The sequence below is a fragment of the Conger conger genome, chromosome 6 (genome assembly GCF_963514075.1).
Source record: "Conger conger chromosome 6, fConCon1.1, whole genome shotgun sequence".
NCBI lineage: Eukaryota > Metazoa > Chordata > Actinopteri > Anguilliformes > Congridae > Conger > Conger conger.
This window is the reverse complement of record NC_083765.1, coordinates 6,269,398-6,330,345: the sequence shown is the minus strand read 5'-3', so window position 1 is coordinate 6,330,345 and position 60,948 is coordinate 6,269,398. Positions and strand designations below refer to the sequence as shown.

The 60,948-nt window shown below is 45.9% G+C and overlaps 3 protein-coding genes across 3 annotated transcripts; 1 reads left to right on the top strand and 2 right to left on the bottom strand.

Moving 5' to 3' along the window:
* Nucleotides 1–552: 552 nt before the first annotated feature.
* Nucleotides 553–21,540, bottom strand: pkd1l3 (polycystic kidney disease 1-like 3). Its single transcript, XM_061246644.1, has 20 exons — nucleotides 21,491–21,540; nucleotides 20,755–20,816; nucleotides 19,912–19,974; nucleotides 19,317–19,469; nucleotides 18,024–18,142; nucleotides 17,179–17,302; nucleotides 16,747–16,878; nucleotides 15,868–16,087; nucleotides 14,148–14,332; nucleotides 12,800–13,030; nucleotides 12,122–12,223; nucleotides 11,292–11,470; nucleotides 9,126–9,272; nucleotides 8,423–8,625; nucleotides 6,733–6,914; nucleotides 5,928–6,069; nucleotides 5,257–5,473; nucleotides 4,315–4,531; nucleotides 3,348–3,432; nucleotides 553–1,945 (listed from the first exon to the last, which is right to left on the bottom strand). The coding sequence occupies exons 2-20, from the start codon at nucleotides 20,800–20,802 to the stop codon at nucleotides 1,899–1,901; spliced, it is 2,796 nt and encodes a 931-aa protein (XP_061102628.1). The 5' UTR covers nucleotides 20,803–20,816; nucleotides 21,491–21,540; the 3' UTR covers nucleotides 553–1,898.
* A 5,952-nt stretch (nucleotides 21,541–27,492) lies between these two features.
* Nucleotides 27,493–36,476, top strand: dhodh (dihydroorotate dehydrogenase). The gene is made up of 9 exons (XM_061246130.1): nucleotides 27,493–27,628; nucleotides 28,355–28,567; nucleotides 30,499–30,698; nucleotides 32,865–32,947; nucleotides 33,836–34,023; nucleotides 34,605–34,715; nucleotides 35,324–35,477; nucleotides 35,703–35,862; nucleotides 36,030–36,476. Exons 1-9 carry the CDS (start codon nucleotides 27,611–27,613, stop codon nucleotides 36,097–36,099), a joined length of 1,197 nt encoding a protein of 398 aa, XP_061102114.1. The 5' UTR covers nucleotides 27,493–27,610; the 3' UTR covers nucleotides 36,100–36,476.
* Nucleotides 36,477–55,406: 18,930 nt separating this feature from the next.
* Nucleotides 55,407–60,934, bottom strand: LOC133131690 (beta-2 adrenergic receptor-like). Its single transcript, XM_061247096.1, has 3 exons — nucleotides 60,682–60,934; nucleotides 56,988–57,094; nucleotides 55,407–56,180 (listed from the first exon to the last, which is right to left on the bottom strand). Exons 1-3 carry the CDS (start codon nucleotides 60,932–60,934, stop codon nucleotides 55,407–55,409), a joined length of 1,134 nt encoding a protein of 377 aa, XP_061103080.1.
* Between the last annotated feature and the right edge of the window lie 14 nt (nucleotides 60,935–60,948).

The window sequence follows — 60,948 nt, the reverse complement described above, 5'->3', positions numbered from 1 at the left end:
CAGGTCACTCCCTAGTTCTCTCTGCTGCTTGTTTAGTGCCCTGATGATGGCAAAACATGATTTCGACCGGATAGTTAAAAACGAGAGTGATGCTGGCATCCTGTAGCGTAGTGGTTAAGGTTTTGACATGACTGGGCCCTGCAAGGTTGGTGGTTCAATCCCCAATGTAGCCATGAACATCTACACAGCTCTTGGACCTTTGAGCAAGGCCCTTAACCCAACATTGCCCCAGGGGGTGGATTGTCTAATCGGCTGGAAATTGCTTTGAATAAAAGCGTCGGCTAAATAACATGTAATGTGATGGCAACTATAACAAATAAAGAATCACAGCTATGCCACCTCACTGTACAACACAACGTAGCATGCAGTTAGAGACTGGATTAATAAGCAACGCTGAGACCATTAATGTAAACCAGATGAGGTAGCACTGTGAAGGAGTGAAGCCAGGGAGGTACAATAAGGCATTCTCATCATTCTCAGGACCAGTTCGTACAACTACATTACACACAAATAATGTGATGTAATCACTTAAGTCTTAATCTTCTAGCCCCCTTTTGTTGTACTTTGTATTCTCATCTAGGGCTGTCACATTTGCATTTGTGTCCATCTTGGTGCTGTAATTGTTTACCAGATATATTGTGTCATGCCGTGCTTCTAGTTTGATACAGCATACCTACTGACATTGGCTGTATTTAACCATGAGAACTGACGTTCATGGCTGTAGATAACTGATAGTTTATGCGAATTGTATCTCCTCCGACCTGTCATCACCTTCGGTTTGCACTTTGGATAAAAGCGTCCGCTGAATAAACGTAGTGTAACAATTTATCGCGGCTTGCAGTCGCTTTCTTTAAGAAGTCGTAGGCTAGCAGTGAGTTGCACATTCCTTTGGTCTTGTTTCGTTAGTCACATTAACCCACTCCCTTATTTTGTGCTCTCTCTGTGAACACATCCACAATGGAATATGCATTAGGGCTGAGCCTGGGACACATTTGGAAAAAAAACAACACACTTTGTTTAATACATGCAAATGCCTTTGCCAACTATGAGTAAAAAAGAAAAAAAAAGTAGACAAACTCTGTGGTTCTTCTGAGGGCAGAAAAGTTCCCTGCAAACATTTAGTTAATGTGGGCTTCTGAGCATCCCCAGGGAATGGTGAGGCTTTTGCTGCCTGCGGACTGTTTTCGTTATTAATTTTTAAAAAGCGCAGAGAATGTCATGACACACTGACTGCGGGGGGGAAGTAGTCCTGCCAAAGCAGGTTTTCTCCGATCTTCAAACGCAACAACGAACCACCACACCAGCACAAAACACCAAATCCAGTCGAGTAGCTTTGTATTCTTTAGCTTTATCTCGCCACTGAAATGCAACAGGCACTTTAATATTGCGCGTTTCTTAAATGTCAGGTTGTTAAGATTGAATACCCAGAGATACGGAGAAGCTGGTACAGCAGGAGGACTTAAAGCTCTTGCACTCGTGACAAGAAAATAAGCGGACATCAAAAGTACATTATGCTCCATATCAGCATTTACACGCATCGCCTTATATACACTATTCAAAAAGCTCATGATCTGAATATCAGAGTGAAAAATTTCTACAATAATAATAAAAAGACATTAATATATTTTACATCATCTATCATAAGAGTACTTATAACATTGTTGTTTAATGTATTTCTTAATCTGCAGAATACCATGAGATATTCTAGTATTGACCATCTACGATCCTGGAGTTAGCAAATCATGGGTTCACACATGGTAGTTCAATTCTCCACTGTTTAAAGCATTATAAATCATAAAATGATTGGGGAACATGAATTCCATAAATTCTCATTAATTCTTATAAAGTCTTCTTGAGGCTATACGTGGGTCTTCATTGTCGTTCTTCCATAAAGTCTCTCAGAGTCGTGACATCTGGGAAAACGATTCACATCTTTCCTGTTGCTCTACAAAACACAAAGAGTGAAAGATAGATAGTTAGATAGACAGATAGATAGTAGACATTTATCACACTCAAAAGCATTTCACAGGGATAAGGGGGAAACTCGCCTCGACCACCACCAATCTGTAGTGCCCACCTGAGCAGTCATTTTGCATTAGAACACTCACAGCACATCAGGTGGAGAGAACAATTTCTTAATTGGAAATTACATTTCTTAATTTCCGATTAGGTGGCAGGTTGAAAGACCCAGGCTTGGGAATTTAGCCCGGAACGCCGGGGAACCCCCCCTACTCTTTACGGTGAGTGTCATAGGATCTTTAAGGACCCCAGTTTAACATCTCATCGGAAGGACAGCATCTCCTAGAGCACAGTGTCCCCATCACTGCACTGGGGCATTGTGATTTATTTGGCCAGAGGGAAGATTGCGCCCCACTGGAACATTGCCCACGCCTGCTTAGCTTCAGCCATTTACTAACCAAGCCCACACCTGCTTAGCTTCAGCCATTTTCTAACCAAGCCCACACCTGCTTAGCTTCAGCCATTCACTAACCAAACCCACACCTGCTTATCTTCAGCCATTGACTAACCAAACCCACACCTGCTTATCTTCAGCCATTGACTAACCAAACCCACACCTGCTTAGCTTCAGCCATTCACTAACCAAGCCCACACCTGCTTATCTTCAGCCATTGACTAACCAAACCCACACCTGCTTATCTTCAGCCATTGACTAACCAAACCCACACCTGCTTATCTTCAGCCATTGACTAACCAAACCCACACCTGCTTAGCTTCAGCCATTGACTAACCAAACCCACACCTGCTTAGCTTCAGCCATTTACTAACCAAGCCCACACCTGCTTAGCTTCAGCCATTCACTAACCAAGCCCACACCTGCTTATCTTCAGCCATTGACTAACCAAACCCACACCTGCTTAGCTTCAGCCATTTACTCACCAAACCCACACCTGCTTAGCTTCAGCCATTTACAAACCAAGCCCACACTTGCTTAGCTTTAGCCATTCACTAACCAAGCCCACACCTGCTGAGCTTCAGCCATTCACTAAGCAAACCCACACCTGCTGAGCTTCAGCCATTGACTAACCAAGCCCCCACCTGCTGAGCTTCAGCCATTCACTAACCAAGCCCCCACCTGCTGAGCTTCAACCATTTACTAACCAAACCCACACCTGCTTAGCTTCAGCCATTCACTAACCAAGCCCACACCTGCTTAGCTTCAGCCATTGACTAACCAAGCCCCCACCTGCTGAGCTTCAGCCATTCACTAACCAAGCCCACACCTGCTGAGCTTCAGCTGTTCAGCAGGAGCAGGATACAATGGCTGCTGGCAGAGTACAGGATCTTCGTGACTGTCTCGACTACGAGGGATCCTCCACACGTCTCACCTTTCAGCAGGAAGTCCACCTCCTCGCTTTCATCCACCGTCACCGTCTTCAGGATGAGGGCAAAGAAGATGGCCACGCCAATCACCTGCCGTGCCAAGCAAGAGTGCGTCAACGCTACCGCGTCCACCCGGGACGCCAACACCTTCCTTACTGTCTGCGAGGGTAATATCCTCTTCCCGGCAAGTTTGCAACTATTCCACGTTTTACACCTTTACAGTGCTAAGTGGTACGTTTAACTGTTTGTGTATTTTTTTTGTACCCATTACTCGACATGTGATGGTGGATCACTGTCTTCTGAATTGACAGCTCTTAGGCTTTTCCCATGCTGATGGTTGACAAAGGGATTTTTCATGCTTGTTACCTCTTTTCTATTCTCTAGGGAAACAAGAAGTGATGGAATAACACAATACAGTTCCTTTAGACTGAGATTAACTAAATTGAACAAAGATTGTATTGCCAATTTCACTGTGTGATTTTATTGACAAAAATTATTTGTATTATTAACCTTTATTTATACAGGGTAAGTTGACTGAGCACACATGCTTTTTGCAGAAATGCCCTGTTAATGGCCCCCCAAGTAGCCTAATGTGCATGTCTTCGTTGGGGTGCCAATAATTTCATAGATCATTATCCATGTTGTTTATTATATAGCCTTTTTTCTCCATTGTTATGAAGGATGCCAGTAATTCTGGAGCACACTGTGTTTGACACACTGTTAGGGGTGTCAATAATTTCATAGATCATTATCCATGTTGTTTATTATATAGCCTTTTTTCTCCATTGTTATGAAGGATGCCAGTAATTCTGGAGCACACTGTGTTTGACACACTGTTAGGGGTGTCAATAATTTCATAGATCATTATCCATGTTGTTTACTATATACAGCCTTTGTTCTCCATTGTTATGAAGGGTGCCACTAATTCTGGAGCCCGCTGTATTTGACCCGGGTCGGAGAGCGCCGCCCCACCTTGAGCGGCTGCAGGATGAAGATGCTCTGGAAGAGTGACAGGGCCAGGGACATGGCCCACTGCGTGGAGGACTCCTTCCCGTACCAGAAGCCGTACAGCAGGGTGAAGAAGGTGGAGATGCCGCTGATGGAGAGCAGCAGGAACCAGCCCACGAACACGAACCACCAGGGCAGCCAGCACCCCGCTTTCTTCTCCTCCTTCGGCGCCGTGTTCAGGCTTGAGGAGAGAGACGGAGAGATTACTCCTCTGATTCGCGGGGCGGCCTGGAGCGTAGGCCTGAAGGCACATGACCGGGACCCGCATGGTCGGTGGTTCGATCCCCTAAAATTTGCCCTCGAGCAAGGCCCTCAACCCCACTTTGCTACAGGGTAGGATTGTCTCCTGCTTAGTCTAAATCAATTGTAAGACACTTTGGATAAAAGCGTCAGCCAAATTACATGGAATGTAATGTAATGATTCGATTCAATGTCTATCCGTTAAGAGCAAGGGTGCATAACTCCAGTCCTCGAGGGGCGGTCTGCGTACTGGTTTTTGTTCCAACTGATTGCCTGGTTTTTAATTTGCTGACAGCTCTGTAAATTACCCTGGTTCAAGCCTGTACTTGAGCACAGTAAACTCATTAGGACACACTTGCAGTCTGCAGCTGTAGCCAGTACTCATACACATGTCAGATACGCTATGATTGAGGCAATTCAATAATGAAGACCCACGCTGAGCGTGATTGGCCCTTACCCACGCTGTGTGTGATTGGCCCTTACCTGCGCTGTGCGTGGTTGGTCCTTACCCACACTGTGTGTGATCGGCCCTTACCTGCGCTGTGCGTGATTGGTCCTTACCCACGCTGTGTGTGATTGGCCCTTAACCACACGGCGCGTGATTGGCCCTTACCCACGCTGTGTGTGATTGGTCCTTACCCAACGCGGCACGTGATTGGTCCTTACCCGCGCGGCGCGTGAGTGCTGTACATGGTCTCCGCCTTCCTCTGCAGCAGCGACAGGGTGTTCTGCACCCACTGGAAGTCCTCTCGGCTGGAGAAGGCCCCGTCCCCAATCTGCCCCAGCACGTTCTGCAGGTGGCACAGGTAGTGCAGGACGAAGTGGCCGCAGTGGCCCCAGTGTGCGTCTTCATCATCATCATCATCATCACCCTCCGCTTGCCCTGGGGGGAGAGAGGAATACCCATAATCCCTCTGCCAAATGCCAATAATGTAATGTAATGTGACTAAATGATACAACTCATACAGGGGCGACATAGGGGCGAGCAGTCTGGCAGGTGGAGGGTTGCTGGTTCGATCCCGCCCTGGGTGTGTCAAAGTGTCCCCCCAAATGCTCCTGACGAGCTGGTCGGCGCCTTGCGTGGCAGCCAATCGCCGTTGGTGTGCGCGTGTGTGTATGAATGGGTGAATGAGAAGTATAAATTTTACAGCGCCTTGGATAAAGGGAAATCTACCAAATATAATTCACCTCAACTAGAATTGAGTTTGAATTCTAAATTATGTCTGAATAGTGAATGAATTTCAGCGGGTATGGTCAGGAAACTTTAAAGCGTGCCATTGTGTTTATTTATTTCATTTCATTTCATTTCATTGATTTATTTATTGTGTGTTTCTCACCTGCACCTGGCATGTGTTGGAGGACCTCCTGGACCGCGCTCAGGGCCGCGTAGAGGTCGCTGAACGTCTCCACTTCTTTCTCCGGAGGCGAGACCTTGTTCTTGGTGTTCCTGCTGAGAATGATCACCAGCTCCCCGGTTTCCTGGGGGAGGATGACACGAGGACACGTCTCTGTGCGAGTAACCGTCGGAAAAAGTTCGGGTTTGGCATTTTCTGCAAGAGGACTTTCAATGTAAATGTTTTTTTTGTTTTTGTTTTATCACCATTACATGTTATTTAGCTCATGCTTTTATTCAAAGTGGCTTACAGTTGATTAGACTAAGCAGGAGACACACAGCTGTGCAGATATCTTATCAGCGGCTACACCGGGGATCGAACAACCAATGTCGTGGGTCCCAGTCATGTACCTTAACCACTAGGCTGCCCAGCTATCATGAATATGACGACGTACAAATTTAAAAGATATTGATGCCCAAATTATGTACTCTGGTTTAAAAAATCCTCTAAGGTGGTGTTGGCCAAAAAAAGGAGCTGCAGCATATAGGAGAGTTGGAGCGGCCATTTTAGGATATCTGGGAAAGGTGTCGCTAACAGCAACACAAACAAGTGGAGCCCTGGGGAGGCACACACAGCGACCGGGCTGCAAGGGGTCAGGTGACCTCATACGCGGGGTTGAGGATCTGCTGCTCTGGCAGAAACGCGATGACCTTGAGGAAGGGTTTCTGACCTTGAGGGAGGTGGGTGACCTTGAGGAAGGGTTTCTGACCTTGAGGGAGGTGGGTGACCTTGAGGAAGGGTTTCTGACCTTGAGGAAGGTGTCTATGGTCGGGACGCGGTGTCGGGTTTGGGCGGCATCGCCAGACTCCGCCTGAGGGAGGCGGGGCTTGATGCTGCGGAAGATGCTGATGATGAGGATGTTGATGGGGAACATGAGCAGGCCGCTCTCCACGCCGATCACGATGTCCTCCCAGGTGACCTCCAGCGAGCCTGCACCAAGGAAGAGGAGCGAGGTAGAGGTTACGTTACGGTCTACACTTGGGCATAGTGTCCAAGGAGTCTACTGTCCAGACACGGTCCGCACACGGGCAGAATGTGCAAGGAGTCAACTGGGGTAATGCAGCTTACAACAGAATTACATTACATGTTACTTAGCTGACGCTTTTATCCAAAGCGACTTACAATTGATTAGACTAAGAAGTTGCGTGGATCTTATCGTGGCTAGTCACGCTACAGGCTGGCTGCCTCATTTACACAATTATGTGTTCCCTATCAGACCTGCTCAAATACATAATTGGAATGGATTCAAACATTTTCTATGCTTTACAGAGCTTGTCTGGTGTAATGAACTACACCCAAAAAGTGCAACCCCTGCATTCTGGTTCTCTTGGTTGGCTCAATTGCATCAGGCAGGATCGAGGACAGAAAGTATTTGAATCCAAAACAATTACGTGTTTTACCCAGGTCTGGTAAACTGGGGTAATGCAGCCTACACCTATTACTTGTTTATATTCTGATAAACATACTTGTGAGCAAAATCACAGTAATGAGCAGTAGAATCAATTTTCTGAACAAACTGAAACTGAAGACCCCAATCCAGGGGATGTTCTTTCTCTCTTTAAAACAACAGTAGAGTAAAAAAAAAAAACATAATCCCCCATGTCAGGTGGACAAGTACCCATCCTGCAGACTGGTTTGCTACATACACAAGCCTAAAAAGGCCCAGTAATTGTAAAATTAAATAAAATAAAATTTTATTTGTATTGCGCTTTTTACAACTCAAGATTGCCATAAAGCAGCTTTACAAAGAGCCCAGGCCTGAGACCCCCTCAGAGCAAGCCTAGGGCAACAGGAGCAAGGAAAAACTCCCCGACTAACAGGAGGAAACCTTGGGCAGAACCGGGCTCAGAGGGGGAGCCCACCTGCTTCTGGTCGGCACAGTGAGTTTAACAGTAGTGTTATATGTAATACATAAATAAAAATAAAATTTTTAAATAAATAGAAATAATAATGATAATCAAGCAGTGAGCCACGGCCAGTGCAGAAGCCCTGTAATAGTGGCAACTTCACCTTTAGCTGACGGGGTAATATGTTTGTTTTTGGCTGGGGTTTAAATCCCACCTCGGACCCGGGGCAAATCTCTAACTCATTAAGCCCAGTCTCCACCAAACAGCCGAGGCAAGACTAGAGAAGTCCCTGAACATCCGTGTTTGAATATCAAAACGTCCGGACTCGGCAGGAGTACGGACTCGGCAGTCAACACCAAAGCGCCGGGTAAACAAATAAACGACTGTTTCCATGACGACCCGCGTTCAACTGTAACGTTGAATTACTAATTGTTCTAAAACTCTTGCACTTAAGACTCGATGTGCTCAGTTTTTAAAAAATGCCAGCCGCAGAGAGCCGACGGTCTAAAACCGGACGGTTCACACCGATAAAACTTTCTTCTGAAACCGTCTCGTCTCGTCTCGTCTGTTTGGACGGGGCCTTCCGCTCACCGATGTTGAAGATGACGGGCGACTGCTGGTTCTGCGGCTTGTTCCAGAACATGATGTTGATGGCCATGGTGCAGAGGAGCAGGCACATGCAGCAGGACACCCTCTGCGCCCGCGTGAAGGGACTGCGCCGCGGGGGGTCCACCACCGACACCCAGATGTGCTCGTCCCTGAAGCCTGAGGACGTCCGGCTCTGGAACAGGTTCCTGTGGGCGAAGAGGGAGGCGCGCACTGGCGAGGAGCTGCCCAAACTCACACCGAGTCCACCCGGGTGATTCACTCCCTTACAGGACTGAGTCCACTCAGGTGATTCACTCCCTTACAGAACTGAATCCACCTGAGAGATTCACTCCCATACAGAACTGAATCCACACGAGTGATTCACTCCCATACAGAACTGAATCCACACGAGTGATTCACTCCCATACAGAACTGAATCCACACGAGTGATTCACTCCCATACAGAACTGAGTCCACCCAAGAGATTCACTCCCATACAGGGCTGAGTCCACCCGAGTGATTCACTCCCATACAGACCAATAAGTCTAAAGAATAAGTCTAAGAGATACCTAATGAAGGGTGTATGTATTGTATCATTCATTAGCACAGTCCTTAAAACTGGCGCACAGAGCCAGACCCAGCAGCGGGTGGGCCGGGGGGCAGGAGCGGGGTCGGAGGCTGAGCGAGCCGTGGGGCGGGGGGGCACCTGAAGCTGGTGATCTCGTCGCTCTTGGCCGAGGGGAAGGTCCTCTTGGTGATGCCGTCGCCCTTGCTGGAGCTGAGCCAGGACGAGCACAGGAAGTGCCAGTATTTCCGCAGCTGCATATCCTGCACCGTCACCTTGTTCAGGTACCTGGGGGGGGGGGGGGGGGGGGGGTGAGACAGTTTGACTCATTCAAGGTCTGTGTCCCCAAATGATGTTTTTCCCAAATACGTTCTTCAATAAATCATTTAAAATCATTCTCAACTGTATTTTAGTCTTATATTTAGACTCAAGATCTTATTTATATCCATTTTTTGCTAAATACATCTGAAATATTGCCAATGGGATGAGACAATTTGACTTGTCTCAAGATTTGCTAATCGGGCAAGAATAATAAATAAAAAAACTTGTTTAAAGTAAACAGTAACTATAAACAAGCTAATATTCAAGTCTCATTACAAGACTAAAGCACTAATGTTTTTCCCAGTGTTTAGAGTATAAAACCTAGAAATCAACGGGTCAAACATCCTCTTCAGAGTCAATTAGAGTGCCCCTATCCAGCTTGGAAGTTCAGGCGGGGTGAAGAGAATACCCCTTCTGGGAGGGGACTGAACTGGCCTCACTGTTTGGAAGCTGGTTGCCCCCGGCTGTGCGTACAAACCCTCCCAATGCATCAGCGTTCACTTAATTGCATTTTTAAACACGTCGACTCCAGGAGCTTAACAGGTCTGGACGTTTGGCTAATTACCATTCTGTTGTTTTCACCGTGATAATTAAAGTGCAAGTCACTGCTGCAGTCCACCAGGGTGATGAAGTACCCGGTTCCAACTTTACTGATAAAGTTAAGTTCAAGCCGTTGAATACAACTTAAGCGGTGAATAAGGAGACAACTGATAATGGACAATGTGACAATGTGGGACTTGACTTCAAGTATGAGCACTTTTAGGTTGAAAAAGTTGCAGATTATTTCAGAAGCTGATCAACGAATAACAAAATGAAAGGTGAATGGATATGTATAATCTACTAATGGTATTTCAATAAACGTCCTGTAAATTTCAACTCAAATTCAAACCCAGCTTCTTGGATGTAGTTTAAAACTAGAATAACAATGAATGAACTGATATGAAATGCATTTCAAAATCTGCACTTGAACCCTCAACCCTTCGGTCCACGTACCCCCCACACTGCAGAAGATCTCAGTCTTAAGTGCTGTGGTCTTTTGCAAAGTGAGTTACTCTCAAGTAGAAAATGCAAGCTTCTAGAGTGAAATCCTTCTTACCCCATTGGCAAAACTTTAATATTTCTGTCTTATTTCGCCAAAAAGTAATAGGAATAAAATGTTAGTTAAAAAAAAAAAAAAAAAGTCTAGATATAAGTTTTTAGTTTTTTTTGCAGATGTCACATCCGTGCCCTTTGCCTTTTGTTTTAGTCCCCAGCGTTTCGCCTTTTGTATCCCTCAAGGTTTTCCGTAGTTCTGTTATGGAGTCCTGTTTCCTCATTATCTTTCTGCATACTGGTTTATCATTTAGTCATTTGTTAGAGTATTTAAGCCTGTCCTTCTCTGTTCTCATTGCTAGTTCGTCTTGCCTGTTACCTGACCTGTTACCTGACCCGTTACCTGGTCCCTACCAGTGGTCCGGCCCGTTTGACTGACTCGTTTCCCCTTCAGATTTTCCTGTTGGATTTTCTGGTTTCTGATCTCTGCTTGGCTTTGGACTTTGTGTTTGTACCCCCGCTTGCTTGGACTGCCTACTGGTTTTTGAACTCTGCCTGTTTACCCTGCCTGCTTACCCTGAATTTACCGGTCTGCCTGGATTTTGACCATTGCCTGTTTTTGGATTACACTCCTGGTCTGTTATTAAAGAAGCATTACATACATCACATTACATTAATGGCATTTGGCAGACGCTCTTATCCAGAGCGACGTACAGTTGATTAGACTAAGCAGGAGACAATCCTCTCCCCTGGAGCACTGCAGGGTTAAGGGCCTTGCTCAAGGGCCCGACGGCTGAGCGGATCATATTGTGCCCACACCGGGATTAGAACCGCTGACCTTGCGTCTCCCAGTCATTTACCTTAACCGCTACGCTACAGGGCCGCCCTGCCAGGCCTGCCGTATTCACCCGCGCACGGTTCCCCCGTCCCGCGTCCCGACAGCGGGGCTCTTACCAGTCGGGGCTCTTCCCCGAATTGTCGTGCCGCACGCGGATGCTCTCCAGGTCCCCGAGGGGGAAGGGCGTGGCCAGCAGGAACATGTCCACGCCGCCCCGCTCGAACACAGGCTTCTGGGGGTCGGTGAAGTGCCGGCGCGTGCTCTGCCCCTCCACGCCCACCAGGGCCAGCTCCACCTGCGGGGGACATCGGCTCGGGCGGTGAGAGCGGTCGTCTGGCAGTCGGAGGGTTGCCGGTTCGATGCCCCGCCCGGGCTGTGTCGAAGTGTTCCTGACCTAACCTCCAATTGCTCCTAGCGAGCTGGTTGGTGCTGAGAATTCCCCTCCTGAGAACTACACCGTACCTCACGCTCCCAAAGGAGCAGTTCAATTTTCACCAGCCACACATTTCCCTGTCCCCACCTTCCTGTTGTTTTGGGGCCTTACCCATTGCCTGGTCTGGTCTCCATAGACAACATGACACACAGTAAATACAGTGGCATTAATTACAGAAGGTACACTCACTGAGCACTTTATTAGGAACATTTCTACTTTATTACGCTTTCTTATTCACACGATTATCTAATCAGCCAATTGTGTGGCAGCATTGCAATGCATACAATCATGTAGATACGGGTCAGGAGGTCATGTAATGCAAATAACCACACATTACAACAGTGGTATGCAGAAGAGCATCTCTGAACACACAGCGCATCATAACTCTAAGTGGACAGGCTACAGCAGTAGAAGGCTAAAAAATAAGTCTAATAAATACCCAATAAAATGCTGTGTATGTAACATTCACATTAAAGCCTGCTGTATGACGTGCCTCTACAGGTGGGGTCTCACCTGGGCAGTGGTGCCCGCTCCTCTCCGATGCCCGGTCTGCACGTTCAGCAGGTAGTAGTACTGAGCACAGGGATGGTTATCAGCCAGCAGGGTCATCTTTTTCTACGGCCAAGGGAAACAAGAGGTGTGTGTGTGTATGTGTGGGCTTGTGTGTGTGTGTGTGTGTGTGTGTGTGTGTGGGCTTGTGAGTGTGTATGCAGAGTGTGTGTGTGTGGGTTTGAGTATGTGTGTGTGTGTGTGTGTGTGTGTGCGTATGTGGAGTGTGTGTGTGTGTGTGGACCTGTATGTGTGGGCTTGTGTATGTGTGTGTGTGGACCTGTGTGTGTGTATGTGTGGGCTTGTGTGCATGTGTGTGTGTTTATGCGTGTGCATGGATGTGTGTGTGTGTGTCCGGATACAGTACTGCATGTGCATTTAGGTAGTGCAGTCTAAAGGCAGTGATCCAGTAGTGCACATCATTTGTACATTGTTTGTACCCTACATCATTTGTACATCATTTGTACATTGTTTGTGCCCTACACTCTGCAGGGTATTGTGGGAAATATTGAGTGAACTATACAGGGTGTTCAATTTCATACTGTAAATTCAGACACCCTACAAAATGGCTGATCCCCTAAACAGCGGACTGTATAGTGCGGAGGGAGCCATTCGGCACACAGCCAGAGGTCTGGGGCGTACCTTGATGAAGGCCCGTTTGTCTGCGTAGATGGCCCAGACGAGCAGGATCAGATACAGGCCGAAGAAGGCCGACAGCATGACCACCACCACGTAGTTCTCCGACACCTTGGCGAAGAGCGCGGCCGTTTGGGACAGGTCCACCTGGTTGGGCATGACGAACGCGGAGCTCCCGAAGAAGGTCATGTGATTACACAGGCACTGCGTGCGCGCAGGCTCAGACTGCAGGCCCACCTGGAACAGAGGCACGCTCGTTACATCACACTATGACATCACACTACGTGCTATTTAGCTGAGGCTTTTATCCACTTTTTTTTTAAGGGGCAGCCTGTAGCGTAGTGGTTAAGGTAAATGACTGGGACACGCAAGGTCGGTGGTTCTAATCCCGGTGTAGCCACAATAAGATCCGCACAGGTGTTGGGCCCTTGAGCAAGGCCCTTAACCCTGCATTGCTCCAGGGGAGGATTGTCACCTGCTTAGTCTAATCAACTGTACGTCGCTCTGGATAAGAGCGTCTGCCAAATGCCAATAATGTAATGTAATGTATCCAAAGCGACTTACGGTTGATTAGGCTAAGCAGAAGACAATCCTCCCCTGAAGCAATGTGGGGTTAAGGGCCTTGCTCAAGGGCCCAACGGCTGTGTGGATTTTATTGTGGCTGCACCAGGGATTGAACCACCGACCTTGCGGGTGCCAGTGAGGCACCCGAGGCAATTAATTAATTAATTAAGACCAGAAGTGCCACAAACTCCTGATTCAGAAACACCCCTGCATTAACCACATGACGATTAGAAAAATATTTGAACTGTCATGATTTTCAACCACAGATTACTTAAAAAAACCATTTATTTTGACCATTTTTGGGGCCCATTGAATTCCACTCCCTCCTCCCTTTTATGTGTAAGTAGCATTAATGATCAATTCCCGGTAAACGGTGAAGGGTTGTTTGATGTGCACCTGTGTGAGGTGTGGTGTGTTTCCAGTGTGCTCATTGGCTGTGTTTAATCAGGATTTCTGCTCGGTAAACGCAGGTGACAGTACTGGGACAGTTTCAAGGATTATGCATTGGATTATGATTATCACAAAAATAACCATGGCCACAAATTGGCATTTTAATGGCTTCTGTTGATGACAATGTTATGTTAACATAATTCAATTTTGACTAAATTATGAGATTATGACATTTGTTCCTGACTACATTATGACTGTATGAAGTGGTTTTTTTGTTGTTGCTGTTTTGGATAAGAAGCTAGCTACAGTTTACACGCTCGAAAAAAACCAACAAACAGAAAGGACACCACAGCATGGGTAAAGCCTAATTCTGGGTACGGGCAGCATGGTGGCAGCGTACCGAACAGCCGTTGGTGCTCCACGTCTGGTTAGCTTTGTTCCAGAACATGCACTTGGTCTCGAAGGACATGAACCTCAGCTCCATGCTCTCCTCCCCGTCGGTGTAGTTGACGAGGACGAGTCGGGAGGTCCAGTTTCCCACCCTCCCGCCGAGTATCTCCGGGGAGATCAGCCAGCGGTACCCCGCTGAAACACAGCCAAACAGCATACTTAATCCAATTCAATTCAATTCAATTATTTTTATAACACAAATTGTCACAAAGCAGCTCAGGCCTGAGACCCCCCTCAGAGCAAGCCTAAGGCGACAGCGGCAATGAAAAACTCCCTGACTAACAGATAGATAGACAGATAGATAAAAACCTTTATTTCAACAGAGAAGAACAGGAAGAAACCTTGAGCAGAACCGGGCTCAGAGGGGGAGCCCATCTGCTTCTGGCCAGCACTGGGCAAACCGTGAGTTTAACAGTAGTGTTGATATGCAACACATAAATAAATTAAATTCAGAAATTAAATCAATAATCAATAGTTATACAAATATATATATTTTTTACAAATAATCATTCATTCTTTTGTTGTTGTTTTCTGAACGACACTCTGACTTGGGAGTGTTTCTTTGTAGGCCGGATTCTGCAGCTCTCATCCAGTCATGCAGTGGAGGCAGAAACTCTTCGAGCCTAGGCCTGATACTGGAGTGTGCTTTTTTACATTATTGGCATTTGGCAGACGCTCTTATCCAGATTGACGTACAGTTGATTAGACTAAGTAGGAGACAATCCTCCCCTGGAGCAATGCAGGGTTAAGGGCCTTGCTCAAGGGCCCAACGGCTGTGCGGATCTTATTGTGGCTACACCGGGATTAGAACCACCGACCTTGTGTGTCCCAGTCAAGCTCCTTAACCACTACGCTACAGGCCGCCCTCCTGCTCTAGCGCTAGGCCGCGTCACCAAGGGAGCACGCAGACATGCCCCCACTTCGGGTCACGGTGCAGTCCACCACGCTGGTACCGCGCTGGCTACCTCCTGGTGCTCATCAGTGGCCCAGCGGGAGTAAATCGTGTGGCCCAGATCAACCAACACTTTGTTGGGAAATGGCCTCAGTTACCCAACTGAAACCCCTCCTCCCTGGGGGACACTTTGGCCAGTGATACATCACCCAGGAGCCCAGTCTCCACCAAAGACCAGACGGGACGGGACAAGACTAGAGACGTCTCGGGAAACTTCCGTGTTTGAATCTCGAAACGTCCGCGAGTGCGGACTGGGTGGTCCACGCCAAAGCGCCGAGTCAACAAATAAGCGACTGTTTCCATGACAACCCGAGTTCACTGTAACGTTAAATTGCTAATTGTTCTTATTGGCTTAAGACTCAACGCGCTCAGTTTTTGAAAGCGGCAGCCGCAGAGAGCCAACGTTCCAAAAAACCGTTCACACCCATAAAACTTTCTTGTAAAGACGCTGTAAAACCGTCTCGTCTTGTCTCGGCTGTTTGGTGGAGACGGGGCCTCAGGCGCAGTTAGCGCTCCATCTGGACTACAGCACACGCGACTGCACCAAGAACATGTGCCCTGAGGCATGCTGGGACATCATATGCCATATTCAGGCGTTTCTCAAAACAACAAAACCGAACTAACTAAGATTCTTCATTTCACTGACAAAATACTAAATCGATACTTTTTTTCTCACTCAAAAACCGTGTACAGTTTAAGTACGAGGCTCGTGTCTCACTTGTCTCGCTCAGGATGAGGCTGTGATCGTTATCGGTGGCGTTGGGCGTGCGATCGTATGCCAGAAGGATCTCAAACGTCACGTTTTTGCTGGGCTCCATCTTGAAAATGACGGAAGAGAGGGGTTCCGTGACGTTGAAGGTGCTCGTGACCACGGTGTTTTTCTTGATTGTCAGGTTATTGAAGTATATCACAAGGTCATCCTGGCGTGGCATAAATATCTGCAGAGACAGTGTGAAAAAGCAGAGTGGTTTTTTTAAACTATTAATATACTCCAGTCCAGCACATGACCCCAGGTAAACAGGTGTGGGTGTGGGTTGGGTTGCAGTTATGGACCTGGGTGCCAGCTATCATGGATGAAACACATTTTCTATCTGATGGACAGCGCCCAGGACAAGCACTTATATGACTTGTACCTAGAACTGACCCCGGGTTTATCACAGCACAAATGGCTACAGCAGAGATTTCATCCCAGCCGTGGAATGAAATGAAGGTTTCTAAATCAGTCTTCAGAAAACAGTGCCAAAGAGTGCCAATGACAGTTGAATCCACAGCCAATTGGCATTTGGCAGACGCTCTTATCCAGAGGAACATACAGTTGATTAGACTAAGCAGGAGACAATCCTACAACCCTTAAGGGCCTTGCCCAAGGGCCCAACAGCTGTGCGGATCTTATTGTGGCTACACTGGGATTAGAACCACTGACCTTGTGTGTCCCAGTCCTTTACCTTAACCACTACACTACAGGCCGTTCGTCCGATTCATTTCAATCCCACAGAAATGCAAAAGGACAGCAAAGGAAATCTTAATCTTAACTTTGACGCGCTTGTTTGACAGTTAAAGCCATTCAGCAACAGATAGGACGGCAGGGGAATCTCACCTGAACTGTTTCACTCATGTTCTTAAGTTTGATGTCCTGTTTGTTTTCATCCTTCAAGGACAGACTGCAAATCTTATCAGTGATGGTCTCATTCGAATCTCCCCGCAATAGGTTCAAATCAAAACTGTACATCTGAGAAACACACACACACACACACACACACACACACACACACACACACACATACATACATACATAGGAATACACAGGTACACACATGCACGCATGCAAGTGCACATACAGTGCGCACACACACACACACACACCATAAATACTAATGTTACACAACAAAGAATGTTTAAGGAGCAACCACATTAAATTATACCAAGTGTTGCCATCACACATAAACAGTGCTGAACTTGACACTGACCTCGTCTGGGAAAGGCATAGAAAACCATGTGACAACTTGCAAGTTGGAGTATGCACACTGACCTGAACATTGACGTTGGACAGATCACCCAGGAAAGGGGCCATCGCAGCCAGAGAAGGCAGCTGACAGTACGTGTCATTCCCCGGGGCACCAATGACAAAGTTGTTCAACTTTTCAGGTTCCAGCCTGGCGTGGGTGGGGTGGGTGGGGGGGGGGGAAGATAAACACACCAGTGAGGAATAGTTGCCTTGGTAACCAGACCTGGGACAAATACGCAAATGTTTTGGATTCAAATATTTTTCTACGCTTTACTAAGCTTGTCCGGTGTATTGAAACCAATGAAGTTTTCTTAAATAGTGCAAACCACACATGCTGGTCCCCTTGGTTGGCTCAATTGCCCCAGGCAAAGATCAACCGAGCACAGACAAATATTTGAATCCAAAACAATGATGTATTTTGACCCACCTTTAGACAGCTGATATGCTGTATTATACTTCATAATAAAAAAAACCACACTGTTGATGTAGATCAACGCGAGTAAATTGGATTTAATATGAAATGTATAAGGATGACCAGGGCTTCTACTTTAATGGCACACCGTTTATCACATTATTGGCATTTGGCAGACGCTCTTATCCAGAGCGACGTACAGTTGATTGGACTAAGTAGGAGACAATCCTCCCCTGGAGCAATGCAGGGTTAAGGGCCTTGCTCAAGGGCCCCAAGGGCTGTGCGGATCTTATTGTGGCTACACTGAGATTCGAACCGCCAACCTTGCGGGCCCCCCAGTCATTTACCTTAACCACTACGCTACAGGCCGCCCCCAAACAGTTTATCAACTGTAAGATGGGAGGGGGGCGGGGTGCAGGCATACCGGATCTGAAAGCTCAGATGTGTTCACACAAACCTGATTAAGTATATAGTCGCTGTCGGGTGTCGTATTGTCATAGGTCCATCTCCAGTCTTCAAGAGCTGCATACTTAAGAGTTCATACAGTTGGAACATGATAGCCGACATTGCTTCTATCTATGAAAAAAAAAAGAAAAGAAAAAAGGACAACAAAACAACAAAAAGGACAGAAATCCTTCAACATATGCTTAGATCTTGCAACAACAACAACAACAACTGTTTCTGGTGCTCAGTTTAATAGTATAAGAAATAAAACATTTTAAAGCCACAACGGGTTAAAAGGTCATAACTCAATTCAAAACCGCACTCTTAATAAAGGTGCAGTGAATGGGATTGTTGTTCTTTTCTTGGAATCTAATAATCAATCGAATTTAATTTACAAAAATAATTTATCACATTTCATACCAAGGTCATTCAATGTTCTTAACATAAACAGGCATAAGAAAAGTACAAAATGAGAGCAACATTAAGCACAAAAGTTAGAAAATTGAAAGATGTGGTTTTAAAATAGAATGTTTTTTTAAATAGAGAGATGCAATTAAATGAAATGAAATTGAAAGAAACTAAAGAGAAGGGGGAGAGAAAGGGGACACGTCGACAATCATATTCAGGTGTAAGCACCATTTACTAAGTGCTTTCATTAGCAAAAAAAGGTACAAATGAATTACGTATTACTGGCTATGGACACAGTTTCGTGTACCCGTTTTACTTATTTATGGAACCCTGGTGAAATTATTATAAATAAAAACATTTGATCACAAAAAAAAGAAAAACCTACATAACCACCGTCATAGGTGTGCTTGCGTGAAAGCGCCAAGACAAAGATCCAGTCTGCCCGACAAAGAACCATTGAAGTAGATACGGTCCCTCTACGGAATCACTGGGTTCTTACATTACATTACATTACATTACACTACAGGCATTTAGCAGACGCGCTTATCCAGAGCGATGTACAATGAAGTGCAGATCGAACACAGGGGCAAGTGTGATGAGGACCCAAGAGGACAGTACGGTTCCGAGGCCTAGCGTGACCATAACAATACAATTGGAACCCTTGAAGAGTACATCAACTTATGAACTAGCGTACCACGGTCGGCAGCTAGAATACCCCGAGTACGCCAATACAATACAATATCTATATATGACTATATGTAAGCGCCATTTATAAGCTATTGCATGCACAAGGCTAATCATGGCGGTGAGGTAGGGAGGGAAAGGTGCAGCCTGAAGAGATGAGTCTTATGTTTATGGTTTGTAAGTGTTTTGTGAGCAGCTCGTTTCTGAAGCGCACCTGTTCTGCGTCTTCCCCCTCGCACTGGGACCGCGAGATGAGGCTAATGGCCGCGGCACACCTGAAAATGAGCTCGTACTTCGCCGTGCTGTTCTTATCCTTGTCCGGGTCGATGAGCAAGGTGGCGTTCATCAGCGCCACGAGGTAGTCGATCTGCGGATGGTTGAGGAATCGGGAGGGAGTTAAGACGGGAGGAGAGCCTTGACTCTTCTCTGATATTATCACATGGCAAGGTGCTCCGGAGAAAAGAAAACGGAGTAACTTCGCAATAACACCCTGCCCCGCACATGCCAATGTCCATGACCTGCAACTGTCACTGAAAGCACAACCTGAATTCAAGTGCACTTACTATTTAACATACTGGATGTGTTTGTTTCTTCATTTCATTTCTCACTAGATGCAATTGAGGAATACCAGCAGTAGAATCATGAAATTGTTAGTTCAAATTATGAATGATACGAAATAATTCTACTTCCGCTATTATTTTTTCAGAGAGCAATTCTAATTACCATATCGATTGTATAGTATTTGCATTATACCCCAACTAATGAAGACATAGTATATGAAAATTTGAATAAAAACGATTTTACTTCACCTTATACTGAAATGTGAGATGGATTTTCGCCCTTTCCTCCATGTCTAATATTTCAACCGCCATCTGCCAAAGGAAGATTTGTCAGACAATCCAAAAGAAATGAAAACATACAGCCTCTGGCTTCATGAGATTGGCTGACTGTATGTGGCCATAGGATTCCGTAATATTAACCCATTATGGACTAAAGGCGCCCTTTAGTCCATAATGAAAGGCCAAGGAATCACAATGCATTGAAGCATGTGTCTTGAGAAACGGTCATATGATGAAATACAACGCTGGCATCGCATCCGTCTTTTAAGGGAGTAATGTGCAGGTCAAATCCGTCTGTTAAGGGAGATGTAACGCACAGGTCACATCCGTTTGTTAAGGGAGATGTAACGCGCAGGTCACACACGTCTGTTAAGGGAGATGTAACACACAGGTCACATCCGTCTGTTAAGGGAGATGTAACGCACAGGTCACATCCGTCTGTTAAGGGAGATGTAACACGCAGGTCACATCCATCTGTTAAGGGAGCTGTAACGCGCAGGTCACATCCATCTGTTAAGGGAGCTGTAACACGCAGGTCACATCCATCTGTTAAGGGAGATGTAACACGCAGGTCACATCTGTCTGTTAAGGGAGATGTAACACGCAGGTCACATCCGTCTGTTAAGGGAGATGTAACGCACAGGTCACATCCGTCTGTTAAGGGAGATGTAATGTGCAGCCAGGTTGCATCCGCCCATTTAACCAAAATATGCATGCACAATTAATGAATTAAAAAGACAACAGAGGGGTTACAGAGTGAGGGGGGGGGGGGGTCGGCAGGCACGGGGGCCTGTCAGCGAACATGGGGCGTACCGAAAGGAGGGCGGTTTCATCCTTCAGCACGGCCCGCATCTCCCGCATGACTGATCCAGGGTCTGCGGGACAGACAGGAAAACGCACGGTCACAGATTCTCTAGCCTAACCAGATGGGCAGCTCAACATTACAAACTAAAAGTTATGTCTCCGCTATCGAGGAATGAGAAAAATTGGTCAGATTTTTTTCTGGGTCATTTTAAACGCTCAAAAAAAAGGGCATATTGAAGAACGGGGGGTATCAGCGCAGATAGAACTTCCCATAATCAATACAACCTCTGTTCTTCTAGCTCTGCAGTCCAGTAGTCCGTTGTATTTGAAATTAAAGAATAAGTGTGCGGTTAAATGTCCCCTTTAATTTGAGGGTATTTAAATCCATATCTGGTGATCACCTCATTTTTATACATAGTCCCCCCTCCGGGACATTTGGAGTCTTAGCTGTTTATTATTAGTCAGGTGTATTCAACCGCTTCCTTTGTGCAGCTATAAGAAAGCTTTCAGTATCTAGTCTTGATTCTAGGCTTCTGATCGCCTTGAGAGCCTGATGCTGGAATAATAACAGCAAAGGAAGCCATTATGAGGCTGAGAACAGAGCAGCTGCCCATCTGTTTTTTAATCATAAAATTTGTGGCACGCCCAGGTTCAGTCTGGGTTTAGTAGCAAGCACACCTGGGGGACAGTTTAATATACTGGACACCTGGGAGGACACCTGGACCCCCCAATAAGAATGACCTACCTTGTCGGTAAGACGTCTCTCTTTTTGAGATTTTGTAGGAGGGTTCCGGTGGCTTCTGATGAAAAAACCACACAAACTGGATTTGGGTCAATCTCCTCCAAAACCAATGTACTGTATTTAGAATACCCCCCCCCCCCCCCCAAAAAAAAAAAAACCTTTCTGCTATGTGGCAATGGAGTTATTTATCGTGGCCCTACTCTGAGGATCAATCAATTAGATGTCACGTTCTCACACTCCAAAAATACAATGTTGTTGAATAGCCAATGAAGTCAAAATCATGGTCCTAGAGAGCCAACAGGCCTGCTGGTTCCATGGGTCACTATAAGTCAGCTAACTTTAACAACAGGTTTCAAATGACGATTAGTCAATTTCATTTCAGAGAAAAATCTGCACACCCACTGGATGTTCAGAATCATGGCTTTCAGATCCCTGCCCCAGAGAATTACAAGAGAACATTAGGGACTCTTCTGTATTAGCTTGGGTAGTACAGTATATGGGAGAAAGACACGTTAATGTTGAGGTACTGTGGATCACTTACCCCCGATTGTGAGGTCTCTGTCACATCAGTGGATCTTTTATTAAAACCTGTAAGTTTGAAACAATGTGTGATATATATATATATATATACACACACACACTCAGTGAACACTTTGTTAGGTATTTATTACTTATTTTTTAGACTTATTAAGTCTTCTGCTGCTGTAGCCCATCCACACGTTGTGTGTTCAGAGATGCTCTTCTGCGCACCACTGTTGTAATGTGTGGCTATTTGTGTTACTGTCACCTTCCTGGCAGCTTTGACCAGTCTGGCCCTTCTCCTCTGACCTCTCTCATTAACAATGCGTTTCTGCCCGCAGAACTGCTGCTCACTGGATGTTTTTGTTTGTGCACCACTCTCTGCAAACTCTAGGGACTGTTGTGTGTTGAAATCCCACGAGCTCAGCCGTTTCTGAGATACTCAAACCACCCTGTCTGGCACCAACAATCATTCCACGGTCAAAGTCACTTAGATCTTGAGGAGAAGGGCCAGACTGGTCGAAGCTGATGGCCGAAGGTGACCGTAACACAAAGAACCACACATTACAACATTGGTATGCAGAAGAGCATCTCTGAACAAACAATGCCCCTTTTTTATAATATGATGAATGTTGGATAAACTGTGAGCTCTTAAGAGAACATAATTACTTTTATATTCTGGTTATTCATCAGCCTGTATTCCCACGCAGTGCTACCTTAGTGGCAATTTAGGAAATTGTTATTGAAAATGGACCTAACCCGCTGCCTCGTTACATGACATTACATGTTATTTAGCTGACGTTACTTAGCTGACTAAGCATTGGAATGGATACCTCATGGTATTCAGCAGAGCCATATCCTCAGTTTCCATAAACAGATAGAGAGAGGGGCATTATGGGTACTGTACCTTGCTTGCAGATGGCGTGGCGTTTGCGTGTGCAGGCAAGACTGGTCACCAGCTGAACGTTGGGATCCATGATGATGTGGTTGCACAACATACCGCTTCCTGGGCTCCGCTTCTTCGGGTCGCACATGCTCTCCAGTTCGGAGTCTGGATTCGGAGAGAATAACCGTTGCGCTAAAAACATTCTCGACCCGCGAGCGCAAAAAACAAACCTACAAGACGCCACAGCGCTAAATAGCTGCCTGCACGTCCTGTCTTAAAGGTACTATGAATGATTTCATAGGGAAATAGACTGTCAGAATGTTTTTCATGGTTTTCCCGGCTTTATTGAGCACCATATCTTGCCTGTTCTTCATTCAATATATAAGGAACATTTACACAAAATGTGATCTAAATTGGAAAGGTCAACTTTTCCAGAATGACCCTATATTTATCCAGGAAAATCTTTTTCGGACCTTTTAGGGTCTTTTTTTGAGATAGTATACCAATAGCCTGTTAAATTCAGGTTTCACATGTCTGTGGTAAAGCAAACCATACCATATGTGTACATATGTAAGTTCTGCGGCCCACGCAACAGACACCACCAAACCCCAAATCCACAATTGTTTCGATTATTCCAAGCGAGTGATGGATTGACACAAGCTTGGAAAGGCAAACCCCATTCAAATGATATCCCAGTAGCCACAGAAACGGGAAGACACAGAACTGAGCATGGAAATCCTATGGAAATTCGTTGTTCCCTATGGAAGTTTCTCCAACCGCAGCCTGCCCAAACCCATGTTTACGGTTCAAATGCACCAGCCGGCCTCAAACATCTTCTTCGGGAGAGGCTATCGGTAATGGTCAATTTTTTTGTGCGCTTTTAATGAAACAAATATGAGACAAAGAGCACCCTGCAAAGAGGCCTTAGATGAACTGCCATTTTGTGTGTAAGTGTGCATATATAAATCACAAGTGTAAACCACAACATCTTCATCGCATCATCACGATCGTCCATGTCCACTACAGAGGAATTGCCTACTCACTATGCACTCTGTGGTATCAAAGAATACATTCCTGACACTCCTCTGTATGTTCTATGTTTTTTTTCTTTTTTTTTACAATACTATCTGTACAGCACACAAACCACATGGGTTTGGTTTCGGTTAGCTGACATTCCATTCCATGTACACTACTGGTCAAAAGTTTTAGAACACCCCAATTTTTCCAGTTCTTTATTGAAATTCAAGCCGTTCAAGTCCAATGAATAGCTTGAAATGGTACAAAGGTAAGTAGTGAACTGCTAGAGGTTAAAAAAAAGGTAAGGTTACCCAAAACTGAAAAATAATATACATTTCAGAATTATACAAAAAGGCCTTTTTCAGGGAACAAGAAATGGGTTAACAACTTAAAGCTGTTCTGCAGCAATGGAGGTTGATCAAGCCTTGAAAGTTGGTGCTACCAATTCCTACAGGTGTTCCAACTTTTCTTGATTACTTACAACCCCCTCTGTCTGCATAAAAGTAGTGTTGGAACACACTATGGTACCATACCCTTGTGAGCATCATTTGAACAGTATTGTGTAGTGTGTTACTATAAAAATGGCGAGAAAAAGGCAATTAACAATGGAAGAGAGACAGACCATCATGACACTTAAAAATGTAGGGCTTTCCTACAGAGAAATTGTGAAGAAAGTCAAGATGTCAGTGAGTACAGTTTCCTTCACCATCAAAAGGCACTCAGAAACTGTGAGAAACTCTGACAGAAAGAGGTCTGGCAGACCCAAAGCCACAACAGAATCAGAAGACAAGTTTCTGAGAGTGAACAGCTTGCGTGATAGGCGGCTCACAGGACAGCTTAATAGTGGTCGTAGTAAGCAAGTCTCAGTTTCAACTGTGAAGAGAAGACTTCGACTTGCAGGTTTGAACGGTCGAGTTGCAGCAAGAAAGCCATTGCCAAGACGTCAGAATAAGAAGAAGAGGCTTGCCTGGGCCATGAAACACCGCCAATGGACTACTGAAGACTGGAAGAAGGTGTTATGGACTGATGAATCAAAGTTTGAAATCTTCGGTTCATCATGCAGGATTTTTGTACGCTGTTGAGTAGGCGAAAGGATGGTTCCTCAGTGTGTGACATCAATTGTCAAACATGGAGGAGGAAGCGTGATGGTCTGGGGCTGTTTTTCTGGATCCAGGGTCGGTGACTTGTACAGAGTGAGAGGCACCCTGAACCAAAATGGCTACCACAGCATTCTGCAGTGCCATGCAGTACCCTCTGGTATGCGCCTAGTTGATCAGGGGTTCATCCCACAGCAAGATAATGACCCAAAACATACGTCCAAGCTATGCCAGAACTACCTCAGGAAAAAAGAACAAGATGGTAAGCTTGAAAACATGGAGTGGCCAGCACAGTCTCCAGACTTAAACCCCATCGAGCTGGTTTGGGATGAACTGAAGAGTGAAAGCAAAGCAACCTACAAGTGCCACACATTTATGGGAACTTCTGCAACAGAGTTGGGAAGAACTTTCTGCAGAATATTTGATTTCCATTGTAGAAAGAATGCCACGAGTGTGTTCAGCTGTTATATCTGCCAAAGGTGGCTACTTTGAGTCAAAAGTTTAGAATACATTTTGGTTTATAAATTGATTCCATGATTTATTTTTTAACCTCAATTGTTTATTTGTTCTATGCTTTCATTTCAGAGTACAATGAGACATTAAACTGCATAATTTTCAATAAAAAACTGGAAAAATTGGGGTGTTCTAAAACTTTTGACCGGTAGTGTACCTCATTCAGAATAACAGCACTACACAAAACCACAGAGAAAGAAATCCTGATGACTGCATTCACCACAGTTAGTATGAGTAAAATATCGGTAACACACATGGTACTGTCAGCAGTTCATGCACTGTCTGGCACATCAAGGGTAGCTCGATACAGTGCTTGAACAGATGAATATATTTCCCATAACACAAAGCTAATATTCAGTGTAACAATGACATTTATAATGCCTAGCAGATAAATTAAACTAACTAGCCACTTTCAGTGAATCAGTTCAATTCACATTTTCTTAACAAGTAGCGTAAGTAGGATGGTTGGGAGGCTTGTTTTGCAAACTGAGGACAATATAGAGCATAACAGTAGGCTATACATTTGTGAAATACTTTAGAGGTGAAAAAAACTTCTTGTGATTTTAATATTCATACAGCATTATGCCTTGAATAAACACCAAGGCAAACACCTCCTTTGTAACGCTGTACACATTTTATCAATCAGACTGGACGTTTATTTTCGCTTTAATTTCAGTGTAATTGAATGTACAATGGTGCCTCCACATATTACAGACATTCTCAGAGACAATGTTGCTTATAACTGAATCTGGGCCAAGAATCCCAAAACCATATACAATGGCATCTCTGAAACTGAACTTTGTAGTGAAAGTTGTGGTGTAAAAGAAAAATCCGCATGCTGGTTCCAAACGTTCTCTGAACCTAGTCATTTTGTGACCTTTCTCGCTGTTGATAAAATTGTGTCAGCCCAACTTAAATATATTATTTCTCAACCCATTCTATTGTATGTTCCCTTTTTAACCAGGCCAACAACTCTGTGAAGACAACAGCATGGAGATAACACCATATTATAGCATCAAACACATTCTATCCCGGACAACTGACGGTACTCACCGCCAGAGCCCAGCTGCAACGATTCCTCAAATCTTCCAGACAAATACTGTCCTACCCACCACGTTTGACCCATTTCACCAGCTTCCTCATATGTTTTGTAAAGGAACATTCGGGCGTTTGCGTTCAGGCTCTGCAGAAGATCCCCACCAATTTCCTTGCAAAACTTATCCGCCTGTGACCAGGCCAATATTCCTGGGGACATCTGATAGCGCACACCGTGAAAGAGGACCCACTCCAAGTGATTGGCCTCGACATGGGACGGAAGAGTCTTTGGGATCCACAAAAAGAGAGAAATCAGGATGAGATGGGCCATGGGTGATGTGGTCCGGGTCCACGAGCGAGGCAGCCACCGCAACATTACAGCCAAAGTGATAGACTCTGGAAAAAAATTGTGTTTCACTCCACTTAATGCAAATACGTGCGATTTCCGCACAACAACGCCTAATCTGGGCTGCCTTCATTAGGGAAATGACTAAAAGGAACCCAGGACAGCATGCAAAGGGAGAAAAAAAAAAAAACAATGACTTTGCATGCCTGAAGGTCAAAACAGCAGAAACTTTAATTTGCAATTCCAGCAGGTATACAAGCACACAGCATCCAATGTAGTCTGCCCAACCAGTGTACAATGATATAAATATAGGGGGGCTTTTGTGACAAAGCTAGGTGTGGAATAAATGTTGTTTCAAGTGTGTTTATGTCCCAGTGAGCTGAATTATTTTGACACTGACACTTGGATGTTTTTAACAAAATCTATTTTGAAGCTTTACAGTGTGACTAGTTTCACACTCTAGGAAACTGTATTAATGTGTTTATTTATCTTAACTACATAAAATAGCATAATCTTTATTCATTTTCTTGCGCAATGTACACTTATTTTTCTGGAGATTATGGAAACTGCGCCTAAACTCGACCAGGCTCTTGGGCACCTCCTTCGTAGTTACACAATTTCAAGGAACGACAGATATCGCGAGATCATGACCAGGAAGTGTCTTACTCCACGTGAAATACTGCTTGTCGTAGTTTAACGCTGTAACATCAATGGCGGGACAACTGAAGGTAACCTCAGAAATTATGTGCCTATGTTGTTGGTTTTTTCCCCACCAGTCTTTCGCTTGGGAGTTCTAACGAATTATCCAAGCAACTGTACCTCAAAAGTATTTTGTAAAAAAATCTTTAAATAATATTTTGGTGTGCCTGAAACGAACCTGAATCTTAGCGAGCTTTTAAGTTGTCCAACTTTTTTTGACTGACTAACTTGACGTTACCTATGCAGGTATCAGACTTGGTATTTGTACGTCGCCCTTGTTAGCTGTGGTTAACTTCTCACAAATGTGCTTGGTGTTATTCAGTAGTCCATCTATGACAGGTAGCTAGTTTCTCTGCACAAACATTTCAAATGTTTGTACTACCATAACGTTCGTGACATTGTCATTTCTGCCCTGTGAGTTTTTCTATGGTCTGCATAGAGACGATTCGGGACTTACTGAACAGTAGCTAGCTTATCTAGCGACAGGTTGCTAAAATATTGTCGGCTTCAGTTGCTATGGTTAGGGCCGAGCAGCCTAGTGTTTCCATAGAACTTGCTTCTTCCAGGTGCTCTAACTAGCTAAGTTGACCCACACAATCAATAACGTTACACTGGATCGTGGCATCGTTTTTGCAGAGAGAATGTGTATATTATATCTGCGTTTCCACGTGTGGTGGTTACATTTCATCCATGAGTTGATGGAGACGCGGCTCAGTAACAGCGGTGGTACTTCTGTTTACGTTACTTGTTCACAGCGACGTCTGAAGGAGGCAGTTAAGGTGATCGGCTCCGGGAGTTTCCTGTTCGTGTCCTACCTCACAGCAATAGGCGACGAGCGCTTCTATGCCAACCAGCTAATGCCTATCCTGCACAGGATTGTGGGACCAGAGACGGCCCATGTGCTGGCTGTTCGCTTCATCGGTATGGGACTAACACCCCGCAGCAGGTACCAGGATCCTGCCTCTCTGGTCAGTATCTGCCCTTTCTTGGCTCATGGCAAGAAATGAGAGTGAGGTTATTGGACTGTGTCAGATGGCCTTCTCCCTGGCTATATGCTGGTTGGATCCCCGTGATGCGATTAACACAACTGTTGGGCCCTTGAGCAAGGCCCTTGACCGCACATTTATCCTCTACAATATACGCGGTATCCGTCGTCTCCTGACGGAGAAAGCCACCCAGCTCCTAGTCCAGGCGCTCGTCATTTCCCGCCAGGATTACTGCAACTCCCTCCTAGCCGGTCTCCCAGCTTGTGCCATCGAGCCCCTGCAGCTGGTCCAGAATGCTGCAGCCCGCCTGTTCACCAGTCAGCCCAGGTCGGCTCATGTCACCCCACTCCTCATTGGCCTCCACTGGCTTCCTATTGCCGCACACATTCCGATTCAAGGCCCTAGTGTTGGCATTTCAGGCTGCTAAGGGGACTGCCCCACCTTACATACAAGCCTTAATCACGCCCTACTCCCCAGCTAGACCACTCCGGTCTTCCAGCTCTGGTCGCCTTATGGTTCCCTCACTACGAGCTGCACGTTCACACCTGTTTTCCGTTCTGGTTCCTCAGTGGTGGAATGACTTGTCTACCACTGTCAGGACAGCAGAATCCCCCCCCCTAATTCGACACAGACTAAAAACACACCTTTTCAAACTGTACCTTAGGCCTACATCCTGATTCCCCCCCCCCTTTCCGATATCCCTATCCCTCTTGTCTAACCCAAAAAAAAATTGCACTTATGACTGTATGTTTATAACAGCACTTCATGTGTATTTTACTACTTATGGATGTGTTACTTTAACTTCTCTTTGGATTAAAAGCGTCTGCCAAATGACAAAAATGTAAATGTAAATGTAAAATGAGGGATTTTCTCCTGCTTAGTCTAATGACCAGTAAGTCGCTTTAGATAAAAACATCAGCCAAATAACTTGTAATGTAATGTAATGGCGGTATTTTGAGGGAGACAAAGACGACACTAGTCAGACATGGGAACAGATCTGCAGGCTCTCAGTCCATATTGTCTCCCGCCCAAGGCTGGGCACTGCTACGACGTGTGATCGCCACACTTCTATTGCTCTGTGTGCGGTATTGGCCTTGGTGCTCTTATTGCGAGCGAACTGTATGCTGAAAATGAAGTGCAAATATGTGTCTGTGTAAAGTTGTTTACTGAAGTCACTCGGGGGGGGGGGGGGGACAGTGCTCTGGGACACAGTGGCATTGCCTCACGCCAGAGTTAACGCAACCCCAGTTCCGCATTACATTGCCTATGAGAGAGACTGAGGTCTGAATCGTCTAGTGCGTATACGGCACATTTGCATTGTAGTTACCCGAGCTTCTTGTGTCTGTGTGTGTTTGGACATTTGTGTGTGTGTGTGTGTGTGTGTGTGTGCATGTACATTTCTGTGTGTGGTCTGTATATTTGTATGCATGTGTATATATGTGTGTGTGTATGTGTGTGTTCTGTGTATTTGTATATGTGTTGTGTACATGTGTATATTTGTATGTGTGTGTGTATACGTATACGTGTGCGTGCTTGTGTGTGTTGCGTGCATGCATGTGTGTATTTCTATGCGTGTTGTGTGTGTATATTTGTGTGTGTGTGTGTGTGCGTATGCGTATGTGTGTGCGCATGTACATTTGTGTATTGACAGGGGCGGCCTGTAGCGTAGTGGTTAAGGTAAATGACTGGGACACGCAAGGTTGGTGGTTCTAATCCCAGTGTAGGCACAATAAGATCCTCACTGCCATTGGGACCTTGAGCAAAGGCCCTTAACCCTGCATTGCTCCAGGGGAGGATTGTCTCGTGCTTAGTCTAATCAACTGTACATCCCTCTGGATAAGAGCATCCGCCAAATGCCAGTAATGTAATGCATTGTGTGTATTCGTGCGTGTGTTGTGTGTGTTCTCCTTCAGGAAGTGAATGTCTTGGGCTGCCGGTTCCGTAACCCGGTGGGGATCGCCGCCGGGTTCGACAAGCACGCGGAGGCTGTGGACGGGCTGTACCGGCTGGGGTTCGGGTTCGTGGAGGTCGGGACGGTCACGCCACTACCCCAGGAGGGGAACCCCAAACCCCGGGTGTTCCGGCTGATTGCTGACCAGGCGGTGGTGAACAGGTACTGGGTGGGCGTATTACACACACACTGTTTGACTGGGGCTTAATACACCTTGAGCAGACTCACTGGCTAGTTTAGTGAAGTAGATGGTCGCACATTGATGACATCATTGAGACTTGTTTGTGTTCTGCATTGTTAGAAGATGGCTCTTCACGGCCTTAGGATGTTTTGGGCAGCAGCACCCTGCTGTGTTTCAGCCAGTGAATGTTAGCCTGCTGGCTAACATGGTGTTTCCAGCTAGCTGAATATGCAGTGTAGCTTACTAATATTGTCTCGTTATCCGGTTTGATGTTACTACACAATTTTGCTTGTGACATTTTGCTTGTCACGTTCACGTAAATGTAGGTGTTCTGGCATGGTAATGTATTTTCTCACGACCCTAGAATACTGTGTGTCAGCTGATCGAAACCTTCAAACCTGTGGTACATTTTCAGAAGAGGAAGAAAAATCTCTCATGCGATTTGATAATTTCATAACTTCTATCATCATACCTTTTTTTAGTTTATGCTTCTCTCTGCATGTATGCGTGGCCACCGTAGACTGTAGAAGAAGACATGGGGCGAGTGCCTGTGATAGTAATAGTAATATACCTTTTATTGAACCCTTTGGGGTAATTTGGCCTCTTCATTTGACCCATCTTGGTTATTAGGAGCAGTAGGCAGCCACAGTGCAGCGCCTGGGGAGCAATGTGGGGTTAAGGGCCTTGCTCAAGGGCTCAACGGCTGTGCGGATCATTTATTGTGGCTAGACCAGGATTCGAACCACCGACGTTGTGGCTCCCAGTCATGTACCTTAACCACTATGCTACAAGCTGCCCCCCAGTGATGTCATCCACTGACTATTTTTGCTGTATTTTGAAACCACAAAAGTGAAGAATTTGGGCGCGGCCATGTTGTACAATTCTGGAGCCAGAGAATGCGCAGTAGGGAAACGGGAAGATTACAGAGACATTACATTACATTACATTATTGGCACTTGGCAGACGCTCTTATCCAGAGCGACGTACAGTTGATTAGACTAAGCAGGAGACAATCCTCCCCTGGAGCAATGCAGGGTTAAGGGCCTTGCTCAAGGGCCCGACGGCGGGTCATATTGTGGCTACACCGGGATTAGAACCACCGACCTTGCGGGTCTCAGTTATGTACCTTAACCACTACGCTACAGGCCGAGCCACACTCAACGGTCTACTATGCAGCCTCAGTGGGCCAGCCTGTAGCGTAGGCCTTAAGATGCATGACTGTGAGGCACAAGGTCGGTGGTTCAATCCCTGGTGTAGCCACGATGAGATCTGTGCAGCTGTTGGGCCCTTGTGCCAAGGCCCTTAGCCCTCCAAGGAGGGACTGTCTCCTGCTTAGTCTAATCAACTGTAAGTCGCTTTGGATAAAAGTGTCAGCTAAATCATGTGTAATGTGAGCAGGAGATATAGAACGAGTCGGCTGTGATGCAGACTGTCCCTGGTTCATCCACAAAGTCTTGCTGTTATTGTCCTAATAACACAGTAACAAATCAGCACATTGCGATGAAGAACAAATACACTGATTGCGACTATATTTTCTTCTGGGGAAAAAAGCAAGACGGCAAGCAATTTGAAGGAGGCCACAGGGAAGGGCTGGACATCGTCTTGTTTTTGGATTTTTTTTAATGACAGCGGACTGCCACGGACACTCTGTAGAGCAGCTTTGATTTGGGGGAAGAATACATAGCCTTGTGCAACTTTGTTTTCTTTGGGTTAGGCGTGTAGGCGTGTTTGAGCAGCCTCAAAATGTTTTGAATGCCAAATGGAGTCAAGGTTGCGGGACTAGTGTTTTCTATCACCACCGGGCTCTGAGTGCTGTCAAAGGGAGGAATCTACAAGACGGGAGAAATGTTTCTTCAAATGTTACTCATGGTCCATAAATAAAAAAATATTGGTCTGTTGCAGAGTTCAGATTGAAAATAGTTAAAGAGCTTGCCTTTGCAATAAATTCAATAAATGCTTAATCGATTTGCGTTACATTACACGTTATTTAGCTGACGCTCTTATCCAGAGCGATGTACAGTTGATTAGACTACAGACTATGCTTTAATCTGTGTCTGTGAAACTGGGTCTGAGAGAGTTTAGTCTTCATGAAACACTCAAGCTAACCTTTGACCTTTGACCTTTGACCTTTGTTGTGTATTTTTAAGGTACGGATTCAACAGCTGTGGTCTCGCTGTGGTCCAGGAGCGACTAAAGGCGAGGGAGTCTATCCAATCACAGCTCACCCAGGGTAACCAATCATTTCTACACTGGCTGTCCTGTTCCCTGTCAGTTTTGAGCTACGTATCGGCTGATATAGATTCTTAAACTGTGTAAAATGTAATGAATGAATACATTTTTATGGCCTCAAATTAATGTTGAGATATGTATGCGATTCGTAAATAACTATTATTAAAAATATATTCTTCTTTTCTAGGAGTAGCAAGGTAAGAAAAGAAAGGACAGTTACAGGGCAAGTTTCACAGACAGATTAAGCCTAGTACTGGATGGAGATTCTCCATTCAAAACTCTATGTAGTCCCTCCCTAAACTTAATCCGTGTCTGTGAAACTGGCCCATGATGCGTTAGAACGCAGCCTATATCTGGGTACTGAAGTGCTGAGCCATCCCAAAATGTCTAGTGCCTAATGACCCGATGTAGGCTCCATTTCCCAGTGTCCTCCCTGAAAGCCCCAGTCGGTTGTGTGTATCTGTAGACTACATTTCCCAGTGTCCTCTCTGAAAAGCCCCAGTCAGTTGTGTGTATCTGTAGACTACATTTCCCAGTGTCCTCCCTGAAAAGCCCCACCAGTCGGTTGTGTGTATCTGTAGAGTACATTTCCCAGTGTCCTCCCTGAAAAGCCCCAGTCTGTTGTGTGCATCTGTAGACTACGTTTCCCAGCATCCTCTGAAAAGCCCCAGTCTGTTGTGTGCATCTGTAGACTACATTTCCCAGCATCCTCTCTAAAAAACCCCAGTCTGTTGTGTGTATCTGTAGACTACATTTCCCAGCGTCCTCTCTGAAAAGCCCCAGTCTGTTGTGTGCGTCTGTAGACTACATTTCCCAGCGTCCTCTCTGAAAAGCCCCTGCCTGTTGTGCGAGGTGTCGTTGCTGTGACCGTGTCGCCATGCGCTTTCAGCCGGCCGGCCAATGGGAGTCAACCTGGGCAAGAACAAGCTGTCGCCGGACGCGGCGTCGGACTTCGCGCAGGGCGTGCGCGCGCTGGGGCCCCTGGCGGATTACCTGGTGGTGAACGTGAGCAGTCCCAACACGCCGGGGCTCCGGGACCTGCAGGGCCGGGAGGAACTGCGCCACCTGCTGGCCAAGGTGAGAATGCAGCTCCTGTTTTTATTTTTTATTTTTTTTATTTTTTATTTTTTTTATTTTTTACCCAATCCGCTTTTCCTCTTGGTCCTGCTTGTGACTCAGTGCAAACTGTGTAAGATCTCTCACAAACTTTGGTACTTCCTAAAGTAGTAGCGTTTTTTTTTTTTTTCTCACTTCATAGAAATATAGCCATTATATAAGGAAACCCGGTGGTTTTGTCCATGCAAATTTTGGTCTGTGTGTGTGTGTGTGTGTGTGTGTGTGTGTGTTTCTGTGTGTGTGTCTCTCTGTGTGTGTGTGTGTGTGTGTGTGTATGTGTGTGTGTCTCTGTGTGTGTGTGTGTGTGTGTGTGTGTGTGTGTGTGTGTGTGTGTGCGCGTCTGTGTGTGTGTGTGTGTGTGTGTGTGTGTGCGCGTGTGTGTGTGTGTGTGTGTGTGTGTGTGTGTGCGCGCGTCTGTGTGTGTGCGCGTCTGTGTGTGTGTGTGTGTGTGTGTGTGTGTGCGCGCGTCTGTGTGTGTGTGTGTGTGTGTGTGTGTGTGTGTGTGTGTGTGTGTGTGTGTGTGTGTGTGTGTGTGTGTGCAGGTTCTGCAGGAGAGGAACGCGCTGAAGGGCCGGCGGCCAGCAGTGCTGGTGAAGATCGCCCCCGACCTCAGTCTGCAGGACAAGAGGGACATCGCTGATGTCATCACTGAGGTCAGCTGACCCCCACGCAGGGGCCCCGCCCCGCTGCACCCTAATCCATGCCCTCTCTCCTGCCAGGTCTGTCCCAGAGTTTAATCTCTTTACGTTCCAGCGCACGTGCTCATGAACTTGCCTGGAGTTTCCCAGTAAGATGACGTTTGCTCAAACACGTGTACATCTGTCCAGTGAGCTGTGTGTGTCACCTCACTGATTGGCTGATGTGCAGGTTTATCTTGCTCTGTGTGTAAGCTCACCCCGTGTGTGTGTGTAACCCTGCTCCTGTACACCCTGTGTGTGTGTGTATATATGTGTTTGTGTGTGTGTGTGTGTGTGTGTGTGTGTGTGTCAGTGAGTGAGTGAGTGTATAAGCTTGCTACTGTTCGCTCCTGTGTGTAAGCTCACCCTGTGTGTGTGTGTGTGTGTGTGTGTGTGTGTGTGTGTGTCAGTGAGTGAGTGTATAAGCTTGCTACTGTTCGCTCCTGTGTGTAAGCTCACCCTGTGTGTGTGTGTGTGTGTGTGTGTGTGTGTGTGTGTCAGTGTCAGTGAGTGAGTGTATAAGCTTGCTACTGTACGCTCCTGTGTGTAAGCTCACCCTGTGTGTGTGTGTGTGTGTGTTTCAGCTGGGCGTGGATGGGCTCATTGTGTCCAACACCACAGTCTCCAGGTCGGCGGCGCTGATGGACCCGCACCGGGTCGAGACCGGGGGCCTGAGTGGCAGACCACTGCGTGACGTCTCCACCTGCACCGTGCACGAGATGTACTCTCTGACTGAAGGTAACACACCCGGCCTCTCCCTCTCTCTCTCTCTCTCTCTCTCCCTCTAGCCTTCTCTCTCTCTCTCTCTCTCTCTCCCCATCCCCCTCTGTTTCCCTCCCTCTCTCTCGCTTTCCCTCCCTTGCGCGTTGTCATGGGATGGACACCTGCTTCTGTTGCCATGGAAATGTCGCTCGTTTCCGTTGCCATGGGAGAGGTTTCCTGACACTCTTCCTTCCTCTCCAGGGAAGGTGCCCATCGTCGGAGTCGGGGGCGTGTCCAGCGGGCAGGACGCCCTGGATAAGATCCGTGCCGGCGCGTCATTGGTGCAGCTGTACACGTCACTCACCTACGAGGGCCCACCCATCGTCACCAGGGTTAAGAGGGAGCTGGAACAGCTGCTGAAGTGAGTGCCCTCCCCTCCCCTCCCCTCGGTAACTGCGTGTTGTCTCCAGGGAGCAGGTGTCAGCGTAACTGCGTGTTGTCTCTCCAGGGGGAGCAGGTGTCAGCGTAACTGCGTGTTGTCTCTCCAGGGGGAGCAGGTGTCAGCGTAACTGCGTGTTGTCTCTCCAGGGAGCAGGGGTTCCACAGCGTCTCTGAGGCCGTGGGCGCTGATCACAGACGGGCCGAGGCCGAATCCTGACGCGGCCAATGGCAGCAGCTCCTCCAGCTCACCCTCGCCCTCGCCCTCGCCCGAGAGAGACCGGCCTCACTCCGGCGTCCCGCTCCACTCCACCCGCCGTGCGGGAGCACCTGGCCTTCAGTGGCCGACGGGCAGCGGTCCACTTACCTCACCTCCGCGGGACAGGGAGGTCCCGCCTCCCGACACGGCCCTGTCCGTGTGTGTAACGTGTGTGTGTAATATACTGTGATATGGAGAAAAACGAGAGACACAAAAGTGCTTGAAAGGCAATAGTAGATTAAACTATTGGCCCTGGCAGTATTTATTGAAATGAAATTGTTGATATAATGTACACCGTCTTATACAATGTAATGCATAAACTTTACTGTGCTCTTTAAGCTGCATTGTGGATTCGCTTTGTCCAATATCTACTGTGGTTGGATGAACGCTGATTATTTGATCAGCTGTGATTGGGTACAGGCTAGGGTAGGGGCGACATGGCTCAGGCAGTAAGAGCAGTCGTCTGGCAGTCGGAGGGTTGCCGGTTTGATCCCGCCCTGAGTGTGTCAAAGTGTCCCTGAGCAAGACACCTAACCCCCAAATGCTCCTGACGAGCTGGTCGGGGCCTTGCATGGCAGCCAATCGCCGTTGGTGTGTGAGTGTGTGTATGAATGGGTGAATGGGTGAATGGAGAAGCATCAATTGTACAGCGCTTTGGATAAAGGCGCTATATAAATGCCTGCCATTTACCATTTACGCTGATTACATAACGTGGTGGGTGACCCAGGTGGTGTAATGGTATATCATTTTGTTACTTGTGCACTTTTCTATTGACCCTTTCACCCTGTGGCTATAGATCAGCTCCACTGGAAAGTTGAGAGTAATAATGTCAGTTAAATGGCAGCTCAGAATTACATTACATTACATTAATGGCATTTGGCAGACGCTCTCATCCAGAGCGACGTACAACAAAGTGCAAAGTGCATACCCATAACCAGGGATAAGTTCGCTGAAAGACCCTAGAGGGAAGTACAATTTCAACTGCTACCTGTACAACAAAGATAAGGACTAGGGCCTATTTGAATTTATTTATTATTATTATTATTTTAAAGAATGTTCTTACAATGTTACTGGAATGTTTTGTCAATGTTATAACATCACCCCTACATTGCAGCAACATTGTGAGGAAGTTTTGCTAGCTGCCACGCTGCCATCCAACTTATAGAAGGGGGGGGGGACTTTTCAGCTTGGTGCTTAATTTTTTTTATTCAGTTTTGGAGAGACTGGGATACAGGAGTACAAAATACAGAAGACTTTGGTGCTCGCGTACCAGGCAGTTAAGGGATCAGCCCCTGTATATATTGAATCACTCATCAAGACCTATACACCAACAAGACCCCTCCGTTCTGCCACTTCGTGCCGTCTGGCGCCTCCCCCTCGCCACACCTGCACTTCTCGCTCACGACTGCTGTCTGTCCTGGTCCCACGGTAGTGGAATGACCTCCCGGTGGATGTCAGAACGGCAGAGTCTCTGACGTCTTTCAAGCGCAGACTGAAGACTCTTCTCTTCAGGCTACACCTTTCCCTCTCTAACTCACCACCATGATTAGCCTTATATATGCCATGGACTGTAATGGCACTTATATAGTTGTATAGATATATATATATTATTTTTTATTTTTTTGTATTAGCCTATTGCATTGTTGTACTTTATTCTAGCTGTGGTATGCTAGTTTGGAAGTTGATGTACTCTTCAAGGGTTCTGATTATCTGTATGTTTACACTAGAACTGTACTGTCCTCTCAGGTCCTCTTCGCACTTGTACTTGTGTTTGATTCGTTGTACGTCGTTCTGGATAAGAGCGTCTGCTAGATGCCTTGTAATGTAATGTAAAGAAGAAAGAATAAACAATACATCAAACAAAAAAATACATCATGCATTAATGGAATTTGGCAGATTCTTTTATCCAGAGCAACCAACAGTTGATTAGACTAAGCAGGAGACAATCCTCCCCTAGAGCAATGCAGGGTTAAGGGACTAGCTCAAGGGCCCAACAGCTGTGCAGATCTTATTGTGGCTACACCAACGACTTTGCGGGTCCCAGTCATGTAGCTTAACCACTACGCTACAGATCGCCCCTCACAAACCTCATAATAATAAAAGTAATGGTTACTGTAGTGCTTTTAGTAATACTAGCAGCAGGTTCTCTCCCTAATTCCCATCCCCTTACAAGGTGACTGTACCCTCCCCATAGATCGCAGAGAACTGTATCAATAAAAGGAAAGATATTATGTCTATTGTGTAGAAGGAGTTTAGCTAAGGCAGATGCAGCTGGTTCCCACATCTCTGGCCCTGTGTGTCTGTGCACTGACTCTATGAATAACCCTGTGTGTCTGTGCACTGACTCTATGAATAACCCTGTGTGTGTCTGTGCACTGACTCTATGAATAACCCTGTGTGTCTGTGCACTGACTCTATGAATAACCCTGTGTGTGTCTGTGCACTGACTCTATGAATAACCCTGTGTGTGTCTGTGCACTGACTCTATGAATAACCCTGTGTGTCTGTGCACTGACTCTATGAATAACCCTGTGTGTCTGTGCACTGACTCTATGAATAACCCTGTGTGTCTGTGCACTGACTCTATGAATAACCCTGTGTGTCTGTGCACTGACTCTATGAATAACCCTGTGTGTCTGTGCACTGACTCTATGAATAACCCTGTGTGTGTCTGTGCACTGACTCTATGAATAACCCTGTGTGTCTGTGCACTGACTCTATGAATAACCCTGTGTGTGTCTGTGCACTGACTGAATAACCCTGTGTGTCTGTGCACTGACTCTATGAATAACCCTGTGTGTCTGTGCACTGACTCTATGAATAACCCTGTGTGTCTGTGCACTGACTCTATGAATAACTCTGTGTGTCTGTGCACTGACTCTATGAATAACCCTGTGTGTCTGTGCACTGACTATGAATAACTCTGCGTCTGTGCACTGACTCTGAATAACCCTGTGTGTCTGTGCACTGACTCTATGAATAACCCTGTGTGTCTGTGCACTGACTCTATGAATAACCCTGTGTGTGTCTGTGCACTGACTCTATGAATAACCCTGTGTGTCTGTGCACTGACTCTATGAATAACCCTGTGTGTGTCTGTGCACTGACTCTATGAATAACCCTGTGTGTGTCTGTGCACTGACTCTCAATAACCCTGTGTGTCTGTGCACTGACTCTATGAATAACCCTGTGTGTGTCTGTGCACTGACTCTATGAATAACCCTGTGTGTCTGTGCACTGACTCTATGAATAACCCTGTGTGTGTCTGTGCACTGACTCTATGAATAACCCTGTGTGTGTCTGTGCACTGACTCTCAATAACCCTGTGTGTCTGTGCACTGACTCTATGAATAACCCTGTGTGTGTCTGTGCACTGACTCTGAATAACTGTGCGTGGGCTCTTCGTTTGAGCGAGGGTTGCTGGTGGGTGATGAGGAGTGAACCCTGACTCCTGCACAGTCTGGAGCTGGCCGCTCGTCCCACCGAGAGTCCGAACCCGTACCGACGCGTCCGCTCAGTCGTGCGTTAATGAAAACGCAAATAATCACCTAAAGTCTAGATGAAATACAAGGGCGACTGTGTCATCACGACCTTAGGTTTGGCTGTGCTGCATTATCTGTTTTAATTCAGGGTATTTGCCATCAGTGCGATACAGAACACTTGTCGAGACATACTGGTACTTTGTTTGATCTGAGCTCAATGAGAATATTTGTCAGTGTGACATTTGGCAGTGCTAGCAGGTTTTTTTATATCCACAACCCTATTGAACATAATTTCAGGTTGGGTTTAACATTGAGCACTGCCAGTTCCCGCACTTGTATGATTACGTGCTTTTCAAAATTTGAAAAAACCTTGAATGAAAGAAGCTTCTTTCCTGGTGCTGTTACCCGCAAGTGCAATGTGTTCTAGGCTCAAGTGCAGCCTCTAGATTCAATTTGGAAATACGGTTTATACCCTTAAATGTGACCTGCTCTATCAAAATCAGTCGTATTGGCTCCAAAACGTAGGAGGAGGGGGAGGAGAGCGGAGAGCAGCTCTGGGCCCCGGGGGGGATCTGCAAACATTATCGGCCTGCGTCCGTGTCCTCCTGCGCATCATGCCCCGCCCCCGCCCTGTCCAGCCAATCACAGCGTCACAGCTCAGCCTGCATCGAGTCCTAGGCAATCACAGTATCACAACCTGCCCCCGTGGTGCGCCCCAGCCATTCACAGCCCCCTCTCCCCACACTGAGTTACAGCCTCACAGCCCCCTCTCCCCACACCGAGTTACAGCCTCACAGCCCGCCCCTGTTACGTATCCCAGCCAGTCACTGCCCATGTACCATCTCCCAGCCAATCACGGACTCAAATCAAGTCTAATCAACTGTCAGTCACACAAGCGTCAGATAAATAACAAATTATTATTAGCATGCTAACACATTCTCTTTTCAACTCCCTGTACAAACTTTGTCTTTTTTGTGAAAGGGGAGTGTAAGAGGCATGTAAAGGCATGGCAGGCTGGTAGGCTCCTGATGATCTTAAAATAGGACTAACCTCCTGTATAGGAGCTAGCCGTTCCTCTGGCTCCCTTCTGGACATGGCTTTTGCTCACAGAAAATGCCACATCGATGGCTGTCAGACGCGTGACTCACAACCTACCGACCCTCGTACTCGCTTACCTGGCGACCGTCTGATCAAGGCCTACGCCCACCTGTTCCGTTTACGCAATGCTGCTGTTTTCGTTCAGTCACCTGCTGAACTTGATGTCCCGGAGCTGATAAATAAGAAAAAAGAAAATAATTCAAATTAAAAATACTCTCCGTGCTGGACAGCTTGTGACCCAAGCTCTCCTGACCCCTCTCTCCCTCTTTCCCCTCCTTCTCTTCCTCTCTTGTTTGCTGATTTGCTTGAAAGGCACGTAACCAGCAGTTGCTATGTGACTGCTTAGTGTGGCTGCTAGACTGTCGGGGGCTGTGGAGAGGGGGGCAGGTATGGAAAATGAACAAACCACAAAAAAACGGGTGACATTCTCCTTGAACCGCCGCAGTGCAATTTCAAAGACATCGCCTCTGCGAAACGGGATATTTAATGTGACGTAAGACCTGCCGAGGACTCCCTAACACTCACCACCAAAGAGTGACTCCTAATTAAAGAACGATACCCAGGCTTATCTTACTGTTCTTTGATGATGCCTTGAAGGTCTTCGCGGAGAGGCGCTAAGGAAATGTCATTGATAGATGTTCTACATTCTCATGGTTAGAAGAACAAGTAAGTTGGAGTCAAAAGGACAGAAAATCTAATGGAGACTGACTGATCAGCAGCACTAATTGTTCAGTTAAATTACCCGGGAGGAAAGAAAACCCAGCGCCGCATTTGAATTTGAGGGCCAGATTCGACTACATTACATTACATTAATGGCATACTGCAAAGTGCAAAGTGCATACCCATAACCAGGGATAAGTGCCCTGAAAGACCCTAGAGGGAAGTACAATTTCAACTGCTACCTGCACAACAAAGATGGTAAATGGTTGGCATTTATATAGCGCCTTTATCCAAAGCACTGTACAAATGATGGTTCTCATTCACCCATTCATAAACACACTCACACACTGACAGCGATTGGCTGCCATGCAAGGCGCCGACCAGCTCGTCAGGAGCATTTGGGGGTTAGGTGTCTTGCTCAGGGACAGTTCGACACAGCCCGGGCGGGGGATCGAACCGGCAACCCTCCGACTGTCAGACGACTGCTCTTACTGCCTGAGTCATGGGCCCATTAGATTTTTTTAATTTTGTAAAAATGTATTTATTTCTTCAAACCGCAACACACAGATGTGTGAACAAACATACTCGACTATCCCTAGTGAAGGACGTGTAGTTCATGCGATTCACGTGTAGTTATGCGTCCAGAGAAGAAACATGAAGCTCAGATCAAAGACATCTCGTGAGGACGAGCTCCTTTCCTCCGCAGTGTTTCTGATCTCACGACTTTAATCCTTCCTCCTGTCTGCATGGCAGTCAGCTTCCTCCGCTGACAAAGCCGTCCTCTCAGTTTGCAAAGCATCGTCCACGTATCGTCTGAGACTCTGGCCGTGTCTGGACCAGCCTACTAACAACCGTGTGCTGAAAATGTATACTGTCTACTAAACATACTGCCTGCTGTTTAGTGAATATGTTTTAGTATGCAATGGGCAATATGTCCACTCCAGATTGGGGGAACTGTTCTCATATAGACTGTGTGGAGATACGCACATTGACCAGGAAGTAGGTTTGATTCCCACGTGGGACACTGCCTTTTGCAAGACATTTCACCGGTATTGCAATTAGCCATTTGTGTAAAAGGATTTATATATAGTATGTACAGTATAATAAATGGAAGGGGATATTTAAAGGTACAATAGGTAAGATTTTTGTGTTAAAACATTGTCACAAGACCACTGTAAATCCCTTCCTATCGTCGAAAAGGGCTCACTGACATGTTGACTCACCCTCTGCCTGTACTAAGTCCTTAAATTCGGGTTTCAAAATATGCAGTTGACGGGCCGGCAATCTGTGCCAAAACATCGTATAGCTGTACAATAATTCAAGTTCATTGTATGAAAATTGGTTCACAGAGAAGGGGTGGGGATAAACAGTGTTGTGGTTTGAGCGTGTTTGTTGCTGCAATTACTCTCTTGACCTTTAGAAGTCCGAAATTACTGTTCCTTTAAACCACCAACCATGCCTGTTCAGGCCCTTGCTGTGCTGCCTGCTAGCTGTGCTGTTGCTGCATTGCTGAAATTGCCCTGCTCCAAAAATCATGCAAAATCTGCCCTGCTGCCTGACTTTCTGCATGCTAAAGCCATAGCTCTGCCTGGCTCATTATGCATGCTAAAGCCATAGCGCTGCCTGGCTCATTCTGCATGCTAAAGCCATAGCCCTGCTGCCTGGCTCATTCTGCATGCTAAAGCCATAGTGCTGCCTGGCTCATTCTGCATGCTAAAGCCATAGCGCTGCCTGGCTCATTCTGCATGCTAAAGCCATAGCACTGCCTGGGTCATTCTGCATGCTAAAGCCATAGCACTGCCTGCCTCTTTCTGCATGCTAAAGCCATAACGCAGCCTGGCTCATTCTGCATGCTAAAGCCATAGCGCTGCCTGGCTCATTCTGCACGCTAAAGCCATAGTGCAGCCTGGCTCTTTCTACATGCTAAAGCTATAGCACTCCCTGGCTCATTCTGCATGCTAAAGCCATAGCGCTGCCTGGCTCATTCTGCATGCTAAAGCCATAGCGCTGCCTGGCTCATGTTTCAGCTGGCTTACAACAGGCAGTGATGAAAGGCAGAACCTTGGTTTATATTTGAGTTTAAGTTTATATTGCTGAATTCATCATGAGGTTACAGAATTTCTCTGAAGGCATTTGCCTTTTCCTGACCAAATTCTTTTCCGTGAAGGCAAAAAACTATTAACAGAAGAAAACAAATGTTGATCATTCAACTGTAACAACTGTAGCTGTAACAACTTCACTAGGAACATTGACTGGCATGGCAGGGATCAGATCTGGATGGTAGACGGCTCCGTACTGCGTAGTTGCCTAAAAATGTCTCAAGCTGGCAAAATATGAAATATCAAACAACATGCATAACGGTCTAGCCGACAGTACCCCTGGGAGGCGCATAACCGTATTTGTTCACAGCTCACATCTTTCATATTGTCTCTTTTGATATTATATATTATGCCAAGATCCGTATGATTGAGCAATTCAGCTCAACAAATGAAATGAAAAAGTTTCAATTTCCCACGATGCCCCAGACTACCATGAAAATGACAAATTCCTGAGTAATCTATTCGTTGAGAATAGATGTGGGGGCAGCATGACTCAGGCAGTAAGAGCAGTCGTCTCATTGGCTCAGGCGGTAAGAGCAGTCGTCTCATTGGCTCAGGCGGTAAGAGCAGTCGTCTCATTGGCTCAGGCGGTAAGAGCAGTCGTCTCATTGGCTCAGGCAGTAAGAGCAGTCGTCTCATTGGCTCAGGCGGTAAGAGCAGTCGTCTCATTGGCTCAGGCAGTGAGAGCAGTCGTCTCATTGGCTCAGGCAGTGAGAGCAGTCGTCTCATTGGCTCAGGCAGTAAGAGCAGTCGTCTCATTGGCTCAGGCAGTAAGAGCAGTCGTCTCATTGGCTCAGGCAGTGAGAGCAGTCGTCTCATTGGCTCAGGCAGTAAGAGCAGTCGTCTCATTGGCTCAGGCGGTAAGAGCAGTCGTCTCATTGGCTCAGGCGGTAAGAGCAGTCGTCTCAGTGGCTCAGGCGGTAAGAGCAGTCGTCTCATTGGCTCAGGCAGTAAGAGCAGTCGTCTCATTGGCTCAGGCAGTAAGAGCAGTCGTCTCATTGGCTCAGGCAGTAAGAGCAGTCGTCTCATTGGCTCAGGCGGTAAGAGCAGTCGTCTCATTGGCTCAGGCAGTAAGAGCAGTCGTCTCATTGGCTCAGGCAGTAAGAGCAGTCGTCTGGCAGTCGGAGGGTTGCCGGTTCGATCCCCCGCCTGGGCTGTGTTGAAGTCTCCCTGAGCAAGACAGCTAACCCCCAATTTGCTCCTGACGAGCTGGTCGGGGCCTTGCATGGCAGCCAATCACCGTCGGTGTGTGAGTGTGTGTATGAATGGGTGAATGAGAAGCATAAATTGTACAGCGCTTTGGATAAAGGCGCTATATAAATGCCAACCATTTACCATCATTACTTTCCAATTATTTTAAATGTTGAAAAAAAAACGCTCAGTGAGCTCTTTATTAGCTATTTATTACCTTTATGTTTTATTAAAGCTGGTACAATGTTAAACATGACTGGACATGCTCTGCGGTTTTTTTAAATTTTTTTTAAATTTTTTTTATTTTTTTATTTATTTATTTTTTAGCAGTGCCATGTTTAATGCTGTTCTATTGAGAGGTCAGGTTTGCTTCCGATCAGATTAGATATTAATTGTAAAAGGCTTTTTGACCAGATACACACCACTGTATCTTATATTCACTGTCTTTCTGCCCGGAATGTCCCATTTTGTTATTTTTTTTGTTGCTGACTCAATAAGATTAACAATCACCAGTTAATTAGAAATAGCTCTTACATATTATATGTTCACTACAACATCCGGAGAATCACTCTCTCCTTGCTGGCCTTCCAGCATCTGCCATCAGACCCCTCGAACTCATCCAGAATGCAGAAGCTTGTCTGGTCTTCAACCTTCCCAAATACTCACACGTCACCCCCCTGCTTACTTCCCTCCACTGGCTGCCTGTCATGGCTCGCATCAAATTCAAAACATTGGTGCTAGCTTTTCAAGCAGTTAAGGGGTCAGCCCCAGCTCACCTCCAAACGATCATTAGACCCTACACGCCTGCACACAACTAGAAATCATACTTCCCTCTAGGGTCCTTCAGCGCACTTATCCCTGGTTATAGATATGCTCTTTGCATGTACTGTTGTATGTAGCCAGTAATGTAATGTTATGTAATGTAAAAGATACAGTGGTGTGTATCTGGTCAAAAAGCCTTTTACAATTAATATCTAAGTGATGAGAATCAAACCTGACCTCTAAATGGCACAATGTTAAACATGACACATTTCTTAAATTTTAAAGCAAGTTTTCAAAGTAATTCCAAACAGTTTGAAAAAGATTGGGAGCCCTGTCAGCTCGTAAACCCTTCCTCGAGCCAGCTAAGAGTCTTTTCAATTCTCGCTTTTGGAATTTTTCCCCATTCTTCCTGGCAAAACACCTATAGCTTAGTTAGGTCATTGTCGTTTAAAGCATGTTGTATGTTGTCCGGTAGAACAGCAAGACCTAAGTTTGTTACTGTTTTTTGGTGCTCTTTTGCAGTGATGTGCATTTCTCACCATCAAAATTTTTCATGTTTAACTGTGTACCATTTAGAGTTCACGTTTGCTTTCGATCACGTACAGATGTAACAGGCATTTAAACCCGGGGGTGCCCCCTGCAGTCCGGCAGTTTAACTTCATCAGGAACGCAGCAGGATATGAGATGAAAGCATGACACCTCAGATTCGAGTTACCCGTCGGGCCCATCTGCCGTCCCGTTATTGCTGACGTCCTCGTTCCCTCCCCGGCTCCACTGGAAGCGGGGTTATTCCGTTTCTAAATCACCGGAGATTTTTTGACAACGTGTCAGAGCGCTCCGTCAAACGCGAAGGATTTAAATCCGCGCCTTTTCCCCTTCGATGGGGTCCGCGGTGATGTGGCGCTGGGTGATACGGCTCTCGAGCCGGCGGCGTTTGGGTCTTCCGTGTGGAGTGAAGCAGTGGAAGTGCGCTGGACCCATAACTCCTGATGTCCTGCTGCTTTCCTGATGAAGTTATCCCGCCGTACTGCGGGGCACCCCTGGTTTAAATGCCTGTTACAATGAATCTGGGGCATGACTGGGACACGGTCAAGGTCGGCGGTTCTAGAGGAGCATGCATGCTCTCTCAAGTTAATAATCACCTTCCACCAGCTTCAATAAAGATTGACAAAGGAACGTGTTATGCATATAAACCTATTGACGCAACAGCACAAACTAAATGCTAATTATGTGCTGTACTTATGCGGTGGCAGTGCAGCATAATGTTTGTAACCTCAGGGTTGCTGGTTCAATTCCCAGTTAGCACACTGCTGCTATGCCCTTGAGCATGCCAAAGGCACTTAACCTGAATGATTTCAGAAAATACCCAGCTATGGATAAATGGATTTTAATAAGCTTTGATGTTGCCCTGAATAAGAGGGTCTGCTAAATGCCAGTAATGTACCGTATTGCTCACAGAACCAAACATGCTTTACATTCCGGTCACGAATGTTGTGTGGGCTGTAGTTATGCTCTAATTATGTCTGTTATGTCAAATTATATTAACCTATTAAATACCACACATTGGATGAATACTCACTTTTGATTTAGATCGCTTTTGTCACTATTAAAGCCGAATTTGAGTAAGTTGTGCACGGGTGAATCTAGACAGTTACCTAGCTTGCTAAACTTTTAACTTAAGACAGCCATTTTAAGTGATCGTGTCTTTTGCGGCCCGTTCAAAAGCAAAGTGTCTTATATAACATAATTGAAATCTATTTCGGCCTTTTGGCAGAGAAGCTTTGCATTTTAATATTCATTCTGGTGACTCGAAATTCACTGAAGCGTTAAGGCACTTTACGGACTCAAGGTCCTCAACAATTTATGATTTGTTTAATTCTTTGGCGATTTTCATGGCTGGAAATGGTAGCAGCTCACGAGAGCAGTCCTGATGAAATACTTTGCTCGAGGCCTATGAGACGTTTGTGCTGTAACAATGCCAAGCAGCAGCTCGGAATGACACTGATGTTGAATGGTCAGTGTCCTGTTTGTTTCAATTAATTATTCATTTGAATAACTTTCTAAATTACTCTTAAATATACACTCAGTGACCACTTTATTAGGTAGACCTGTACACCAGCTTGTTAATGCAAATATTGAATCAGCCAATCTTGTGGTAGCAACTAAACGCATAAAAGACCAAATGTCAGAATGGGGAAGAAATGTGATTGAAGTAACTTTGACCGTGGAATGATTGTTGGTGCCAGACAGGGGGGTTGGAGTATCTCGGAAGCTGCTGATCGCCTGGGATTTTCAGGCACAACAGTCTCAAGAGTTTGCAGGGAATGGTGCAAAAAAACAAAAAACATCCAGTGAGCAGCAGTTCTGTGGGCAAAAATGCCTCGTTCATGAAATTGGTCAGAGGAGAAGGGCCATACTGGTCAAAGCTAATAACCACACATTACAACAATGGTATGCAGAAGAGCGTCTCTGAACACACAACACGTCAAACCTCTAAGTGGATAGGCTACAGCAGCAGAAAACCAATAAGTCAAAAAAGTCTAATAAAGTGCTCACAAAGTTTATGTATGCACACACACACACACACACATTTAGAGCAATTTTTAAAACTAGATTGCCGCTCATTAAATGAAACAACTTGGTACTGCCACAGACAATGAAAATGTACAAGTAATCCAAACTATTTTTGAAAAAAAGGACTTCAGAATATTTTGTAAAGAAACTTGATGAATATAATGTTTCATATTACTTTTTATAATTAGCCAATACAAAATGTTTTCACATTGTTTCAAGAGCAGGGGCAAACTGGCACAGCCTGTGGCGTAAATTCTTAAAACCATCCAACACAACATAGCAAAAAAAACCAAAAAGAAACATGGGGGTGTGCAAAATCTAATACATTAGTCTTCTGAATATTTAGTTTCTAAATCACTATCTCACATCATATACACATTGCTGCAGGGGTATAATTATTACACAAACAGCCTGACATCGGGTGATTTGAATATAAGGCAATACAAATCTCTATGCAAATCATTTTCTCTTGCAGAAGCTCAGGAAAAGTGAGGTGGAACGGATACTTCAGAATGTGCACAGCACAGATCAGATAAGTGTTTCAGATAATGCATTCATCCAGGGAACAGATTCTTCAGAATGTGCACAGCACAGATCAGATAAGTGTTTCAGATAATGCATTTATCCAGGGAACGGATTCTTCAGAATGTACACAGCACAGATCAGAAAAGTGTTTCAGATAATGCATTCATCCAGGGAATGGGTTGGGTTTTCAAAACTGCACATGCACCCTCGTTAGCGTGTTGTGGATCACACATCTCGCTCCCCTGCCAGGGAAAAGGATCGTAACAGAGTGAAGACACGGTGAAATGGATTTCTCACAATGTCCTCTATGTGACTGACATGAGTTTCAAGACAACGCATTCACCCTAGGATCTGTGGCTGGGGGTCAACCTGTGCGTGATTTGGGTGAACATGCAACCTTTGCCTCAATAATAATAATAATAATAATAATAATAATAATAATAATAATAATAATAATAATAATAATAATAATAATAATAATATTAGTGGCAGGCGGCACGGATGGTGCAGTGGGTAGCACTGCCGCCTCACAGCAAGGAGGTCCTGGGTTCGAATCCCCGTCGGCCGGGGCCTCTCTGTGCGGAGTTTGCATGTTCTCACCGTGTCTGCGTGGGTTTCCTCCGGGAACTCCGGTTTCCTCCCACAGTCCAAAGACATGCAGGTTAGGCGGATTGGAGAGTCTAAATTGCCCATAGGTATGAGTGTGTGAGTGTGTGAGTGAATGGTGTGTGTGCCTTGTGATGGACTGGCGACCTGTCCAGGGTGTATTCCTGCTTTTCGCCCAATGTATGCTGGGATAGGCTCCAGCCCCCCTGCGACCCTGTTCAGGATAAGTGGGTTAAGATAATGGATGGATGATAATAATAATAATAATTAAAAAAAAATATCTGTATTAAAAATAAAATGCTGGCCTGAGCTGAAAAGATATTAGGTTACAACTGTACATCAGTGGTCCTTAATCAATCAAATGTAGTGCTGTGTGCTGTTTCAATTGGACAACAATATCTAGGTCTTCAGGGTTTACTTATTCAAACTAGACGCAAAAAACTACATCAGTAAAAATGCAATTAAACTACCAAACAAATACTGTAACAAATGCCATAAATAATGTAACCCATGACCTTTTATATATGAGTGTGTACCCATAATTTCGTAAAAACAGTACCAATAGCAACGAGGAAACAAAACTCTTCAGGCAGAACTTGTTTCAACAATCTAAAATGACTCAAAGTATTCGTGATCCATTTTAAACCAAGCACATGGATTCCTTTTGTTGCTTTTTGTCAGGGTTGGGAGGTAGTACCGGTCGTGGCCACTAGGGGGGCGTTATTATTTTCACCTGGCCCTCATTAGTGCCAAGGGTACCTACCTCCTGAAGGTGTATATAAAGCACTCGCGGACAATCGGTCGACGCTTTGGTGTACACTGTTGCGCTCTGGCGCAAATCTGGTAAAAGCACACGGTAGACTCGGTTCGTATATGAGTCAGTTCCTCAGGGGCGGGGCCAGGGGTGGCACTGGCCCCCCCTGGAATCTGATTGGCCACCCCTGGTGCCCCCCCTACCAGAACCGGAATATGATAGGCCATTGTACGCAGCAAACAATATATATGGTCAGCCTTGATGGCTGGCCCCCCTCCTCTGGGTCTGTGCCCCAGCCTGGCCCCCCCATTCAAAATGTTCTAGACACGCCCCTGCAGTTCCTCCTTTTATTTTCATGCTCGTGTGAGCTCTTGGGTGAGGGACGTTATCCCCGGTAAATGTATTTTGGTTTTGCGTTTTTTTCCTGAGCTGCGTCTCATGGTTATTTATTTTCGTGCCTGGTGTGGTGTTTTTGCTAGGTTGTACTTTTATTTTGTTTCCCTGGACTGGGGTTTTCAGTGCTCGCATTTCAGCACTTATTTCTGTTGGGTTGTTCGCCCTGTTTTTGAAGGGTCGCTTTATTTTCTGATAGCCGTTTTGGGCGTTTCTTTTGATTTTATCGGAGAGTGTCTCCGTATTCGTTTCTGTTCCTCCCCCTGTCCCGGGAGAAGTCCCCTTCCGTATCTGTGTTTTCCCGGCTCCCTTATCTCCCGGGATTTTGTGGTATTAATATTATTAATACTTATACGGTATCACCCTTGGTCGCCCCTGGCTCTCCGCCAATCCTCGACACAACACTTTTTTTCTGAGTCACGAATGTGGGGAAATCAGAATGTGTGTGAATGAGGGATTGATTATTGTGTGGACGCTGTTGCTTGGGAGAAGGGCTGCTGGATTTGTCAGACACACTAAAAATTTTTTATTTTTTTTTATTTAAAAAAATAAGTGGATGAATGATATTTCAACAAATGTCTGCCAGACCATTCTGAGAGTCTCGTAAATACCGCAACCTCCCACCATCAATGAGTAATAATTGAAAATAGGATTTACTGGTGGCGGATGAAAATAGGATTTACTGCTCGATAAAATTGGCGGTCTTTGTGTTTGTCATAAAAACCTGGACACAGATGGACAGGACATCCCCGTTTTGTCCAGTGCACCTGAGTCCCTTTTCCTGGCCGGGGGCCTTGTGTTCGCTCAGTCGGCTCTGGAGCTACCGCTGCACCTGGGAGGAGTAGGAGTTGTGTGGATTCCGCTACTTTGACTGGTGTGTCAGCGTGTGATTATTATTATAGCTCGATATAACCCGATCTCATCACAGCACTTCCCAAATTCCCTGCCCCCACACCCCCACACCCCCTGACCCATCTGCGCCTCATGGCTTGAGTCACCCAGGCCAGCTTGAGAAGTGACTAGATCTGTGCTCTCTGTTGGTAAGTCTGTTCGATTGCACAATTGGGTGTTCCACAAGGAGTTAAAAACTGCTTTTTTTACACACTTAACACACTTGTAGTGCTCTTTGAAGTGAATAGTAGCAAGAAATTGCACCGATCATATCTTTCCAATCGAATCCAATCCCATTCCTGCTCATCAAAGTAAACTTAGCTTTGATGAATGGGAGGACTAATAAAAGCTTTGTAAGCTGGCAGGGCTACATAAGATAGTCAGTTTGTTATCTGTTATCTACAACCTGCACTGGGTAGAGAAAATTTCTTCTCCAGCTCAAAAACAGTCAGACAGACAGAGAGACAGAAATCTGCACGTGGATTACTGCCACCCAACACAAAGACTAATTCACAACAACAACAAGGAAAATTAACATGTATTATGTTGCAGTTGAACACTTTTTCTGGGCTTGCATTTTGAGTTCATGCATAAGTGGCACTGCTGGGTGCCTTGCGCAGGAAAAACCGTTTACCTCTGAAATGATTAACAAGGGAGCCTGGCACCCCCCCCCCCCCCCTCTCTCCCTGGGAAATCTTAAAAAGTGTCCCCCCTCCCTCAGAGAATCAGAGCGAGAGACAGACCACTGTTAATTACAGCCTATAATCGCTATATTTAATGATTTGCGGAGGGGACAGACAGCCCTCCTCTTAGTTTAGAGTAGGGTTCCCAGCTGCTGCTCAGCTGCCATCTTCCCCCTACCCCTCCTTCTGTCCAAACGGCAGACTATTCAAAATGGCCCACGCAGACACGGGGAGAACATGCAAACTCCGCACAGAGAAGCCCCGGCCGATGGGGATTCAAACCCTTTTCAACAGGTTGAGAATGTGCACACGAGGATAACCCCCTCCCCTTATCCCTCCCCTATAACTTGTGACCCACAGTTTGCACCGCTAGCCAAAGGGAAAGTGGGGGGGGGGGGGCACGTCATAGCTAATTGACAGATCTGATTACCACGCCCAGACAGTTTGGGGGAACTTTTACAGTGGGCGCAGTGGATAACACGACCCACAACCCTGACAAGGAATAAGGTTTGATAATGGATGGATAATGCATTGTTATTTTTTCATTAATTAATTCATACATTCATTCGCCACTTAGTGGCTTTCGGCAAGCCGCACGAAAGATTACTTATTGCATAAAATGTTGTTTTAAATGTCAGAGCCGTTTCAAAAATATGGTCTGATTCTTTTGTTCTGAGTGGGTGGTTGTTTAAAAAGCAAAAAAAAGCCACTGTGCCTTTTCATTTTTTGTTTTGAGGTAAACACCCAGTATACCCAGAGGATGTGGCTAATTGTTAGTTCTAAGATGCAATGCATATCACTGCTAAAAGATGTGACTCTTTTCAAGAAGAACATAACTAATCTGATCATTCTCAGATGAGCAGATTTTGGGACAGGTTCTGATTGTATTCAAATGCAGAATTTGCAGTTTGAGGCATATAAAATGGCGAGTGAAGTTTGAGCAAAGTAGTTGCTGCATAGGCTACCCTCTCTGTACATCAACTTCAACGCAAAGATTAGCCATGCACCGATTTCGAGCGGACTTATTGTATGGTTTTTGCTCATACATAAAAAGATGACTATGTCATAGGCTAGAATCCAAAAAGGTGAAATGACTTAACTTGAGACCGTCGATTTTGACGGATGCAGCGCATTGCGATAGAATAATTCTGCGTGGGTTGTCGGAATGTTCTAGCTGTCAGATCACGCTGTGTCTGTTCATCCATGCTGTTGTACAAACACGTCTGGAGTACAAAGTATCACACAGAACAGTAAATTGCCCAGAAAATGGAAATATTTCTTGACAGTTTGACTGAAAAAAAAAGTAGGCACAACTTTTTTTAAAGGATGTCAATTTTCCGTACAATTTGTAGAATCTCCAAATGACAATATGATATTTGCCAAAAGTAAAATCTGCCAGTTATTATAAGCCATGCATACAAAAAAACATAAACCTTATCCACACGCATATCTCCGTTGGAGAACAGCCGTGTATTACGAAGTGCCATCTTGTCAGATGCGTTAGCTTCGTTAAAGCACTGGAAAAGCGCGTCTCCTTCTCCTTCTCCTTCTCCTTCTTCGACGCCTCAGGCTTTTCAGCCTCTCGCGTTTCTTTTGAACGGATGCGAGGATTCGGTGATCTCGTGCGGTTGTGTCGACAGCCGTTCATGTCTCAGAGGTAGTCCACCAGCCGAATTCGCATTAAAACACCTCTACAAAAAGTGTGAAATGACGTAAGGGTGAGCGCAAAATCATGCTCATGATCATTTATGTCGAGTTCGAGCCACCCGAAGTTGTGTCCCATAAAAAATAGCCACTGTTGTAGAGAGTTTGGCTATGGCAACTGTTGATTAAAGAAGTAAAAATGTAATGCCAGCTATTGGTCATTTTCATGTGCCGAAAAAAACTCTTAACACAGCACCTCGTAGGATAGCTAGCTTGCACAATTGTGTTCAAGAATTAATCACGTGGATTATTTCCCCTGAGCCAATGTCACCCCATTACCATTATGTGCATAGGAGTGAGTAAACATGTTTATTTTATTTTGAGGAGTGTGTCTGATACGGTGGTGTTGCAGGCATGTTCTCACATCTCTGAGTAGCGGAACGGGAGGTCACTCGCCCTGTCCAATCGGATTACGCTCAACGAGAGAGGAAAAGAGCTACGTTTGAATCTCTTCATTGAAAACTCTGAGGTCACCATCTCTTCAGCAATGCAGTATACAGTGTCATATCTGAACCACATCCATATTCAATGAGGACACACACTGAAAACCAGTCGTATCCATGTTAGCGGTGATTTGGAGCGCAGAAGCTTGTATAAAAATATCTTTGAATCTTTGAGATAATTCAAGTGAGGCAATTTTGAGGGTAGTGATCACTTTAATCTATAAATTTTTCCATGATTGAAAAGTAGATAATAATAAATCATTCTTGAGCAGAATGGTGAACGGAATGAATTTCCAAGCAAGCGATTTTGTGAACATGAAACAGTACTGAGTGCATTTGATGTGGACAAGGTTACAAACAATACTAAAAACAATACGATAAACACTCGACAGCAGTACATATCATTATGAAGGAGCAAAATATATTACTGAGCATGTCAGCCGACATATATATAATTATGATATCGTATGTTTTCATAGTTGTGTCCAGCTCGTATAAAAAAATAAGGCTTTTTTTATGCAATACAGTCTGTCTTACTGCACGGGATTGATGAGATATAGTCACCGCGCCAGGCAAGTATACAAATAAAATCATTTTTGCAAAAGATAAGCATCATTTAATATTCAGTGTTGTACAATTTTGAATATTATCTGTGGGCTAAAACGTAGCTGCTGTTCAGTCATCGGACACGCGCAGGAAAAATCAATTGCACATTTTGCGTTCTTCCTGACGAATATCAGTCATGACAAAACCCCCTTCGAGCCATCTCTGTTTTGTTATCGGACCGTATCTGGCAGGAACGGCGGCCACAGGCTGTATCCACACGAGTGCCCAGCGGGTCAGGGGCAGTGACATGGAAACGAAAAGAAACGGGCACACTACAACACGACTGCCCCGGAAGAGACTCGCTGAAGAGCCGCGGGTCCCAAACCGTTCCAAACGGCCCGTAGACCGGCGCCGATCCCTCGCAAAATGGCCGCCGGTCTCCAGCGATGACAGTTAGTCATAATGAACTCCGTGGCGTTGCTGAGCTTACGGTGTGTGCTGGTCCCTGAGACTTCGAGACCCAGAATTACCTGCCCACAGACTGGCCACTGCCCCCCCCCCGGATGTTATCAAAGAACCAGATGGTTGAGTCGTGTGTTAACTTTGCCCTCTCTTCTTCTCAGCTGCAGGCTACAGGAGGCTCCGGTCAACGGCGCGAGGTTCCTGCCCTTCCACACGTCCAAGTTCAAGTTCTCGGAAGACACGTGGAATTGGAATGTTCCAGCTATCAACAGAAGGGAGTAAGAGCTTTGCATTTTTGAGAGTAAGGAGTTGACCATCTGGTCTACAGCGATCTGGGTGTGGTGCGCGACTGAGCTGATGGAGGGGGGGGGGGGGGTCTGGTCCCGAGGGGGTTCTCAGCTCTTTTCCCCCGGCGGGGGGGGCTGGTTCCTCTGAAACAGGAGGGCCACCCCCTTCCGGAAGCGCTGGTCGCGCGCGCTGTAGATGACCACGTTGCAGCAGCTGCTGGCCGTCAGCATCCAGAAGGCGAAGAAGGAGAACTTGCACCAGGTGTGGCCCACCACGCTGCCCAGCACGAACACGGCGATGGGCGAGAACGACGCGGCGAAGGCGAACGTCAGGATCCCGATGGTCTTCGCCGCCTTGATGTCCGAGAAGGAGGGCCTCTGGGCGTCCCCGGCCCCGCCCCCGGCCCCGCCCGCGGCCCCGCCCGTCCCGGACAGCAGCTTGCGCTTGCGCGTGTAGCGGCGGATGCGGCCGAACGACAGGACGTTGCCGGCGAGCGTGGCGCCCAGCAGCGTGAAGTCGAAGACGGGGAAGAGCAGGAGCACCCAGCCGCCGGGCGGCGGCCCCCGGCGGGACCGCGACCGCGCCGGCGCGTAGTTGCACATGCGGCTGCACTCGTTGTACTCCAGCGTGAGGCCCGCGCCGGCGGCCAGCGGAGCCAGCGCCAGGGCGAAGCTGCCCGCCCAGGAGAGCAGGATGAGCAGCAGCGCGCGCCGGCGCGTCACCAGGGCGTCCTTGTGCAGCGGCCGCAGCACGGCCACGCTGCGCTCCACCGTCATCAGGAAGATGGTGCTGATGGAGACGAAGGTGCAGCCCGCGAACACCGGCCCGATCAGCTGGCAGGGCTGCCACGCGGCCCCCCGGCCCGACGGCGCCGACCCCCCCTGTGGGGAACACAGAACACCTTTCACTCAAATCGTCACGGTGATTATTTTTTTCTGTTTCGTTCGTGTTTTCTGCGCTGCCTGTATGCGTCCTGTGCTATAGCTTCTCAGTTTACTGGTTTATTGGCTCTTCTTAATTTTTCTCTCTCTCTCTCTCTCATTCTTTCTTTGTTCCTTTGTTTGACATTTTTCTTTTCTTTTCTCTTTTTGCTATTCTTTTAGTTTTTGATTTTTCCGATTTTCTGATGGATGTTTGGGCTGCCGCTTTTTCTTTAAATGTGTCAAAAATGTAGAAAATAAATAAATGAAGTTAAGCCCCTCGAAGAAGGTGGGTGGTGGTAGGCCAGAAGAAATAAATCAGAGCAGCAGAGACCAATACGTAAAAAAAATAAGTCTAATAAATGCCTAATGAAGTGCATGCTAAGAGAGTGCATCTCTTAAAAGCCTCTTAATTTTCTCTCTTCCACAGAAAGAAGAAGAAAAAAATTGTCAATTAAATGTGATGAGGCCCTTTTTTATTAAATGCAGCATGGAGATGATTCACAATACTTCAGCATGGCACATTCTCTGAAACAAAGCAGCAAGCTCTCTAATATGTAGTAACCCTGGGTGTAAAATCCAGCTGTGACCAGCCTGAAACGACTTGCTACAATCTGTTTCAAACCATAGCTCAGGCTGGTCAACTCGAGCTGTTTCTTTTTTTCGAGCAGGGATGTCCTCTGCGTTTTATGGCAAAACTACACACACTCGGCACACCCTATATTGTTCTAATATCCAAAATGACGGAGACGTAATCCCATTCCACACCTGGTACCACGGTGGGGGGGCGCTGGTCACCATGAGGGAGATCTCGGTGTAGATGGAGAACGGCACCACCAGGACGCCCACCATCATGTCCGCCATCGCCAGGGACACTGCAGGGGACAACAACCGCTTCCATTTACACCAGGCAAAGGCTCCTTCCTGCTTCCGGGTCAAAGGTCAAAGGTCAACCGCTTTATATCGGGCATATGCGGAAGCCAGCGCTAGGCTTTTGTTTCTTTTTGTTTTTTTTTTGTCAAAACCATCAATCGATCGATCAATCAATCAATCAATCAACCAGGCTTCATTCATGGAGCGCATTTCATTTCACGACCTCACAATGTGCTGAAGAATAGTCAGCACAGGAAAAGAAGATGAAATGGAACGAGTGGTTTGGTTTGATTTGCATTTGATATTGTACGTCTCTCTGGATAATTTAAGATTAAGGAAGTCCCTGATATTGGTGGTCTGCAGCAAGGTTATGGTAATCAGTGCCCCATCTTCTTCCTGTTTAATCAAGGGTTCCCTTGAAACCAAGTGCTCCAGTGGCACAAGATAAGCACTTGCATAATGATTTCGCTTCTTTATAAAAAGCTATTACATTCCGCAATCTCAAGGAGACACGCACGCATTCAATCCGCCTCGGAACTGGTAAATATCTGCGTAATTAGTGAGATCTGGATAATTAAGTTTGATCATGAAACAACTCGGCATGAATAATCACTTGAAAGTGATCACAATTTTACAGATTAAGATTTATTATTCCAGTTGAAAGAATAAAATTAAAGGAGCACTGTCACACTTTTTTCAGTTGAGCTTGTTTGGATTAAATGCTTACATTTTCTTATTTAATTAATGGCTCAATTTATTTTGAAAATAAACTACAAGACAAAGATGCACTCTTTTCCCAACCTACTCCACTGGGAATTTTGTAAACTGCGGGATAATTACATTTAAAAACTCATCCAAGGCAATTAATAGATAATCCAGACGAGGTTCCTATCCACTGAAGGATAACAAACGAACATGTACATTTACAACCACCTAATTAAGCATTCAAACAGCAGCAATTATAGCGTCTGCTCATTACTGCATATGTTTAGCATCTGTTTGAGAGCTCCATTGGGTTTAAAGGGCAAAGTTCTGGCAGGGAAATATCTGGTGGTGCACTGAATTAATCAATACATCGGAGTACTGCTAATTCCCATAACTCTAACTCTATTCTGGATGTCTGCTAAATATCTGCTATTGTTTTACAATAGTAGATATCCAGCTTGATATACAGGATATTAAGCTGTGGAGCTATATAGTCCATGAAGCATATGTTTTATATATTATATTTATATATATTTTTAGCTTTATATTAAATTTTAAAGTCATTTTTGTCACGTTTCAGGTCTGTCTCGCCATGTTTTATGTTTATTCATGTTGTCTTAGTCACGTAGTGTCTTATCATGTATTATGTTAGTCTAGGTTCGTCATGTTGTTTAGTTTATTTCTTGTTACGATTTATTTTCTCGTCATGTCTAGTTATGTTTCGTTACGATTATATTACCTTGTTATGTTGAATGGTTATCGTCTTAGTTTCGTTTTGTATTATGTTTTGATTTATGTTTATTGTTACGTTAACTGGTCGTTGTTTATGCATACACTTTTACATGTCTTTCCGCAAACCTTGCGTTCCGCCTTTTCTCTCTCGCTCCTTCTGTCATTCACTCCCTAATTATTTCCATTTGTCTATTTACTAAAACGACTAACGCTAGATCAGGATTGGGTAGAAACTAACAAGACTAATCATGTGTTCATGTTACCTTACGTTTCTCGTGCATGTCATTTACTAATTTACTAATGCTAGGGCAGGATAGGTTTATTACTAACGATTACTAATCTCCTTGTTAAACTTGTCATCCATCGCACCTGTTTTCCATTTCCTTGCTACGCTCTAACTAATTGTCTACACCTGTCTACACCCGCATTTATAGCCCAGTCGCGCAACTGTTCTTCGCGAAATTGTCTGCCTCTGTTTACCACGCAACTCTTGAGCATTTACCACTATTGATTACACGTTACGATCCAAGCCTGTTACCGACCATTGTTTATTGATTTCTGTTTTGTGACCATCGTTTGTTTTTTGACTCCGTCCTCGCCTACCGTTTTTGTACTTTTGCTTCGCTGATTGTTTCATGGTTTCGACTCCCGCTTCGTCCACGACTACGCCTCTGCCTGCCGTCCGTCTGTTCATCTGCCTCGCTGACAGCTCTCCTGCTACCGGACCTCCCTGCACGTCTACCGACTACGAGTTTGCCTCTTCCCTCGGCACCGTGCTTTTTGTTTGTTTACTTTTTGTTTGGCTGGATCTACGTGTATGGACTTTGCTTGTGTTGACTACTCCCCTGGGACCCGTCTCAATTTTTCCACTATTTTATATTCCTTCATTGTGTATGCTACTGTGTCTATTTTATGCTACCATATTACCTGCTTAACTATTATTGTTGTCCTCATTATTAGTATTTGCAATGAAAATTGATCATGTCCTAACAACTGAATTTTGACTTGCTGTCAATAACTTTTAATTTAAGTTTTCAATTTTCAATTTAAATATGAACAATAACAGTCCTCACCATACTTCTAATTCTCTCTCGTTGATCCACTATTTCATAAGTAAATATAAAAAAATATTGGCACTCTCTGACGTGGGGTTAAAATACCTTCCCCCCCCACCCCCGTGGGAAATTATAGGGATTAGGTCTTAGGTCATGGGCGGCCATGAGGTTTCCTGTCCTGCAGGATTTTCTGAAGCCATTTATGATACAATGCAGAAATAAGGGCACATTGTTTATAAAGAGGTGTGAAGTCTGATCCGATAAGGGTCAGTATGGAAGCGTGTCACCGTGACGCCTCCCTCAGGGAGTTAACTAATCGCGGTCTTCAGTCAAGAACTCGATGAACTGAATTGGGAACTTTAGAGCTGGGGTACAACAAAACCCTGCACGTTCGCCGGCCCAACCTGGGTAAGCGCGGACACGCCTGGTTGAAGACACGCACACTTGCTCCGACAGTGTCGTCCATTCATTCTCCATCGGTAAACCCAAGGGCCGGCAGCCATGTATCTGGACAGGCATGGGCTCTGTCGGCTTCTGTTGTTACTCTGTTGGGTTTTGTAGATTGTTTTCATTGTTTATTGTTCTTACTCTGCAATGAATGAATCTGGTAAAAAAAAAAAAAAAAAAAAATGTGACCACAGAGTGATCTCACTTCACCTGGTTACTTGGGTCGGAACCTGGTGCTGATTTTAAATGGTAAATGGTTGGCATTTATATAGCGCCTTTATCCAAAGCGCTGTACAATTGATGCTTCTCATTCACCCATTCATACACACACTCACACACTGACAGCGATTGGCTGCCATGCAAGGCGCCGACCAGCTCGTCAGGGGCATTTGGGGGTTAGGTGTCTTGCTCAGGGACACTTCGTCACAGCCCGGGCGGGGGATCGAACCGGCAACCCTCCGACTGCCAGACGACTGCTCTTACTGCCTGGGCCATGCCGCCCCTACTTCACCTGGTTACTTGGGTCTGAACCGGGTGCTGATTTTAAGGGGGACAATAACAATCGGCAGAGCTGGCGGCTCTCCCGGACCACGGGGTGAGCCGGTGGGAGCGCGGGGGCGTGGCGGCTTCATGGACTCAAGGTCCCGTACCTTTCAGGTATCCCTGCGGCGTGCGGGACTGGCGCGTCTGCGTGAACACGGTCAGCGTCACCACGTTGCCCACGACGATGGCGAAGGCCAGGCCCACCATGAACGCCACGGCCAGCGTCCTGTTCAGCAGGCTGCAGCAGCAGGACGGGCAGGGCGTGGCCCCCTGCCCGCCCGGGGCCACCGTCGCGTTGGGGGCCCCCACCAACGGCCCCCACCCCCAGGACAGGCTCATGTTTCCCAGGGGGGAGGACATGACGGAGGGGGCTC

Bases quoted from the DNA above. Each gene is read 5' to 3' on its own strand.
- pkd1l3 (XM_061246644.1), bottom strand. From the start codon at position 20,802: ATGCGGGAGATGCGGGCCGTGCTGAAGGATGAAACCGCCCTCCTTTCG. The intron at 19,470-19,911 runs GTGAAGTAAAAT...AACCATCCGCAG, and splicing joins ATCTCACATTTCAGTATAAG to ATCGACTACCTCGTGGCGCT. The intron at 3,433-4,314 runs GTGGGGCGGCGC...TTGGCACGGCAG, and splicing joins TCATCCTGCAGCCGCTCAAG to GTGATTGGCGTGGCCATCTT.
- dhodh (XM_061246130.1), top strand. The intron at 32,948-33,835 runs GTAACCAATCAT...ATGCGCTTTCAG, and splicing joins CCAATCACAGCTCACCCAGG to CCGGCCGGCCAATGGGAGTC. The intron at 35,863-36,029 runs GTGAGTGCCCTC...TTGTCTCTCCAG, and splicing joins GAGCTGGAACAGCTGCTGAA to GGAGCAGGGGTTCCACAGCG.
- LOC133131690 (XM_061247096.1), bottom strand. From the start codon at position 60,934: ATGTCCTCCCCCCTGGGAAACATGAGCCTGTCCTGGGGGTGGGGGCCG. The intron at 57,095-60,681 runs GTACGGGACCTT...TGTCCCCTGCAG, and splicing joins GCCGCAGGGATACCTGAAAG to TGTCCCTGGCGATGGCGGAC. The intron at 56,181-56,987 runs GTGTGGAATGGG...TGTTCCCCACAG, and splicing joins CCCCCCCACCGTGGTACCAG to GGGGGGTCGGCGCCGTCGGG.